The sequence below is a fragment of the Miscanthus floridulus genome, chromosome 12 (genome assembly GCF_019320115.1).
Source record: "Miscanthus floridulus cultivar M001 chromosome 12, ASM1932011v1, whole genome shotgun sequence".
Lineage (NCBI taxonomy): Eukaryota > Viridiplantae > Streptophyta > Magnoliopsida > Poales > Poaceae > Miscanthus > Miscanthus floridulus.
In genome coordinates this window covers 26,696,715-26,768,803 of record NC_089591.1, presented here as the reverse complement: position 1 = coordinate 26,768,803, position 72,089 = coordinate 26,696,715, and the positions used below count along the sequence as shown (strand labels likewise).

At 45.5% G+C, this 72,089-nt stretch overlaps 1 protein-coding gene across 5 annotated transcripts; it reads right to left on the bottom strand.

Annotated features, from left to right (window-relative positions):
• Positions 1-44,639: 44,639 nt before the first annotated feature.
• Positions 44,640-69,177, bottom strand: LOC136498262 (protein MICRORCHIDIA 4-like). 5 transcript variants are annotated; one of them, XM_066494206.1, is made up of 12 exons: positions 69,103-69,177; positions 68,916-68,950; positions 68,740-68,830; positions 60,123-60,174; positions 59,925-60,036; positions 59,570-59,640; positions 56,813-57,174; positions 56,404-56,517; positions 47,071-47,168; positions 45,593-45,668; positions 45,118-45,240; positions 44,640-45,015 (listed from the first exon to the last, which is right to left on the bottom strand). In XM_066494206.1, the coding sequence occupies exons 3-12, from the start codon at positions 68,785-68,787 to the stop codon at positions 44,935-44,937; spliced, it is 1,137 nt and encodes a 378-aa protein (XP_066350303.1). In that variant the 5' UTR covers positions 68,788-68,830; positions 68,916-68,950; positions 69,103-69,177; the 3' UTR covers positions 44,640-44,934. The 5 variants fall into 5 exon arrangements, with proteins under 5 accessions (XP_066350303.1, XP_066350302.1, XP_066350304.1 ...); XM_066494205.1 differs by having other exon boundaries at positions 69,100-69,174; XM_066494207.1 differs by having other exon boundaries at positions 56,813-57,171; positions 69,100-69,174.
• Positions 69,178-72,089: the final 2,912 nt, after the last annotated feature.

The following is a 72,089-nucleotide window of genomic DNA, read 5'->3' as shown; positions in this document are numbered from 1 at the left end:
ACAACCAGGCAGAGTATGAAGCATTGCTTAGAGGGCTTCAGCTTCTTATAGAAGTAAAGGCCGTTGCTGTTGAAATCTTTGGGGATTCTGAGTTGGTGATTAATCAACTAAATGATCAGTATGAATGCAAGAACAATGTGTTAAGAGAATATTATGAAGAGTGCAGAGAACTTTTGAAGAATTTTCTAATGGTGACCTTGCATCATATCCCTAGAGAGTACAATGAAGAAGCAAATAAGTTAGCTCAAGCTGCTTCTGGATATCGAGAGAGTCGGGAAGTTTTTGCTATGGAGGAAGATGTTTTAAATACTAATCCAGTAGATGGTGATTGGAGATGTGAAGTTACCAATTATCTGAAAAATCCATCTCAAAAGGTTTCCCGAAAACTCAGGTACAAAGCTCTCAAATTTGTGTTTCTTGATGATCAGTTATATTACAAGTCCATCGATGGAGTATTGCTCAAATGTTTAAGTCAAGAAGAGGCCAAGAAAGTGATGTATGAGGTTCACGAAGGATTGTGTGGTGCACATCAGTCAGCTTATCGGATGAAGTGGATAATTAGGAGAACTGGTTATTTTTAGCCAACTATGTTGGAAGATTGTTTTGAATATTACAAAGGGTGTCACAATTGTCAAAAATTCGGCAATATTCAAAAAGTTCCAGCGTCTGCTATGAATCCTATAATCAAGCCTTGGCCGTTCAGAGGATGGGGTATAGATTTAATTGGTCAGATCAATCCTCCTTCTAGTAAGGGACACAAATTTGTACTCTTGGCCATGGATTATTTCACCAAGTGGGTAGAAGCTATCCCTTTGAAGAAGGTAACGTCAGAGAATATGATCAGTTTTGTTAAGGAGCATATAGTTCACAGATTCGGGATTCCTCAGACTATAACAACTGATCAAGGAACTCAGTTTACTTCTTCAGAATTCTATGACTTTGCCGAAAGTATGGGGATTAAGTTGTATAATTCTTCTCCTTATTATGCACAAGCTAATGGTCAGGCAGAAGCATCAAATAAGATTATGATTAAAATCATTCAGAAAAAGATTGATGAAAAACCAAGGAGATGGCACTTGGTTCTTAGTGAAGCACTGTGGGCTTACCGAATGGCTTGTCATGGATCCACTCAAACATCTCCCTATGAACTGGTTTATGGGCATCATGCCGTACTACCATGGGAATTACGGTCAGATTCAAGGCGAGTTGTGTTACAGAAAGAATTGGTAGATGAAGATTATAAGAATCTGATGATGGATGAATTGGAAGATTTACATTTGATTCGTCTCAAGGCATTGGAAAATATTGAGAAAAATAAAATACGCGTTGCCAGGTATTATAACAAAAGGGTTAGGCTGAAGCAATTCGCAGAAGGAGATTTGGTTTGGAAAACTATATTGCCAGTTGGAACAAAGGATAGAGCGTTCGGCAAATGGTCTCCAAATTGGGAAGGTCCTTTCCGAATAGTAGAATGTGTACCTGGCAATGCATACATATTGAAGACTTTATTTGGGGAGGGGTTTACCAGAGCTATCAATGGAAGATTTCTTAAGAAATACTATCCCAGTGTTGAGGTTGGTTCATGAATGTAAATCAGAAAAACCGACAAAGAGAAAATCGCCTTTAGCCTAAAGATCGGATACAAGACTGAGAATAGCCGATATTGTTCATATCGCCTTTAGCCTAAAAATCAGATACAAGACTGAGAATAGCCGATATCGTTCATATCGCCTTTAGCACAAAATAGCCAATGCAGTTTGCATCGCCTCTAGCACAAGAATGTTTATCCAAAACTGGGTTGTTTTCAGCATTTTTCTGACAGTCACAAGTGGAATTTTACCGAAAAGAGTCAAAGAAGTAAATATGATTCCAAAGGACGAGATTATTTATAAAAGTTCATCCTAATACAAACTACTCCTCAAATAACTTGTTGAGGACGGATTGGGGGTTTGTGATTTCGGCAAGGGCAGCAGCATGATCGTCGTAGGCCTCCAGACGCTCATCGATGTCGTCGACTTCGTCTAGGCGTCCTCCAACGAAGCCAACTGGCTGGGAGGAGTAGTCCTCATTGGTTTGGGAGGTCATTGCCGCCAGCCCGAGAGAAGCACCGAGGTGCACACCTTGGATGACGGCCTGATCAATGCGGCCATCCACAGCATCAAGGCGTGCCTCGGATGTCTCCCCCTGAGCATTCACCTTATCGGCAATCTTGTTCGCCGCCGTCTTCAAGCGGTCATTCTCCGCGGAAAGAGCTGGGCAGAAAAGAAGAAATGGGTCGGCAAGCAAAGGAAGTCAGGATGATAAAACTAAATGAAGATATCAAACCGGTGATGGCGTCGCAGAATTGCTTCCGCTGGTCCTCCCATTCGGCTTGATCGATGCCGAACTTCTTGGAGACGTCGCCTAGCTCCTCCCGGGCTTCGTCCCTCTCCTGGCGAAACTTGAGCGCCTCCTCGTGAGAGTATGGATGGTGTGCATCTGCTGGTTCTGCCGAACCCCAAGGATTGGAATGGTAAGAGCTTGAAGAGCTGGAAGACCCGGAGGAGCCGGATGATGGAGTTCCCGGTTGAGCTACCGTCATCGGAGGAAGGAGATGGTATTGGCTGGAGCTGATGACCCTTATCCTGATGAATGAGGAAGGAAAAATCGAAATTAAGAGATGAACAAGGAAATTGCAAAGGGGGCAAAGAGCCGAATCATACCCACTGACGCCGGCAGCGCGATGCTCTGCTTCCTTCAGCCTCTCCGTCGGCAGGACGCTTGCCACGGTTGCCACTGTTCGTCATTTGCTTTGATGGAGGTTAGGGTTTTCTTCTGGAATGAATCGAACGAAGGAAGTGGAGGAGACGGATGTGAGAACGCTGAGGCGAAGATAGCGATGAAGGCTAACGGAAGGGTCTATTTATAAGCCGAAGCGAAGGATCGTGGCGAATTCCACGGGGTTGTGGGGCGAGAATCCCGAACGGCGGAGTAGGTTTTTTCCCTTTCGGCTGGGCCGTTACTGGGCTGGGCCAGGCATGGGTTAAGTCGAACGTCGCTTGAATATCTCCCTGGTTTGTTGGAGCCAACATTGTTCGGTTATACCCTCACAATATTTGAATTGGATTCGTTCGGCTATCGGAAGAATGGAGACAATCGGCTACATTCTAATCGAGTAATTTAAGGGAAAGGGGCCGATTGCTTTCGAATGAATAAAAATAAATAAACATAAAGCTGGTTAATCAAGGGAAAGAAGATATCACACTTAAGTTTATTACAAACCCAATGTCTACTGGTTCAGAAGATGATTGATTGCCTCTATGGCCTCAGTCCTGATTCGGCTAACATTATCTAGCACTTTTTGATCTTCATCTTCAGAACTCTGGATGCTGGATAACTTAGTTTTGATCTGCTGATCTTCTTTGATGGTCGAAGCTATCTTTAGTGAAGCTGCTTCTATGTTCTTCGGCAAGTTAGTTATATGGGCCCTGTGAGACTGAATTTTGGCATTCAGTTCGGCTAGTTGAGCTTCTAGTCTGCTTTTTTCATCCTCCATGGCTTTCAGTTCAGGCTCCAAGGTTGCCAAGGAATTTCTCGTAGTCTGGATATGAGAGTGAAGATCTTTAATCTCCAGCTTTTTCAGAGATCTATCCTTCTGCAGAGCGGTCCTCGAAGATATATTTTTGGTTGCCCTTCTCACCATAGCAAAATGGTCGTCAAGATGGGCTGCAGATTCTAGGGGGGCCTTGAGAGCAGAGGGGATATCTTGATCAATGAGTTCAAGGAGGTCTTTTATCTGGTCTGCATCCTGAACCAGACTGATGGTATCCTTGTTTAGCAGAATGATCACCTCTTTTAGCCGGGCCTGATTTTCCAGCGATAAGGTTTGATGGGAAGTAATCTCTTCACCTTTCTCAATGATGTAATCCTCAATAGAGAAGGAGTAACTGGTGGTCGGTTTAGTGATGTTCTTCTAAAGAAAAGAAAAGAAAGAAGGTGTTAGCCGATTGGGTAATTTTGCTAAAATATAGTGTAAAACAAGGAATTACCTGCTGAGCTGGTTGATCATCGGGATGGGTTATACCCTGGCTTGCTGGGGAACTTGGCTGAAGAATCAGAGGGGACAGGTTTGGAGCTTGATCAGGAGAGGTTTCCCTTGCCAGTTCATCTAAGATTTCATCTATTTTCAGTAAAGTAAATGATAATGAGCATAAGAGAATAGATGTTATTAAAAAGAAAGAAAAGGAGAATTGGTTGAACAATGTTACCTATAGTCTCATCAGGTTTATGAGCCTTTGAACCTTCAGCTTCATGAGTCTCTGAAATTTCGCTATCATGAATTTCTTCATCTTCAGTAGAAACTTCAGGGGTTGGTTCTACAGGCGCTGAGGTATTGCCCAGTGTGGGAATTTCGACTTGTGGCTGCAATGGAAGTAATGAATATAGAGGTAGTCAGGCTTACTGCTAAGTGAGATGGTTGACCTGATAAGAAAATAAAAGATTCATGCCTTAAGGGATAATCTGGCTTTCTTGGTCCTTGGTTTTTTGGGTAAGAGAAAACTTTCAGGTGTTTTCCTTTTGCTTTTTCCTCTCGAAGATGCAGCAGCTGAAGTAGCAGGAGTTCTCATGAGTGCCTTTAGAGGTGCTGAATCCAAAGTTGCAGAAGTTTTCATGAATTCCTTTAAGTTTGGAGCATCAAACCCCAGAGCAGGCTTGGGACCAGCCGAATAGTACTGGATTGCTTTGGCTGGGGGAGTAAACTCAAGATCCTGTGCATGACCAGATGTTAAAATAAGAAGTGGATTCAAGAACAAGAAATGATGGGCATAATGAAATTACCTCACTATCAGAAGCAGAATCGGGTTGCAAGTTTTTGCATAAAGAATGGACTGATATATTGAAGATATGAGCATGCCATTCTTGCCACCAAGAAACAAAGAAGGGATGAGCAACATCTATTAGCCCAAATGGAGATGGTTCGTATATTGGCAATTCCCATCCTAATTCAAAGACCTTCTTGGCTTCCATTCCTTCTGTTATTACTTCCCTTGACTTTATGATTGTTGAGAAGAGGAATTTTGGAGGCAGTTGGCCGCATCCTAATTGTCTGGCCACCATGTTTGGATAATAGAATTCATAGGTGGATTGTACTAATCTCCCATGATGAAATTCGGCTGGCAGAGTGCAAGGTTTGATAAAGGAGTTGAAAATCTCCGTGGATTCTTGGCCTGAACAACCGATTTCATAGCTAAACTTGCAGGGCAAAGTCAGATTTTCATTTTCTCTGTAAGGAAACCAGAGCACATTGCCGAATCCCTTGAAAAATAGCTTGAAGAAATGACCAATGTCTATATCAATGCTTATAGATGATGCTGCTTCCCCATAAGTCTGACAAGCCTTAACCTTTGCTGTGCTGCCTTCAGCATAGTTAACTGAGGGAAAACTTAGGTTGAAGAGGCTCACAGGGGTTATCTGATGCATATATAGCTGGAGCCACATTTGAATTAGCCACCAGGGACCATTCACACAAGAAATTTCTCCACCTTGGCGCATCTGAAGGGTGATCTGATGCATCATATGATAAGCAGACCCTAAGAGATATTTGCCTAGTGGGATTTGAGTACCTGCAGCTAAGTCTTCAGCCATTACCATGTGATTCAGGGTTGGTTCATTGGATTTTCCACTAGAAGATGAATCTGCATAGCCACATATTCATGAAGGCTTTCAACTCTTTGTCAGAAACGGCGCCAGATGCATTCATGTAGTTCTGAATATGTTTGACCCATCCACATCCAGAGCTGACGGCTCTTTGATTACTTTTGCTCTTGTACTTGTAGGGATATACTGGCAATGACACATTCAAGCCAGTCATCATGAATACGTCGGCTAGAGTGATGGTCATAATACCATGACCAAAGATAAAGGCATTGATAGCGTCAGACCAAAAATGAGAAGCTGCTATCAAAAGGGAATCATTCCTGGGTGTCTCTGCTAAAGATAACTCCAGACAATGACTGATGTCCTGACTTTCCCAGTGGCTGCTGCTTTTCTCCAGCATTCTCCTGTACCAGTTACGCCATTCCGGTGATTGGGGGAAATGGCCAATTCTTGAACTGTGTTTGGCCATCGGTTTGACGAGGTAATCCCAGACTTGAAAGGAATTCTTTGGGTTTCCTTCTCAATAATTTCAGAAGGGTCAGGATTTCCCATTGGGCCGAGGAAATAGGAGTCGGGGTTGGCAGCATAGGGGATCAAAATCTGGCTCTTGTATTCCTTTAGAAGATGATTGAAATCAGAGGGGAGTAAATCAAAGAGGAGCGGGAGAATAAAATGAAGGTTGCCGAATATAAGTAAAGTTTACCTCTGGGATTTCATCCTGGGTCGCCATTGAAGATTTGAAGGAGGTCCGAGGTTGCGCTGAAAGCTTGAATTTTTGGGCAGCGGCTGCGGTTTTGAACTGGTGATGACCTAGGAGGATGAAAGAGCTTGTGGTCAATTTCAGAATAAAACAACTTTTATCCCGAAATTGAGGGGGCATGTGTTAACACTGGATTTTGGTCGATTCTAGGAAGATGACAGGTAGACCCACATGCGGGAAGAAGGGTATTCGGCAAACAAAGCAAGCGGTCGGCTAAATGCATTGCGGTCGGTTACTCCAGAAGGCGGTGACTCCATTCGGGAAAAACAGAAGATGGCAGGCAAGGCCGATCGAAAAGGTGAAAGTTGTAATAGTAAAGGACTCTAAAAGTTTAGGGTAAGGAATCGTGAGTTTCCAAGTTTATTTAAAGGTTCCTTTGTAAATCGTAGTCCTCTAGGACTCGTGTTTTGTCTAGGGTATAAATATTGACCCTCGACCATTGTAATAAGGGTTCACAACCAAATCAATACAACTGGCCCCGTGCCAACTTTCGAGTCCTCTTGTCGTGTCGTCGAGTTCTTCGAGAGGAATCATCGATCCGTCGACCTCCGTAAGTTCCGGCAACCTTGTTATCATGTTTAGTATCATGCGGTGGATTTAGACGTGATGCAAGTAGTCTTGTTTGTTTTCAATGGTCGTGCGGCGGATCTTTGCTTGACAATCAAGAAGTCTTTGCTTATGCTTTGTGTATGAGTAGATACCGTGCGGCAGGCGTTTACTCAATATGCTTAGTGAAAGCAAGATAGTTATCGGCTCTTTTAGATATGGCAAATCTAAATAGATTCATTAAGTTATCCAGTGTTGCATATTATGGAACATTTTATATATATATATTTGTGACACACTTTTGCCCAATCTAGATTGATATTGTTCGGCCTTCTCTCTCTTGTGGTTTTATTCGTGTTTCAACGATCATTGCTTTTTCATAATATCTTTGCAACTAGATAGTGTGCTCATAATGGCCGAATTATTTTAATCTAGGTTGTCACATGTCGCGGGTTCATGCATGTTAATCATGTTTAAGCCTTAACAAAACCAGGTGTCGTGCGGCAGATGCAGGTTTTGGATTAGTTTAATCGTTTTTATTTGCACGTTCCTTCTTCATGGACCCCAATTCGGCTAGGACTGCCTGAGTTTGGTTATGCGTTAACTCATAATTAATTTCACTTGTTTAAATATGTCTTCTCATGCATGTGTATTCGGCGCTCAGGTTTCCACGTGCACTTCATCTTACGATTAGCCGAAACGGTTTATGAACTCATTGGCAGACAGCTCTCTATAGCTGTATGTCGTTGTAAGTGGCTTCAGGGCCGTATATGTGGAACTATCTGGTATTACCCGACATGTTCCGGTTTGACATTTAATTGTTTTATCCCTTGTTAGTTTTCAGGTCAAACTGACTGGCACGCTTCCGGATAACGAAACACCCGGGAACCCAATTGAAGCTACGCTTTTCGGCTTGCTGTGTGTGAGGCACAGTGCGTCACATTTTGTGTCAACATCTACCTATGATAAGGAGTTGTTTGCTCTAGTTCAAATTTTAGAAACATGGCAATGTTATTTGTGGCCCAAAGAATTTGTTATCCATTCTAATTATTAGTCTCTGAAACACATTTGAAGTCAAGCAAAACTGAACCATAGGCATGCTAAGTGGGTTGAGTTCATTGAATATTTTCCTTATTTCATCAAACACAAAAAAAGGGAAAGAGAACGGGATTGCTGATGCGCTATCTAGACATTACACAATGTTGTCCCAACTTGACTTCAAAATTTTTGGTTTGGACACAATTAAAAATCAGTATGTACATGATGATGATTTCAAAGATGCATTGCAGAATTGCAAAGAGGGGAAAACTTGGAACAAATTCATCCTCACTGACAGTTTTATGTTTAGAGCTAATAAGCTATGCATTCTAGCTAGCTCCGTGCGTATGTTGTTGTTGTAGGAAGCGCATGGAGGTGGGTTGATGGGATACTTTGTAGTGAAGAAGATAGTGGACATCCTCACTGGCCATTTCTTTTGGCCCAAGATGAGGAGAGACATGGAGAGATTCATGGCATGCTACACAACATGCCGAAATGCTAAGTTACAACATAATCCCCGTGGGTTATACATGCCTTTGCATGTTCCTAGTGCACCTTAGGAAGATATCTCTATGGACTTTGTTTTAGGACTGCCTAGAACAAAGAACAAGAGAGATAGTGTCTTTGTTGTTGTGGATAGATTTTCTAAGATGGCACATTTCATACCATGCCATAAGACAGATGATGCTACTCATGTTTCTAATTTGTTTTTTCATGAGATTGTTTGTTTGCATGGTGTACTACAATTGTTTTAGATCGTGATGCAAAATTTCTATCACTTTGGAGTGTTATGGGCTAAGTTGGGCACTAAGCTATTATTTTCCACTACTTGTCACCCACAAACTGATGGACAAACTGAGGTCATGAATAGAACTTTGCTTAGGGCTATTTTGAAAACAAACATAAAAAGGTTTGAAGAATGTTGACCTCATGTTGAGTTTGCTTACAATCATTCACAACATTCTACTACTAAAATGTGCCCTTTTGGGATTGTCTATGGTTTTGTGCCCCATGAGCCTATTGATTTGCTGCCTCTTCCAACATCAAAAACTAAACTTTGATGCTAAAAAATGCTCTGAACTAGTGTTAAAACTGCATGAGACCACAAAAGAGAACATAGAGAGCATGAATGCCAAATATAAACTTGCTGGTAGCAAACGAAAGAAACAAGTCGCTTTCGAACCCGGTGATCTTGTTTGGCTCCATTTAAGAAAGGATAGGTTCCCTGACTTGCGAAAGCCTCAATTACTTCCTAGAGCTGATGGTCCTTTCAAGGTGTTAGAAAAGATTAATGATAATGCCTATAAACTTGAGCTACGTGCAGATGTTGGGGTTAGCCCCATGTTTACATTGCAGATTTGAAACCATACATGGTGAAGTGGATGAATTTGAGGCGAGGATGACTCAAAAGCAAGAAGAGGATGATGAGGGCAACCCTTCCATTGATACAACAATGCCTATTAGACAGCAAGGACCAATGACACAAGCTCAAGCACGATAACTCAATTATCAGGTTAATTCGTTCCTCGTTGTCCATACAAACTCTTCTATGAATGGGGTGCTACTAAATCATTGTGATTATTTCCTTGATCTTAGAAATGTTGGTCAAGACCCTATTGGTTCATGTTTAGACCCAATGATGAGGATGGAGCAACCAAACAAGTGGAAATCATCATTAATAGGGCACTCAGCTCTTCTCAAGACAACAAGAATCACTCCATCAAAACTACCATAACTCATTGATACAAGATCCAATGAAGCTGATTTTTGACTTGTTGGAAAGAGCCCATCGTCCTTTTTCGTGTGGGTCCAACCCCACTATCAGACTATATAAAAGCTATGCCTAGCAAGCAAAAGGACATTGTTGACACAAAAATGTGGTGATGTGATCAACACACAGTAAGCCGAAGATTTGAGTGGAACAAGACCAGAGATCTGCTTGGCTTCAACACAAAACCAGCTAATTTTGAAAACCTAATGATGTGCCAGTCAATTTGACCTGTAATTGACAAGGAGAGAAAATCTTATCAGTAATTTAAAGTGGAATATGTCGTTGTTGTACCCGGCAGTTCCAAATGTATGACTAGATAGCCGATTCAATAAGGCTATCGACTAAATAGTCAATATACGATGTATCCATCAAAATGAAGATCTTTAAATCAAGGATTATCGACTAATATTAAATGATAATGATATGAATCAAAATAATCAATACTCATGGAACATCAAAAAGCATCATCGCCCAAATGGAACATAATCGATATAAAGCGTTGAGCAGATAAGTTTGATGAAAAGAGTATAACACGTGAAATCGACTGTCTAATATAAATGAATCTACAAATAGTTTGAATCCAATCTATTATCATCAATAGTGAGGTTCGATCAGATCGATGTAGCTATGATAATGATAACAAACTAAAGCCAAAGAATCTATAAAACCATCTATATGTTGACAGATTCACGAACACATGCTATATGCATGAGAGTATAGGCAAATTGGCTAAAATAGCCAATGTAGTCATAGCAAACAAACAGAGTACATATCTTGATTATGAACAAGACCACTAATCAATAATTCTAATCTAAAGTCTTACCAGTGAGGTTCGATCGAATCGATGCAGCTATGGTAGTATCATTAGATTAGATCTCATTAACTAGTGAGTTTATTCAAGATTGAAACATGTCTGTGGATGCATACTATATTTGATTGGAATAGAGATAAAACAGCTGATCTAGCGGAATTAAGCCATCAATTAGAAGTTTTAAAGCATGGCTAGATCAAAGGACGACCAATTAAGATGATATGATGCTGATCTATCTCTATCTCAATTAGGTGATTTGTTATAATTAATAAAACATTAATTATAACAAGATCAATAACTGGTGAATCAACCAAAAACAGTAAGGAAAATCTTACTAATCTTAGCAGATTCGATAACTAGTGATATTGTATTAAACAACAAGTTATTTAACACAAGATCGATAACTTTGATCTATATTATGATTCGTAAGAGATCAATTAGCTGATGCAGCCTTACAAACTATGATACAAATTGATAACTAACTTATATTATCTCATAAAAGATCAATCAGCTGATGCAGCTTTACAAGCACAATACAAGTCATGACGGTACTCACAAGCAAGTTGGAGGTCGATCAGTCGATGCAGCCCTGTTTGCTGAAGAACTCACCGAGATCTACAATATTCGTACTCCTAACATGATGGCGAAAGCTAGAAAGATTCTATTGATTGAGTGTTCATTTTTTTTACAAAAAACTAGGATCTAATATTTATAATCAGAACCTAAATATGAATCCTACTCAAATAGGACTCATTACAATTCTTGGAATAAAAGAAAACTTCCTAACTTAATGATAACTTGGACCCTAATTTTCCTTATTTGTAGAGTCCGACACATCTTCCTGGCGCCAATCAAGCATAGCCCATTGACATCGTCTGTTGACGTCATCTATAAAATAGTTGATTCTTACATCGCATCTAAATTAGCTAATACCGATTCACATATAATCGATTCCTTGATGACACAATCCTAGAAGCTTTGAGTTCTTGCGTTCTTCCCAAAATTTTGGTGTAAACACATGCCCCTAATTTTGGGATAAAAATGATTTTATTCTAAAATTTCTATTTATCTGCTCATCGTGTTGCGACTGCTCATTCCGAAATATACGCGTGACTCCTGATTTCTTGGTCCAAATTCTATATAATGCCCCAACAATATCATTTCCAACTTGCTCGGCCTGCTTACTTTCCCCTTTTCTCTTCGGCAACCTTCAAAAGTCAAAACTGCCACCACCAAAGCCTTAACCCTAGCTGATCTTCCACTCTACCAAACTACTATTCAAGCCTCCTTTCTACAACCTTCCTTAGATTTAGATCCATTTTGGCTACAATGGCGACCAGCAATCACGTTCCTGAGGTATGCCTTCAGATTTCTGTATTTTAAGTATTAGCCGCTACTCTGTATTTTCTTTTCTTCTTAAATTCATCCCAACTAGTTTCTAGAAAATGAGGAACAAAATTTTGATTCCATCAGTTGTTGTTCCTAATGCCTATTATCTTAGACCTATGGGCGATCCTGATCCATCTGATTTTATTAACCAAGAAACTAATAAAATCCCCTTCAAACAATTTATAGTAGATTTGTCTTCCTAGAACACCAAAACTCCCTTTAGAAACTGGCCCAAAATGCCTAAGGAATGGAGGGATTGGTTCCGTAGGGTATCTGAGAAAAATGCTAGAAATTGGGAAATTTATGACTTGAATCAATGTTTGACACTCTCACTACCTAGAATGAAGAGGAATGACTCACTTCTGATTTCTGCATCTTACTTTTGGTCCAACACTTTGAATGCTTTTGTTTTTTTGTCACGGTCCAATGACCATCACTTTGGCCGATATTTACATGTTGATCAGCCTTAGAATAATAGGATCAATGCAGCCCTATGATTTTTTAAGTGTTGTGTCCAAGAAATTAGCCAAAATATCAGACTGCACAGTATGGGCAAGCTATATTCTGAACTATATTAGGGATAGATCTATTGTTGATGAAAGAGAGCATGTTGCTTTCCTGAATATGTGGCTAGAAAAATTCATCTTTTGTGGATCATCTTGTGGACCAACTTATAATCATAAATACATGGTATAGCGTCTAGCAGCCGGCAATGAGATCACCCTCGAAAAATATTTGTTGGGGTCTACTTATCATCTGATGCACCAAGTATTTATCCAATTACTAAAAAAATGAACCAGTGCATACCATCAATGGCCCTTGGTGGTTAATACAATTGTGGCTGAATCTGTACATGCATAAGATTGTAAGACCCGATCTTAGGAATCTGAGCTTCCCTTCTTCCAACTTTGCTGAAGATTATAAAGGAAAAGAAGGAAGAACTAGATAACCTATGAATTATGGTGAAGCTGCATCAGCCATAACAATTGTTGTTGATGTAGGCCACCTTTTCAAGAAATTTTACAAAGGGTTTGATGCAAACATCTTGACTTGGCTGCCTTATGATGAAGATGAAGACAATGAACTAGTTCTGCCAGTCAAATTTGAGTTTGAATCAGGTTGCTTAGATGAAACAACTGCTGTAATTTTTAGTTGTATTATCAAACCCTATGTACTATCAGCCGAATTTCACCATGGCCATGGCAAAATGGCTACAGGTTCTTTTCTCCTAGATAATCTCACAACTTATGAATTCTATAATCCTTCTTTTGTGTCCCATCAATTCGGCCTTGGTCAACTACCTCCTCGGCTATTCTTTAGGAACACTTTGAAGCCAAGAAAAGGTATTAGTGAGATGATGGAAGCTTCTAGAGTTTTTCAACTGGGATCAAATCTTCCTTCTCTTTGCCTGCATGAATGGACAAGAGCTACCTTCTCCTCAAATATGTTTGATTCCTTCTGGCAAGAATGGCACTCTCACATCTTCTACAATCCAATTCATCCCAACTGTTTGGCCCTAGATGGAGAATTTGCTTTTGATAGTAAGGTAACGTACTACTTTTCTTTCAGAAGGATTTCTAACAAGTTCTCCTGTCAATTCATCTAACAAATTCTTTTGCAGGATACCAAATTTGATCCACCAAGTGTGGATAGGAAAGGGCATCCCATAGAATATTATCCACCATGTCCAGCCACAAGAATGGGATCAACTGCACCCACTCTAAAAACTTGATGAAAACCCTAGCTATGCCAATAATACTCACATATCAGTCTTCAAAACTCAAGGCAACCCAAGGTGTAACTTAGAAAACCACCACTGGGAAGAGACTTTGCATAACAAAATCATCAATTGCTCAGGTAAATTAACTTATCTTCCTTCTTAAGATGATATTCAACTTCTAACTCAATTCATTGCTTGCAGTCATCGACTATTGTATCACAATCTGCTTTGGGTGCTGAATTGTTGTCCTAGGCACTTGAATCGGCATCTACCAACCTCTCATTTGCTAATCCCCCTAAGGAGCCAATTACAATTGAAATAACAGATGCTTCTGTTAGACCCAAAATAGCAGAAGATGAGAACCTCTCTACTTCACCTCCTGATGCTACCAAGGTATCTCCTCAAGCCTTTTAATCTTATGTAATCCTCACTCTTCTCTGATCATTTTCCTTTATCAGACACTACCTGAGAAAACATCTGCACAAGAGCAAAGGTCTAACAATTCACCAGTTGAAGATGATCTTGTTGATGCTGATACCCAAACTATTGATTCTCCAACTCAACAAACAGTTGATGGTAAGAAATTCATATGCTCATTCTTATCCTTCTATAACAAATATAAACCAAAAAAACTTCTTGATGCCTGCAGACACTAGCTACGAAAGTCTAGAGCCGATTCAACCAAATGTTGAAAAAGATGTTGGCACATCATTGGTTGTTCCTTTTCCTCAGCCAGAGTCTCTTCTAGAAAAGGTATTGTGTTCCCCTCACCATTCATCTCATTGTCAACCCATTTGCCATTTCTAATAAGATTCCTTTTATTCACATGTAGGCACTTAATTCACCAACTTTGAGCTACTCCTTCAACTTTGAAAAATACATAGATGAAAGTGAGATGAGCTCATCAGTCATTTCTTCCCAAGAGATTTTATTAGATGAGACCAAAAATTGGCTAAAAGATATGATGCCAATGCTCGAGAGGAGCATAGCCACTTTGGTCCAAGATGTAGATCCAATGAGAAGAATCTTCTTAGCCATTAAGGATGATCTGCCCCCAAATCTTGCTGAAGCCTTGATACCTCTATCCAACATCAAAGATCAAGCTCCTAAGGTGAAAAAGGCTCAAAGAAACCTGACTGACCATGAAGCTTTTATGGCTAAGAAGAACTCTAACAAGCAGGAAGCCAAAGAATTAGCACAATTGATTGAGAATCTGAAGAACTCTTTGTAACACCCTAGTGTTAAGCATGCATTTGGCATTGGCATTTCATGAGCACAAACATCATTGAGCATTCATGAGCATGAGCATGTCAAATTCTATCTTCAATATCTTGTTTATATCACTTGTGATGTCTCTTAAATTTATACCTAGGCTAGGGTTTACATGTGACTAATGTGTGAAATGCTTGTGAGACCTTTGGAGTATATTTAAACATGTTTAGAATGTCACAAGGAACAACTTTGGTATTCATGACTTTGACCAATTTGGCCTCTAAGTCATGGTTGTAGTGTAAGCTACCATTTTCAAGTTATATGTTTAACCTAAGTTGAACTTTACACTAGATTGCTTGCATGGTAGTGCATGCTGCAAGCAAAGTTGTAGTACTTGACTAGGGTAACAACTTTTATTTTTCGGTCAAGATCTAATTTGGTGCATAGCATGCTCAAAAATAGCTCAAAAGTAGCAATGAAATGTTGTTTTCAAACTTAGAAATTTCTCTAAGTCATGAACCTATTTTCAGTTTCAATGTACCCTACTTTGGAGCTTTGTATTTTGCAAACTATGGCGAATTATATGTTGCTCCCTTAAGCAAAGTTGGAGTTTACATGTAGCTCTACAACTGTTGTTAATGAAGTTTTTGCAAAGAACGAACGTATTAGGAGATAGAGGTGGATGAACTCACGCTGTCAGTCACTGATTGCAGGCCTGATGGCCATGGACACCACGCCGTCAATGGCCAACCGGCCATAGGCCACAAATGTTGCATGGCAGCCGTACGCCAACATTGGCCTAGCCAGTCAGGCCATAGCAGAGTGAAGACTAAGGCGACCTCGCTGCTCCATTCATTTCTCACTCTCTCGCTCTCGCTCGCCTTCCCACTCACCTGCCTAACAGCAGCGCCACCGTTGCCATTGCCATCATGGGCTTCACCAGCGCTTGCCCACTACCACCACCGCACCACTATCCAATTGCTCATGCTAATAGCTCCGCCTTGCTCTGCTCTACCACCTCAAACTACCATCGTAGCCACTCAAGCATAGGTGAGGCCACATTTTGAGTCACCACCTCTGCCATGGTCGTGGTGCGCCGCCGAGCGTGAGCTCGCCATGGCTAGCCACAACATGTGCACCTTCGCTCTCTCTCTCCCTCATCTGGTCTTCGCCATAGGTCCTAGCATCAAAATCCATCATCCATTTAGATGCTACCGCTTGGTTGCATCAGAGCACGTCGCCGCTCTGCCCACAGCCGCCATGGCCGCCGTGGCACTCAAGCTCGTCATTGCCGAGCTGGTCCATCATCTCCCTCCTCTGTCTTGCGTCTTAGGTTGAGTAACCCTAGACCTTGCGTATGGCATGACGGAGACCTACCTTTCACCGCCATTTAGCCAGAACAGTGGGAGCACCATCGTGCTCCGTGCACCGCCATGCAGCCATGCACGCGGTCGGAGCTCATCATCGCCTCACCGGAACCCCAACCACCCTAGATAGCTTTGTTTGGTTTCCATGAAGCCATAGCACATCTAACCAGAGCACATGATGGAAGGAGAATGCTAGCGTACCACCGTGCTGCCTCCGTCGTCCTGCCATTGCCACCGATGAGCCATCTCCGGTGAACCGTAGGTCGCGTCTTCACCACCAACCGACGTGGCTTGATGAGGGGAACAAGTGGGTGTCACCATCATCGCTGGTGATCTCACCTCCAGTGAGATAGGGCTGGCCAGAGCACCTCCCCTGTCTCGATATCGCAGACGAGTGGGTCCTACTAACCAGCTGGCCCCATCTGTCAGTCTGTGTATTACTTGATTTCCTTATTTGTTTTCATAGATTTGAATGCATGTTTCAAAAATTCATATCTAGAGCTAGGAGTGTCCAAATGGGTTGAACCAAATTTTGTTGGATTCACCATGAAGTGTAGTATTTGATAAAAATATAAAACCTACTATTTTGGATGTTTTCTGGGAGAATTAAATGGAGCTAGATAAGTCTTTTAAATTGTTTTCAATCTTGTAAAATGCATAATTTGAGCTAGGAAAGTGATAAAATTGTGATTCCAATTTTGTTGATCTTGTGTTGACTTGCTCTAGTTAGAAAAAATGTTGAACTTTCAGTAAACTTGATTGGAGTAGGTTCTTTCTATTTATCTTTTAATAAATGGTGTTTTCTAAGGATAAAAATAAGTAACATATTGCCATGCAAATTTTTGTACAGTGTTAATTGGTTTTAGGAAATCTAAGAAAAATATGAAATCTGTTGTTTGACACTTTTCACTAGGCTAAACTATTTTTGCTAAAATAAGCTTATGTAACTTGTCATTTTTGTAGAGATGGCTATACTTTTCTAAATGGCATGAAATTTGTACAGTAGACTTTTGGGGTCACATGTAGGCTACTGTAATTTTCTCAGAATTTATTGTCCAATTTTGATATATTTTCCTTATTTCACCTTAGTGTCCAAATAAATTAATAAAGACATTTAAATAATTTATTTGGTCTAGACCATCATGTTTTCTAGAGTGTGTATGATGCCTATGAACTATTGGTACCATTGGTTGTGCCCTAAATTTGATTGCTTGTATGTAGTGAAATATTAATTGCTCTATAATTCAATTTTTATGATTGTTTGGACAATTTCGATTGTTAAGTAAATTGCATGGGTAAGGTGATGTTTGTTGTGAATCTTGTCAATAACAAAGTTGTAGATAACTTACTTATATTGCTTGTGTCAAAATTTCATGGCAATAGGACAAATAGTTTAGGAGTTATAGCTGTTAGATGTTTGTACTCCTGAAATGCTTACTCTCTAGAATTTCTGGACAGATCTAGGAAATTGTCTTGTTTGACTTGACTAGGATAGCTATTGAATCACCTTTTGGTGATTAAATGAAAGTTGTAGGCAATTTTATAATGTTTCTAGAAAGTCTAAGATCATAGGATGTGGATGAGTATAACTCTAGTTATGATTAAAATTTGTAGCTACTATGTTGTGGTCCAGAAATTGACTTGTGTGGATTCTTGAAATTTCTAGAGAAGAGATATGTACCTACTTTATAAATAAGAATTTAACTTTGTTATCATCCTAATGACCTAATATGATAGTCATCATATAACCATGCACATTATCATGTCATGTCATCCTTGACCCTTCTTATATGCATTCATGAATCTCACTTTTTGCATGTGCATGCGATAGGTGCGACAGAAGAAATCACTGTGTTGGAGTACGAGGCCGATCCCTAGGAAGAGAATCAGGAAGTGTAGAAATAGGAGGTCCTAGGAGAAGGAGAGCCTGAATGGTGAATAGTTGCCCGAGTGCCCAGATCATCAGCCCTCAACCTTTTTGAAAGGCAAGCCCCGGAGCATTCTAAGCCTCCTATGTTTTCAAATTATCAACTTGAGTCCTTTTATGTTGATGCATTAAGTACTAGGAGTTGATTGGAATCACTTGTTGCATATATCTTCCTTGTATATATATATATATATATATATATATATTGAATCCTATATAGGTCCATGATCGAATATATGCTTGGCCATGCTTAGTCGGTAGAAGTCGGGTGATTACCTATCACCTGCATAATATAGGTTGATAACTAATCATGGTTGGCTATATTGCTAGCATGGAATATAACTGTGTGTCAATGAATAAAGGAGATTAGGCAGGGATCATGATAGAGAAGCAACAAAGCATGCAGGTCTTAGGTGCCTATCTATCCCCATTTGTGTCGATTAAGGACTGATTCGCTATACGCCCACATGTCATGCTGAATGCATGCCTAGCACTTAGCTGGCTAGATCCGATGATATGACCATGAAGCCTGAGTAGGCCGAGTAGCTCAATTCAGGTTGGGTCCCCGATAAGTGAAAGTGTGCACACTAGGAGGCAGTAAGGATGTGTGGAGAGCCAATAGCATGAGTCCAAGGGCGGGTTTGAGTCCTGATCTTCCTAGTAGATTGGTAGAATCTCTGAGGGTGCGGCACTGATTAGACCCATGAGTTAGTCCTGAATTGTACCAAAGGTGACCTTAGGCTACCTTCGTAGGGTGTGCCTTGGTTTGTGTTAGGAATAAATTCCCTAGCTGGGTAGGAATCAATTTGAATCGATGTCTCTCCTGGATTGTGAGAATTTGACTAAGCAGCGGCAACGTAGAGTAACTTATTGGAAAATTGATGGTTATGATGATGTTCAAATTATTCTTATACCAAATATGGTTACTAATGCTTGTTAGCTTAATCAAGTGATTGCTCTAGTACAGGTGCTAATCTAGATATGCTTAATTAAATAGGTATTTAAATTGATGCTAGAGGTACTAAATCTCCAAGTTATGTTACTTAAGCTTTTATGCAAAATGTTGTTAAGCTAACTCCACCTTTAAAGCCTTACATACTCCATGGTGTCTTATTATTTTGGTTTATGACGAGTAAGTCTAGCTGAGTACATTCTTGTACTCAGGGTTTATTCTCATTTGTTGCAGATGACGTGATGTACCATGGTTACTGCAAGCATTGCATAACTCCTATAGTTGAAGGAGAGTAAGAATAAGGGCATGGTCATTCTATATCATCTCATCTATGTGCTTTTGTTGGAGATGATCTTAAACTGACTATGTATTTGAACTATCTTGATGTTATTTCAAAACTATGTTGCTTTCGCTACTTCTAAATTTGGGTTGTAATAACTTCGTTGAAACTCCGATGTATGAGAACTATTTGTGAACCTGTTGTAACATGTGATTGGTTGTGTTGAATCATGTATGATCTTGGTTTGTACGTTGGTTTGTTTAAGATCCTTCGTGATTTCATCGGACTACCGGGTTTATATGGATTCAAGTGTGATGGTTTGATCGCTTCGATGATTGCTAATGTACTTGTGCTCTTATAAATTGGACGGTTCTGTTATAGCTAGCATCGGAGCAAGGTTCAACATTAAACTTGAAATATGTGTATTTAAAACAATGGTTTAATTTATAAAAATATAAAGTATGCCAGTGGTCATCTCATTTATGCCTAGTTAAGGACTACTAGGTGGCTATTTAAGTACAAACATGGGATGGGTTTTTACTTTCATTGTCCATACGACGTGCTATTCTATGGATGCCATTCACTTGAGTGGTAATGTATGGATCAAATGCCTCTACACCCAGGTAAGAAGGTAAGTTGATGAGTGGCATGACCGCAAGACGTGAGCATGCGGTCAGGCATGTGTGCATGGCGCGTATTTAATTGTGGGTAATAAATTGTCATCGGGTAGCTTGATACAGAAGTATATATATTGGGATATATATATATATATGGAAGTATTTAGTTTACCACTCTCATATATCTTGTTGTTCTTCAATATTCAACCTAGAGCCTAGATTACATTCTTGTACATTTAACTGTTGGGATGGGCTGAAATGAATCTTCTGCAGGTACCCTAACAACGAAATGTGTAGCTTGTGTAGTTACGATTATATTGAGAGAACATATGTATGCCACTAACTTTTTTTATTTTTTATCCCTTTTTTGAAAAAAAAAATCACATATATGCCTCTCGAGGTAAGATTTCAAAATCTGGACCCTTAGCTCGGTGCCATCGTTGCTGGCACCGAGCTTACACTACTTGATGCCATCGTTGCTGGCACCGAGCTCTTGGGCTTGACGCTGACATGGCGGTGATTTGGTAGGTAGCTCGGCGCCATGGTTACTGGCGCTAAGCCTGTCTTACGTATGGCCCCAATCCCTTCTCTCTTCCTCTGCCTCTGTCTCTCGCATCGCCAGCACACAGCCGCTGTCGCCTATGCCCTCTCCCGCCCTCAGCTGCCTACGCCCTCATCCTCACCCTCGCCCATGCTCATGCCCTTCCCCTGTGCCCATGTCGTGCCCTCGCCTCACCCGACGTGCCACCCGCAGCTACACCATGCCGCGCCAGGCGCCATGCCCGCCATGCCATGATCGTGTTGTGGCCGCGCCGCACCTGCACTGTGCCACCCGCGCCCACCGTGGCATGCCGCCCATGCCTACCCTCGCCTGCTGTGCCAGGCGCCCGCCATGCCACCCGTGTCCTCCGCACGCCACCACCGGCCCCAGCTACTACAGCGCCCGGCCGTGCCATCGTCGGCTCGGCTCGTCGGCCTCACCCACGCCCGGCGTCCGCTGCGACTCCGTCATCAGATAGGTAAAAATTGTGAATTTGCAATGTACGTACTTAGTTAGCTTTGATTGTAGTGTAGTAGTTTTGACATTTGTTATTTACTAGTTAATATGATGACTTAGGTAGTTGATTTAGTTAGTGATCTAGTGAGATAGATATGTAGATAGATAGAAACATAGATACATAGGTACATAGATATAGTTAGATAGCTACTTAGATAGGTAGTTATATATTTAGTCAACTAAATAGGATCTAGCTATTTAGTGAGTACACTGTATCTATGTATGAAGTTATTACCATATTTACTTAGTTTGTAGTGAGAAAGTACTTGTTAGGTACTATCTATCATCTAATTTGGACTAAAGGACAAGTGTTTCGTTACATGTTTGAAATAGATGGACAACCTAGTGACCATATATCATGGAGGCACCGTTGAAAGCGATCGCTATGGATATGTTGAGATTGTTGACATACAAAGCATGCCTATGCTATTCAATGAGATGCCATCGTTTAGTGAGATGGTTGCAAGGGCTCAGGAGGAGCTGCATTGCCTTAGCGATGATGATGATGGCATTGCAATTGAGGGTGTACTACACCTAGGTTCTCCTCCCAACATCCTTAGGCAAATGATCCCAATTGGATGTGTAGATCAATGGGAGAACTATGTGAGATCGGATATGAAGAGCCAACTGCAATGTTTGGACGTGGTTGTGCGTCAGGTGTTAGTTGATCCCATCCCTCATGGGTTTTCCCCACCAATGGGTCAATAGGCACACTTCGACCCTCCCATCCCAGAACCTGATATGGATGTGGAGGTTGCATTTATGGTTCCCAATGATCAATCTGCCCCTAATGAGCTAGTTGGAGATGCTTGTCAGACTCATGATGTTGTGGCAGATCCTCCTCATGAGATCCCTTTGACACACAATCATCCAAGTAAATGCCTTATCCGCATGGTTATTGGGAGCTTACCCCCTTCCTTAAATCTATTTCTTTTATTCTTTCCTCATTTTTCTACTTATGTTGCGATAGACATTCCTGACAATGTGGATGTGCCCCCTGTTGTTGTGCAAGTGCTCTGTGGAGATGGATTCTGTGCTCCAATAGTGTTGAAATTATGAATGATTCGGAGCCATATGAGTGATGAGGACATCACTCCTTCGGATGTTCCCGCTGATCCTCCAACCATCATGCAAGGTCCAATGACCCAGGCTCGAATGCGTCAACTCAATTTAGAGGTGAGCTCGTTCTTAAGCGATCATTTTTATACTTTTGAGAATAGACTACTACCTAATGATGTTATCTTGCTTAGGAACATTGGAGAGGGTCATAAGGGACTTAGAGGACATGGTGGAGGCGATGATGACTAGCAAGGACGTCCAACAGAAACCGGAGGCTCGATCCAACATGATTTCGAGTCTGCATCGGCCTCCAGGAGCAGTCTACCTTAAACTAGTCACCCAGGATGCATCTGGACTCCATTTTCAACGATCCATATATGGTTGGAAATCTAATTTGATAAGGAAGCCAATCCAATTGGTTTCACATCAAAATCCCTTTAGAATCAATAGGAATCATCGAAACAAGTCAGCATCCAGAATCTACCAGGGTGCTGCGACACCGTCTTTTGGTCTGTTGGACCGTGTATCATGTTTGGGCCCATTAGGGGCCCATTTAGGGTAGGCGATGACCCTAAGACCTTTATAATCATATGCTGGCACCAACATTAGGTTTTGGGTTTTGCTTAGATTAATCTGTTAAGAACGGTTTCGCCTTTCATTGGTTTGTAAGACCCCAACTTCATGAGATTAATCATTCATCTGCAATTTGGTTGCTTTCTTTGTTGTTCTTGCTTGTTTCTTCGTTGCGTAGGTAGGGATTAGCCTTCTTGGCGAGGTCAAACAGATCCGTGTCTCGGTTGATAACCTAGATGAGTTGTGGTGCTCAGATTGCTAGGGTTCGATCTTTCGATCTAAAGCCAGGATTGGTATGTCATTCTCCGCCACAACTGATAGTTACCTCTACCTGACTAGAAGATCAGGATCCCCATTTCCATTAATGAGATGGCAAGGGCTCTTGATTCTGATGATGATTCGCCCTATCGGAGAGCTAGCAGAGAGTGATTTTGAGATGCTGAGGCATATATTTCCCTGACCACCGTGATATAAGAGTTCACTGAGTGCAGCGATCTTGCTCATTCCAATTAGACAGTGTGTAGAAGGACATGATGATGAGCTCCTAGAAACTCCTAATGCTAGCCCTAACATGGTATGCCCATGAATGCAATCGTTCAATTCACCTTCTACAAGATTGTTGCATGGTTCAACGATAGACACGCCTATGCATTGAAGTTGCGGAGTGATGGGTGAGCTCCAAAACCAAAGGCACACCTAGAGAAGGCAAATGAAAGGGCTAGCACACATGAGGTTACATGCTTTGACCATGCCACAGGGACTTATTAGGTTGAGCATAGGGGTGATACAATGTCCGACGGCAAGGTTCAAGAGTCGAGGATGCATGTGGTTATCCACCAAAATTTCACATGCACTTGTGGTAAACCAAGGTAGTACAACTTTCTATGTTCCCATTTGGTGGCAGCAGCTAGGCATCGCAACTATAATATCGAGAGTAGGATACCTCATGAGTTTAGTGTTGACATGCTTGTGCACACATGGAGCCCCTATTTTGTGCCTTTCTGGGACCCTGGAGAGTGGCCTCCATATGATGGGCCAAAGTACATTGCGGATCCAGCTTACCATTGGAACAAGCGTGGATCAAGGAAGAGGAGAAGGCATAGGATGGTTATGGATCAGATACCCAGGAAGAACAAGGCATGGGAGAGGAACCCCATTTCATACTGACCTCAAGCAGTACAAGTGCGGCAAGTGTGGTAGACTAGGCCACTAATTCACGCACTTACCATTGGCAGATTAGTGAGGTGCGAATATTGGTTGTTTTCATTATTTCATATTTGTCGTATTCATTTAATTAATTATGCATGTCTCAATTTATGCATGTAATTGTGTCAATTACTTATACATTTATAAGTTAATGTTTCATTGTATATTGAATTTCTAATTCATTGACTTTTTTGTAGGATGGCGCAATTCCACCTGCTCGACCTGACGTACGATGCGACCCACCGAGGACGTCTCATAGCGGAGGGGTAGGTAATAATCTATATGTTTTGTTCATATTTTTGTGAGCGTACATGTGTTCAGTGAAGTAACAAGATACTATATTTTATTCCATGCAGGACCTTCCGCTCTTTCATCCTAGGACCCACAATGGGTTCTTGGACATGCAGTACGATGACAGGTACACTCCTTTCTTGCAAAGAGCTGGCCTAGATGTCATCTCTTTTCAGGTTCATCATGGGTTGCCCAAGTTCAACTCAGTGGCCATAACTATGTTGGTTGACAGGTATTATCTTCAATCATTGCCTCCATTCATGGCCATTTATTCATGCGCTTGCCTTTTTGACATGTAATCTTGCTTTGTCTAAAATGTAGGTGGTGGACGAAGACTCACAACTTCCACCTACCTTTCGGAGAGATGACAGTCATGCTCTAGGACTATAAGAGGATGCAAGGCCTGAGGATTCATGGCAACGTAGTCACTAGGTAGTGCAGGTCAGAAGGCTAGAGAGCACGAGTAGAGGCCTTCCTTGGGCATGATGTTGGCAAGCAAGGGGCACGCACTTCTAGAGTTCTAATCTCCTAGCTCCTGGCAAGAGTTCTAACAGTGCCCCGAGGAGGTACATGAGGAGACTAGTTGGGTACTACTGTAGGGTGTGGATCCACACCTGTTTGCCTACGTTCTCTTCCCCAACACCATGGGTGACACTGACATCATGGATGTGGGTCCACTGCCTCACTATGTTGTCCATCTATTTCAAACACGTAACGAAACACATGTCCTTTAGTCCAAATTAGATGAGCCTTTAGTCCAAATTAGATGAACAACATAGTGATATCTCATCTAATTTGGACTAAAGGACATGTGCTTTGTTACGTGTCTGAAATAGATGGACAACATAGTGAGGCAGTGGACCCACATCCATGACTGCAGTGTCACCCGTGGTGTTGGGGAGGAGAACATAGACAAACAGGTGTAGGATCCATGCCCTTTAGTAGTACCCAACTGTCTCCTCATCTACCTCCTCGGGGCACTATGCGAACTCTTACCAGAGCCAGGAGATTAGAACTCCTAGAAGTGCGAGCCCCTTGCTTGCCAACCTCAGTGCCCAAGGAAGGCCTCTACTCGTGCTCTCTAGCCTTCTAACCTGCACTGCCCAGTGACTACTGTTGCCATGAATCCTTAGCCCTAGTGACTAATGTTGCCATGAATCCTTAGGCCTTGCATCTTCTTATAGTCCTAGAGCGTGACTATCATCTCTCCGAAAGGTAGGTGGAAGCTCTGAGTCTCTAGCCGCCACCTACATTTGAGACAAAGCAAGATTACATGTCAAAAAGGCAAGCGCATGAATAAATGGCCATGAATGGAGGCAATGATTGAAGATAATACCTATCAACCAACACAGTTATGGCCACTGAGTTGAACTTGGGCAACCCATGACGAACCTAAAAAGAGATGACATCTAGGCCAGCTCTTTGCAAGAAAGGAGTGTACCTATCGTTGTACTGCATGTCCAAGAACCCATTGTGGGTTCTAGGACGAAAGAGTGGAAGGTCCTACATGGAATAAAACATAGTCTCTCGTTACTTCACAAACACATGTACTGCTCACAAAAATATGAACAAAACATATTGATTATTACCTGCCCCTCCGCTATGAGACGTCCTTGATGGGTCGCATCGTACGTCAGGTCGAGCAGGTGGAATTACGCCATCCTACAAAAAAAGTCAATGAATTAGAAATTCAATATACAATGAAACATGAACTTATAAATGTATAAGTAATTGACACAATTACATGCATAAATTGAGACATGCATAATTAATTAAATGAATACGACAAATATGAAATAATGAAAACAACCAATAGTCGCACCTCACTAATCTGCCAATGGTAAGTGCGTGAATTGTGGCCTAGTCTACCACACTTGCTGCACTCGTACTGCTTGGGGTCAGCACGAAATAGGGTTCCTCTCCCATGCCTTCTTCTTCCAGGGTATCTGATCCATAACCATCCTATGCCTTGTCCCCTTCCTTGATCCACGCTTGTTCCAACAGTAAGATGGATCCGCAATGTACTTTGGCCCATCATATGGAGGCCACTCTCCTAGGGTCCCAGAAAGGCACAAAACAGGGGCTCCATGTGTGCATAAGCATGTCAACACTGAACTCGTGAGGTATCCTGCTCTTGATATTATAGTTGCGATGCCTAGCTGCTGCCACCAAATGGGAACATAGAAAGTTGTACTACCTTGGTTTACCACAAGTGCATGTGAAATTTTGGTGGATAACCACATGCATCCTCGACTCTCGAATCTCGCCGTCGGACATTGTATCACCCCTATGCTCGACCTGATAAGTCCCTGTGGCATGGTCAAAGCATGTAACCTCATGTGTGCTAGCCCTTTTATTTGCCTTCTCTAGGTGTGCCTTTGGTTTTGGAGCCCATATCTCTCCATCACTCTACAACTTCAATGCATGGGCGTGTCTATCGTTGAACCATGCAACAAGCTTGTATAAGGTGAATTGAATGATTATATTCATGGGCATACCATGGATCCCCAATAGCAACTTATTGAATGACTCGGCCATGTTGTTGCACTAAAACTCATACCTCCTAGCCACTGGCATCGTGAGCTCTTGTCCATTTCTCCAAATCCCTCACCAAACCTGTGAGCCATTGTCTACCATCTGCATTTGATGCGGTTTTGACCTACTCCACCAAACCTAGTGAGCCATTGTCTACCATCTGCATTTGATGTGGTTTTGAGCTACTCCAACTTTTCTAAAAGTACTTGTCCTCAAGCTGTCGAGCAGCCTCCTAGAATAGATCAAAGTTATCCTTCACACCATTGTTCTAGAGTAGATTCTCGACAAGGTGCCAAGTACACCAATGATGGTGCAAAGGTGCATACCCCTCTATCTGCTCTCGCATGGCATTAAGTATTCCCTAGTGCCTATCAGATATGACGCCAACCTCCCTGCTAGGCCCAACCACATGTATCTAGACTAGCCTCAAGAACCATCCCCAACTGTCATTATTCTCCTTCTCAACTAAAGCAAATGCCAAAGGAACCAACTTGTTGTTCGCGTCACAGGATATGGCTATAAGAAGTGTGCCCTGGTATTTGCCAATCAAGAACATACCATCAATGGAGAAGACGGAACTGATAGTGCCTAAAGGCCTTGACACACTGAGGGAAGCACAAGAAAGCAAGGAAGAATATCTACCTCCCATCCTTCCATGCATTTGGTTTTGGGATGTACTCATAATGCATGCCTAGATTCACCTCTTTGATTGCATTGAAAGTACTAGCAACTGCTCATACCCATCCTCCCAGTCCCCATATATCATTTTCCACACTCGCTGCTTAGTCCTCCAAGCTTTAACATAAGTTATCACATAACCTCCATACAACGCCTCAACAGTCCTTGATAATTGTCATAACCTTCATGTTGGGTTCTCCCTGCAATATTCCCATCAACCGCTTGGCAATGAGGGTAGATGTTAACTGTCAATGCCTTAGTGTCAGCACAAGGTCAGCACAATTGTGTGGCCCGACAACTTTTGTGATCTTCTACTTTTCGGTGACCTTTTACTTCCTTGCACAAACCCTCCATGGGCAGCGTTCCTTGTCACACACAACTGTGTAACGGCATTCTGCACATGAATGCAACACCTTATAAGGTCTCTTTCGTATCACTACAAACGCCTGCAACCACCTCTTCAATGCAGGGAGGTCCTTGAATACCCTCCCATTCTCAATTACCATGTTAGGGCTGGCCTCAGGAGCTTCTAGGAGCTCATCATCATGTCCTTCTACACACTCCTAATTGGAATGAGCAAGATTGCTGCACTCGTGAACTCTTAGATCACGGCGGTCGGGAAAGATATGCCTCAGCATCTCAAAATCACTCTCTATCAGCTCTCCAATAGGGCGATCATCATTAGAATCAAGAGCCCTTGCCATCTCATTGATGGAAACAGAGATCCCGATCTTCCGTTAGGTAGAGGTAACTATCGTTGTGGCGGAGAATGACACACCGATCCGGCTTTAGATCGAAAGATCGAACCCTACAATCTTAGCACCACAACTCCTCTGGTTATCAATCGAGACACGGATCTGGTTGACCTTCGCCAAGAAGGCTAATCCCTGCCTGCGCAACAAAGAACACAAGCAAGAACAACAAAGAAAGCAACCAAATTGCAGATGAATGATTAATCTCACGAAGTTGGGGTCTCACAAACCGATGGAAGGCGAAATAGTTCTTGACAGATTAATCTAAGAAAAACCCAAAACCTAATGTCGGTGGCGGCGTATGATTATAAAGGTCTTAGGGTCGTCGCCTACCCTAAATGCGCCCCCTAATGGGCCCAAACACTGATACACGGTCCAACGGACCAAAAGACAGTATCGCAGCACCCTGGCAGATTCTGGACACTGATTAGTTTCGATGATTCCCATTGATTCTGAAGAGATTTTGATGTGAAACCACTTGGATTGGCTTCCTTATCAAATTAGCTTTCCAACCATAGGTGGATCGTCGAAAATGGAGTCCGGATGCATCCTAGGGTGACCAGTTTAAAGTAGACTAGTCCTGGAGGCCGATGTAGACTCGAAATCATGTTGGATCGGGCCTCCGGTTTCTATTGGACGTCCTTGCTGGTCATCATCACCTCCACCACATCCTCGAAGTCCCTCATGACCCTCTCCAATGTTCCTAAGCAAGATAACATCATTAGGTAGTAGTCTATTCTCAAAAGTATAAAAATGATTCGCTTAAGAACGAGCCCACCTCTAAATTGAGTTGACGCATTCGAGCCCGGGTCATTGGACCTTGCATAACGGTTGGAGGATCAGCGGGAACATCCGAAGGAGTGATGTCCTAATCACTCATATGGCTCCAAATCATTCATAATTTCAACACTATTGGAGCACAGAATCCATCTCCATAGAGCACTTGCACAGCAACAGGGGACACATCCACATTGTCAGGATTGTCTACCGAAACATAAGTAGAAAAATGAGGAAAGAATGAAAGAAATGGATGTAAGGAAGGGGGTAAGCTCCCAATAACCATGCGGATAAGACATTTACTTGGATGATTGTGTGTTAAAGGGATCTCATGAGGAGGATCTGCCACAACATCATGAGTCTGACAAGCATCTCCAACTAGCTCATTAGGGGCAGATTGATCATTGGAACCGTAGATGCAACCTCCACATCCATATTAGGTTTCGGGATGGGAGGGTCGAAGTGTGCCTATTGACCCATTGGTGGGGAAAACCCATGAGGGATGGGATCAACTAACACCTGATGCACAACCACATCCAAACATTGCAGCTGACTCTTCATAGCCGATCTCACAAAGTTCTCCCACTGATCCACACATCCAATTGGGATCATTTGCCTAAGGATGTTGGGAGGAGAACCAAGGTGTAGTACACCCTCAACTGCAATGCCATCATCATCATCGCCAAGGCAATGCAGCTCCTCCTGAGCCCTTGCAACCATCTCACTAAATGATGGCATCTCATTGAATAGCATAGGCATGCTTTGCATGTCAATAAACTCAACATATCCATAGCGATCACTTTCAATGGTGCCTCCATGATATATGGTCACTAGGTTGTCCATCTATTTCAAACATGTAACGAAAACGCATGTCCTTTAGTCCAAATTAGATGATAGATAGTACCTAACAAGTACTTTCTCACTACAAACTAAGTAAATAAGATAATAACTTCAGTACATAGATACAGTGTACTCACTAAATAGCTAGATCCTATTTAGTTAACTAAATATATAACTACCTATCTAAGTAGCTATCTAACTATATCTATGTACCTATGTATCTATGTTTCTATCTATCTACATATCTATCTCACTAGATCACTAACTAAATCAACTACCTGAGTCATCACATTAACTAGTAAATAACAAATGCCAAAACTACTACACTACAATCAAAGCTAACTAAGTACGTACATTGCAATTCACAATTTTTACCTATCCAATGACAGAGTCGTGGACGTCGACGAAGTCACTAGTAGATGCCGGGCAGTGGGTGAGGCCGACTGAGCTAGGCCGGTGGTGGCACGGCCTGGGCGCTGCAGTTGCCGATGCCGGCGGTGGCGCACGGCAGGGCGCGGGATGCTCGACACTCCAGCGCGGCGAGGCCGGCACAGCGGGTGCTGGGCGGCACGGACACGACGGGCGTGGGTGGCACGGCGCGGGGGCAGCACGGCCACGACATGGCGAACACGGCTCCAGCGTGGCACGGCGTGGCCAAGGCGGCTGTGGGCGTGGGTGGGACGTCGGGCGAGGCGAGGGTGCGGGGACTAGCACGGTGTGGGCACGGCGCTGGTGCGGTGGCCGCCGCAGCCACGATCGGGGGGCAAGGAAGGGCACGGGCATGGACGAGGACGAGGGCATGCGGGCATGGGCTGCCGGGGCAGGAGACGGTGCAGGAGGTGATGGCGGTGCACTGCTCGGGCGGGCGCTGGCGGTGCGAGAGAGAGGGAGAAGAAGAGAGAAAGGATTGGGGCCCATATGTAAGACAGGCTTGGCGCCAGTAACCACATCGCTGAGCTCGGTGCCAAGATCTATGGCACCAAGATCTATGGCGCTGAGCTACTTACCAAATCACTAGCCACGTCAGCGTCGAGCCCAAGACCTCGGCGCCAGCAACGATGGCGCCGAGTAGTGTAAGCTCGGCGCCAACAACGATGGCACCGAGTAGTGTAAGCTCGGTGCCAGCAACGATGGCACCGAGCTAAGGTTCCAAATTTTGAAATCTTACCTCTAGGGGCATATTTGTGAAAAAATTCAAAAAAGGGCTAAAAATAAAAAAAATCGGTGTATGCCACCGCGTATATCGTTAAGGATTTAATTTTTTTCCAAGTTTGTGAGAACATATGGAACGTGCATGCATCATGATAAATCATTCATTCCTATCATAACATTCTTCCTCCCCCTTATAAGTTTTAGATTATGTTATGTAACCCTTTTCTATGATCGCGTTGTCTCACAGGAGTTATACCATTTTGATACAGATGGCAGCCCTAGGAGCCCTTGTTGCAAGCGACACCTTTTTGGCACTATTTGGAACTCTGGCCCTACTATGGAGGGTACTGCACTCTGTCGGGTATGCTAAACCGCCTCGCTACTTTGGGAGCGAAGTGGTAACTACGGGACAATAGTGGTACGATGTATGGGTGACTGTCCCAGCCCGTGCTGATCACCCACAGTGGTAAGGTTGGAGTGTGGAGTTAGATGGACAAACACCTTGGGAGGTGCCCAAGTTGCAGCTTTTGAGGTCCTCAGTGAGATATGTCAGGAGTTTGGGGATGAGCTTGTCAAAGGTCCTATTGGATCCTTTCCTCAAGTGGACCCATCGCAAACCGCTTGGACCCAACTAGGCGGTAATGCTTTGGTAAGAGACCAGGATGAAAGAGCAGGAAGTAGAAATGCTACCACGAGTGCCATGTATGCTGTTATGAAGATGTTTTACTCTCATCGGGATAGCTACATCAGTTGTATGCAAGAGCTCCAAAGAACACATGCTACATAGCGTAGGATGCGAGGACGTGTGCACAAGCACCAATGGACAGTTAGAGCAGCTCCGAATGAGATAGGTAATAATATGACAACTTTGGAAGCTCGTTGGGGGCAGTTTGTCCATGCTGATGCAGAAAGGGATGCAACCATCGCAGAGGTTTAAGGGATCCGTGCAGAGAGAGACGAGGCTATCCATCTTGCTAAGACTAGAGAGGCAGTTAGAATCTAACTGTGTTTTAGGCTGCTAGGCAGGCAATGGAGTTTGATCAGCAGAGAGCAGGAACTCATATGCCAGGTTGAGGAGCTTCAGCTAGATGTCCATCATCTCAACAACATGGTGAATCCAATTCTTCCTCCAGCTCCAGCGGTGGAAGAAGATCCCATTGTGTTGATTGCTGAGGACGCTGGCATGGAGGTGGATGCCGAGGACGAGCATGAAGATGAGGAGATTGAGCCTTTTGAGGACTGACCATGGTGATGGTGTGTCCGACATCGACAGCGACCACCCCGAGGAGTAGCTTAGCTTTCGTATCTAGCTAGATGCGTTAGCTCTCTATCTTCGATCATTTATGTAATGAACTCATAATTTAGTTCGATCTCATGATGTACCCTTTGATGTACTCTTGAAACCTTGCATGTAATCCATGTTGTGGTTGCACTTTTAATGAATGCCCGTTGTGTTGGCAAGCAATTTGGCATATACAGAATGCATTGCGAATGGCATTAAGTAATATAATTAGTGATGTTATGGTTGTGGAAATGAATTATTGAGCCTCTATTTTATTGTATGAATTTAAATTCTAGTCCAGTAAATTTAGTTTGGCATAATCATACAATTCTTATACAATTTTCCGACATCATCAATAATTCCTTATTGTTGCAATTCTGCAGATGCCTCGCACCCGTTCTAGAGCCGGTGGGAACAATGGGAACTGATGGTGCCGGGGGTAGTGGCTTGAATGGTCATGATAATGAAGATTTGCCACCACTGCCCCTACCCACTCTGGCAGAGTTGATGGCTATGCTCGCTGAAGGGCAACATGCTATGGGCAAGGCTATGCGCATCATGGTGCAGCAAATCGCCCAGGGCAGACATCAGCGCTAGGGTGTAGAGCCTAAACCAATATAGTGATTTCAAGGATTTCCTAGGATACCTAAGTCACCTATTTTCAAGGAGCCTGAAGAGCCACTCCAAGCAGAGGAATGGTTGAACACACTTGAACAAAAGTTTCATTTGCTAAGACTGACTGAGCCAATGAAAACTGAGTATGCATCCCACCAGTTGTAGGGGCCTACAGGCATTTGGTGGAGTCATCACCGAGCCACTCTGCCTGAGAATGCTCAAATTACTTGGAACTAGTTTAAGGCTGCTTTTTTGTCACACTATATTCCTCTAGGTCTTATGAGTATCAAGCATACCGAGTTTATGAAGCTGACACAAGGTACCAAGAGCTTGACTGAATATCTACATGCTTTCAACAACCTGTCAAGATATACCATGGAATTTGTTGATACTGATGCAAAGAAAATTGCTAGTTTCAAGCGGGGGCTTGGCCCCAAGCTGATGAAGACTCTTGCTAATAACAAGTTTGTCACTTTCAATGAATTTGTCAGTGATGCCTTAACTCAAGACAATCAAAACAACATCTATGCTGCATCCAAGAATTGGAAGAGAGCCTTTGAAGCAGGCGCTTCTCAGTCAAAAGCTCCAGTTGCTGTGAGACCTTAGTTTTGCCCACCTGCTCCCAAGTTTAGGCCACCTCAGAAAAAGGTGCAAATTGTTCAAAACCAAAAGGTGTATCGCAAGGCTTTTTCTATTGCTCTACCAAAGGGTGGCATAAGATAGGGAAGTTCTAGTGTTCCACCCAGCAGCATGCCGGGTTGGAACTACAACAAGCTCGGCCATTGGACAAGAAATTGCGCCTATCCTAAGAAGAACAACCAGAAGCAGGGTAATTCCAATGTGCAGTCAGGGACATGTGCACTATACCACTGTTGAAGAAATTCCTGTCGATGAAGTTGTTACTGCAGGTATGTTTCTTGTGAACCAACATCCTGTAGTTGTTTTGTTTGATTCTAGGGCATCACATTCATTTATGAGTCAAATATTTGTATCCAAGCATAATCAGAGGGTAGTTACTACATAAGTGCAACCGGAAATCAAATCTCCACCAACCAAAAGTTAGAGATGTGTGCATCTCAATAAGCAACCAGGGAGTATACCACAGATCTTGTAGTATTGCCCAGGTTGGGGATAGATGTAATCCTAGGAATGAAATGGATGAGTGGTCATGGAGTTTTTATTGATACTTACACTCGTGTGATTATGTTAAGGGAACCAGACAATAAGAATGTCATCTTAGTACCACTTCCTAGAGATTTTGACCTCTAAAATATAGCTAATGCTATCCAACCCGTGACTATTGCTGACATTCTGGTGGTGTGTGAATTTCTAGACGTATTTCTAGATGAGTTGCCTAGGTTACCACCTGACAGAGATGTAGAGTTCAAGATTGAATTATTACCAGGCATGGCACCTATCTCGCGAAGGCCATATAGGATGCCACCCAATGAATTAGCTGAGCTTCAAAGTGCAATTGTAGGAGCTTCTTAAAAAAGTCTCATTCGACCCAGCTCTTCACCGTGGGGTTGTCCTGCCATATTTGTGAAAAAGAAGGATAAATCTTTGCGGATATGTGTGGACTACTGACCCCTTAATGCGGTAATGATCAAGAACAAGTATCCATTGCCTCGAATTGATATCTTGTTTGATCAGCTATCAATGGCTAAAGTGTTCTCCAAGATCAATTTCAGATCGGGGTACCACTAGATTAAGATCAGGCCGGAAGACATACCTAAGACTGCCTTCTCCACTAGGTATGGTCTATATGAGTATCTTGTCATGTCTTTTGGTCTGACCAATGCTCCTGCCTATTTCATGTATCTGATGAATTTGGTGTTCATGCCTAAACTTGATAAATTCATGGTGGTGTTTATTGATGACATCTTAGTCTATTCTGAGAATGCGGAAGATCATGAAGAACACCTAAGAGTTGTCTTAACAAGGTTGTGAGAACATAAGTTGTATGCTAAGTTTTGCAAATGTGAATTTTGGTTAAACAAAGTACCTTTCCTAGGTCATGTGTTATCTGAGGATGGAATTTCGGTAGATCCTAGCAAAGTGCAAGAAGTTATGGATTGGAAGGCCTCGACTTCAGTTCATGATGTTCGGAGTTTCCTTGGATTAGCATGTTATTACCATCGTTTTATTCTAGACTTCTCTAAGATAGTCAAGGCCATGACCAGATTGCTTTAGGAAGATGAGAAATTTGTGTGGACTCTGGAGTGTGAAGCTGCTTTTCACACTTTACGGACTTTGTTGACTACCGCTCTAGTTTTAGCACAGCCCAACATAGAAAAACCATTTGATGTGTTTTGCGACACACCTGGTACTAGGTTGGGGTGTGTGCTCATGCAAGAGGGCCGAGTCATTGCCTATGCCTCGCGTCAACTGAGGAAATATGAGGTTATTTACCCAACTCATGATTTAGAGCTAGTCGTGGTTGTTCATGCTTTGAAGATTTGGAGGCACTATTTGCTTGGCAATGTGTGTCACATTTACACTGATCACAAGAGCCTCAAGTACATCTTCATGCAACCTGAGTTGAACATGAGACAAAGAAGGTGGTTGGAGCTAATTAAGGATTACAACCTAGAGGTGCATTATCATCCGGGCAAGGCAAATGTTGTTGCAGATATTTTGAGCCAGAAGTATCATAGCAAACCATTGCTGGAAAGATGGCTTTAACATACTACATCGTGTAGTTTTACATAATCTCACCATCAGTTGCTCTCTTGAAGCACAGGTCATGGAACTCCAAAAGACCGACATGGGTATCTTTCATATCAAGAGAAAGATGGAAGAAGAAGAGGACTAAACATTTTAGATTAGATGAGAGAGGTGTACTTTGGTTTAAGGATAGACTTGTTGTACCTAAAGATAGAGAACTTAGAAACCAAATCTTAGATGAAGCACACTCTTCTAAATTGTCCATCCATCCTAGTAGTAGCAAGATGTATCAGGATTTGAAGACACGGTTTTGGTGGACAAAGATGAAGAAAGAGATTGCAGCATATGTGGCTAGATGTGATACTTGCTGCCGAGTCAAAGCCATTCATTTGAAACTAGCAGGGCTACTCCAACCACTACCAGTTCTAGGTTGGAAATGGGAAGAAATCAACATGGATTTCATTGTTGGTCTTCCAACCACCTAGAAGGGTAATGATTCCATTTGGGTAATTGTGGACTGTTTGACGAAGTCTACACATTTCATTCTAGTTTAGAAAGTTTACTGCCCACATCAATATGCAGAGTTGTATATCACCCACATAGTGCGATTGCATGGGATACCTAGAACCATTGTGTCTGATAGAGGTCCATAGTTTGTAAATCATTTTTGGGAACATTTGCATAATTAGTTGGGTACCAAATTGATCTAAAGTTTTGCTTATCACCCTCAAACTGCTGGGCAAACCAAGCGAGTAAATCAGATTCTTGAAGACATGCTAAGGGCCTAGTGTTATATCTTTAAAGGGTTCATGGGAGAAATGGCTACCTTTGGCTGAGTTCTCCTATAGCAATAGCTATCAGGAAAGCATCAAGATGGCCCCTTTTGAGGCTTTATATGGCCACAAGTGTAGAACTCCTCTGAATTGGGTTGAGCCAAGCGAAAGAAGGTATTATGGTATTGACTTTGTCAAAGAAGCCGAAGAGCAAGTTCAGATTATTCAGCAACATATAGAAGCTGCTCAATCAAGACAGAAGAGTTATGCGAACAAGAGAATGAGTCCTCTTGTATTTGAAGTTGGTGATTACTGTGTACCTAAAAGTATCACTAATGAAAAAGGTACAATGATTTGGTATAAAGCGAAAGCCGGACACCTCGGTATGTGGGCCCATACAAAATTATTGAGCAATGTGGACTAGTAGCTTATAGACTCCAATTACCACCAGAGATGAGCGCTATCTTCAATGTTTTCCACATCTCTCAATTGAAGAAATGTCTTCGTCTACCCAAAGAAGCCACTGAACCCACTAGTGTCAAGATCCAGTTCGATTTGATGTATGAAGAAAAACCTATCCGAGTGATAGAAGAAATGGAGAGAGTGACTAGAAGTAAGGTGGTTAAGTTCTATAAAGTGGTGTGGAACAACCATAGTGAGTGTAAGGAAAATGGACCCTTGGCCCATTTACTTTGGATTTTGGTGTTTGATGACCAACACAACCAAATTGGACTAATGAATTTGCAAGTGTTTATCTTGTAGTTCAATAGGGTGCAAGACGTGACTTGGACGAAGGCGACGTGATAATCCGATGATCAACACCTTAAGCAAGACCTTAGGAGCACAAGAAAAGACCCAAGATATCAAGCAAAGTCCAAGCACGAAGATAGGAACCAAGCCGTATGCAAGATCGCGAAGAAACGAGCTCGTAGAGGCGACCGGACGCTGGACCGGACGCTGAAAGCAGCGACCGGACGCTGGACCAGGTGGCTCGGCAGACAGGCGAACCGGACGCGAGGACCGGACGCTAGCGGCAACCGACCGGACGCAGAAAACACAGCGTCCGATCGAGTACAGAGAGGTTCCAGGCCCGCAAACTGCGACCGGACGCGTCCGGTGGCAGGCGACCGGACACTGGCAGCGTCCGATCGGTAGTTCGTGGCTGCAACGGTCGGGACGACCGGACGCGTCCGGTCAGGACGATCTCAGCGTCCGGTCAGTAGCAGAATTGTGGGAGTTCGACCCCAACGGCTACTTTCTCAGTGGGGCTTATAAATACAACCCCCAACCGGCCATTTGAAGGGAGTGGAGCTGAGGAAACATACCAAGGGTGTTGATACACCATTTTAGTGATCTCCACATGCATAGTGCTTAGTGTGTTATTAGGTGATTAGCATAAGTGCTTTGCGAAGTGCTTAGGTTGATTAGACCACCGCTCATGCGCTTGCTCTAGGTGTTTGCCTAGTGTTTAGTGAGGTTTGCATACCTCTTGCCACCCCGTGCTTGCGAGCACAAGTGTTGTACATCGGAGGGGCTTGAAGTCTTGCGAGATCACACCAACCGCGTTTGTGGTGTGGCCGCCACCGTGTACCGAAGGGAACAAGGCCCGCGGCGTTTCGGCCGAAAGCTTGATAGTGAAGACGGCGGGGAGCATCCGGGAGAGGCTTGCCGAGAGGCACATCGGAGACCCACTTGCGTGTGGGGAAGGCCCGAGGCTATCCACGGAGTTACCCGGCCGGGAGCTTGGCCCTTGCGAGGGATTCCTTGCGAGGGGCTCCAACGAGGACTAGGGGGAAGCTTGCGCGCTTCTCGATACCTCGGTAAAAATACCGGAGTCATCGACGGGAGTTTGCATATCTCTACCTTGCTCTTTAAGCTTCCGCATTTACATTGATCATATTATTATCATTTGCAGTAGAGATAGCAACACACTAGCAAAACCGTAGTTGCACATCTAGATAGATTATCTTTTGCGTAGGTTTTGCTAGAGATTGAAAAAAGAGGCCATAGTTTAGAGTTAGATTTTTTAAGTTGCCTAATTCACCCCCCCCCCTCTTAGGCATCACGGTCCCTTCAATTGGTATCAGAGCCGGTTGGCTCATATTTGGACCTTTGGCTTAACCGCCGTTGAGCCGACGCTATTGTAGAGTGGTTGGGATGGATACCGCTAGGCCTCCACAATTTGACGGCACTAACTTCCCATACTATAAAGCTAGAATGGCTTGCCACCTTGAGGCGGTTGATTTGGGTGTATGGAGAGTCACTCGCGACGGGATGAAACCCATTAAGAATCCCGAAAAAACCCACAAAGAGTGAGGAAAAAGAAATACATTTTAATGCTAGAGCTAAGAATTGCTTGTTTGAATCATTTAGCATGGATGTGTTTAACCAAGTGTTCACCTTAAATACGGCACATGAAATTTGGTTAAAACTCCAAGAGCTCCATGACGGCACAAGTAATGTCCGTGAGCAAAAACATTGTCTAGCCAAGCAAAATTATGACTCCTTTGCTATGAATGATGATGAGCTTGTTCGTGATATGTACTCTCGATTGAATCTAATCATCAATGAGCTCCATTCAATAGGATTATTAAAGCTAGATGATGCGGACATCGTGAGGAAGATCATCTCCGTGCTACCACAAAAGAAATATGCAAGTATCATCACCATCCTTCACAACATGGAGGACTTGAGCAATATGACCCCGGGTATAGCCATTGGCAAGTTAGTGGCATTTGAAATGTTACGTAAGATGGGGCAAGAAGAAGCTTCTTCATCAAGCAAAGGCAAAGCTCTCGCTTGTAGCGAGAAGAAAAAGATGAAGGGCAAGAAAGTTGAGTCAAGCTCAAGCTCAAGCTCCTCAAGTGAAGAAGAAGATGAGGATGATGATGATGATGAAGATTCAAGTGATGATGATCAATCTTCCTCCTCCACCTCCGACCTTGATGAAGAATCAATCAAACTTATCAAAAAGGTGGAGAAGATGATCGTAAGGCTCAATGTCAAGGGTGTGCCCATCCAAATTCAAGACCTCGTTTTCACTAATCAAAGAAATGAGCAAAGAAAGAGGGGATGCTATGGATGCGGCGAGTTGGGGCACTTTGTGGAAGTTTGTCCAAACAAGCCCACACCCAAGACAAAGAAAAAGGCATGCAAGAACAAAGCCCTCACAACAATAAGGTCATGGGATGATTCTTCTAGTGAAGAAGAAAACCATCACAAGAGGCGAGGTCACAAGCACTCATCATCAAGCTCTTCTCGTGTGTGCCTTATGGCACGAGGTAACGAAAGCTCATCCTCTAGTGAGAGTGATAGTGATGATGATTTGCCTTCTTACAATACAATTGTGCAACAAAATCTTAAATATGCTAAAGTTTGCACTAGTCAACAAAAGAAGCTCAAAACTTTAAAAGAAGAGCTAGGTAGTTCACAAGAAGCATACAAGAATTTGCTTGAACAATATGAAAACTTTGCAAATCTCAATGTTGAACTATCTACTAAAATTGAGCAACTTGAGGCTAGTGCAACAACAAGTGCATGCACAATTAATAATAAGCAACTTGAAAAGAAAAATGAAAAATTAAAAGAAAAATTAGCTAGCTCACAAAATGATTATCAAAGTTTGCTTGCTAAAATGGAAATCATGTGCAAACATTGTGATGAGCTAACAAATAAAGTTGCTAATCTTGAGGCCGTCAAAAATACCCCCACCAAGGCATCTAAAAAGAAAAGCTCTATCATTAAAAAGGATGCCTCTACTTCTTGCAATGATTTATGTTTAGACTCACCTTTGTGCAACCAAGTTTGTGTTGAGAAAGTTATTGTAGATACATGCACACAAGAGGTTGCAAAGGAGAATGAGCAACTCAAGCAAGAAGTAGCTCGCCTCACCAAGGACTTGACTCAAGTGAAAGGCAAGGCGAAGCAAACCCAACTTCATCAAGATAACACCGTCAAGGGAGTGAAGAAGCTTGATGAAGGACAAACCGTGGTTTGTTACGTGTGCCACAAGGAAGGTCACAAGTCCTATGAGTGCAAGGTGAAGAATGGGGGAGGAGCAAAGAAGAAGGAGAAAAAGCAAACAAGCAAGCTCTCCAACACCTACACCAACAAGGTGGACAAGAAGGCCTCCACACCTTATCTCTTGAAGAAGAAGAAAAATGACAAGGTGGTGGCCATCAAGGTGAACAAGCAAGCTAACAATGGGGTCAAACGCTTTTGGGTGCCAAAGGAGATCATTTCAAACATGAAGAGCACCAAGAAGGTTTGGATCCCGAAAGGGAAGTGAGAAGTCCGTCGGTCTTCGGGGAATTTGGAGACTTGGCAAAGTTTGGGTGCATTTCATGGGGTGCATCATGATGGACAAAGTTATTGCCAAGTAGGTTAGTGAATACTATGGACCCAAATTCCCCTTCCCATGTTAGGTAACTAGATGCCATTACTTCCAATGTGTATTCATTTAAATTGGTTTGTTTTTCAATTGATCTTCTATTAAAGCATCTAGTTATCTTTTATGCCTATGTTTGCATTTACATGCTTTCATCTTTTGTTATGCATTCAATAGGTATATCATATGGTAGGTTTGCTCGGTTTTATTATCAACCCTTGGAGCAAACCTACATGTTTTAAAATTGCTTAGAAGCACGGCACATAGCTTGTTTTACAATTATTTATCTAATATGTGCCAAAGTCCAAATTGTAGATAATCTCTCCCAAATATCATCTTTCAAAGTGGTATTTTGATACTTAAATCAATGTGCACAAATGCCACAAGTATTCAACACTTGTGTGCACAAATTTAGGGGGAGCTTAATCTACAAGTTGGATGCCTTGAGACTAACACTTGTTCAAATGATATCAATTTTTCTTGAAAACTATCACATTTGTAGTAGTCTCATTGTAAGGAAATTGGAGTCCCCGGAGTTAAGCATCATTCTTCAATTGGCTTCATCATGTTGATTTCATTTCATATTTACATGCTTTCTCCATGCATTATATAGATTAAACTCTCTTGAACAATAAATTGCTAACTATGCATATGCTTTGTTTTCTATCATATGTATGCATATATTTAGGGAGAGCTTATTCTATATAATATGAGAGTCAAATTTTGTGATCCATTTCACTCTATATAAAAAGGATCATGAAATTTGACCCTCCCTTGTGCTACTAATGTCTTCCTTTTTGGTGTTTGATGCCAAAGGGGGAGAATTTGAAGGACCAAAGGCAAGCATCAAGTTGATGTCTACAGGTGGTAATGGTCCGAGAAAGGGAGGAGAGTGAATTATGGATTAGTCTAAGTAGTGGGAGAATTTTCTTTAGAAAGCTAGGCTTTAAATCCATAATATCATATGGGGACATTTACAAGGGCAAGACAAGCTTTTAAGTAAAGTTTCAATTGGTATCTATCAATTAGTATCATATAAACTTGCCCTTTGCATTGTATCCTAGCAAGTAGGTAGTTTTTAACTCCCAAACTCTTATTATTTGCTTGCTTTGGTCGTGTTGGCATCAATCACCAAAAAGGGGGAGATTGTAAGGAAAATGGACCCTTGGCCCATTTACTTTGGATTTTGGTGTTTGATGACCAACACAACCAAATTGGACTAATGAATTTGCAAGTGTTTATCTTGTAGTTCAATAGGGTGCAAGACGTGACTTGGACGAAGGCGACGTGATAATCCGATGATCAACACCTTAAGCAAGACCTTAGGAGCACAAGAAAAGACCCAAGATATCAAGCAAAGTCCAAGCACGAAGATAGGAACCAAGCCGTACGCAAGATCGCGAAGAAAACGAGCTCGCAGAGGCGACCGGACGCTGGATCGGACGCTGAAAGCGCGACCGGACGCTGGACCGGTGGCTCGGCAGACAGGCGACCGGACGCGAGGACCGGACGCTAGCGGCAACCGACCGGACGCAGAAACACAGCGTCCGATCGAGTACAGAGAGGTTCCAGGCCCGCGAAACTATGACCGGACGCGTCCGGTGGCAGGCGACCGGACACTGGCAGCGTCCGATCGGTAGTTCGTGGCTGCAACGGTCGGGACGACCGGACGCGTCCGGTCAGGACGATCTCAGCAGTCCGGTCAGTAGCAGAATTGTGGGAGTTCGACCCCAACGGCTACTTTCTCAGTGGGGCTTATAAATACAACCCCCAACCGGCCATTTGAAGGGAGTGGAGCTGAGGAAACATACCAAGGGTGTTGATACACCATTTTAGTGATCTCCACATGCATAGTGCTTAGTGTGTTATTAGGTGATTAGCATAAGTGCTTTGCGAAGTGCTTAGGTTGATTAGACCACCGCTCATGCGCTTGCTCTAGGTGTTTGCCTAGTGTTTAGTGAGGTTTGCATACCTCTTGCCACCCCGTGCTTGCGAGCACAAGTGTTGTACATCGGAGGGGCTTGAAGTCTTGCGAGATCACACCAACCGCGTTTGTGGTGTGGCCGCCACCGTGTACCGAAGGGAACAAGGCCCGCGGCGTTTCGGCCGAAAGCTTGATAGTGAAGACGGCGGGGAGCATCCGGGAGAGGCTTGCCGAGAGGCACATCGGAGACCCACTTGCGCGTGGGGAAGGCCCGAGGCTATCCACGGAGTTACCCGGCCAGGAGCTTGGCCCTTGCGAGGGATTCCTTGCGAGGGGCTCCAACGAGGACTAGGGGAGAAGCTTGCGCGCTTCTCGATACCTCGGTAAAAATACCGGAGTCATCGACGGGAGTTTGCATATCTCTACCTTGCTCTTTAAGCTTCCGCATTTACATTGATCATATTATTATCATTTGCGGTAGAGATAGCAACACACTAGCAAAACCGTAGTTGCACATCTAGATAGATTATCTTTTGCGTAGGTTTTGCTAGAGATTGAAAAAAGAGGCCATAGTTTAGAGTTAGATTTTTTAAGTTGCCTAATTCAACCCCCCCCCCCTCTTAGGCGTCACGGTCCCTTCAGTGAGCAAGATGCAACGTGGGAACGGGATGATTTTCTGCGTGACGCCTACCCCACTTTCTATAAGGATTGGTAGGTCTTTCCAATCTCGGGATGAGATTTCCTTAAGGGGGGAGGGGTTGTAACACCCTGGTGTTAAGCACGCATTTGGCATTGGCATTTCATGAGCACAAGCATCATTGAGCATTCATGAGCATGAGCATGTCAAATTATATCTTCAATATCTTGTTTATATCACTTGTGATGTCTCTTAAATTTATACCAGGCTAGGGTTTACATGTGATTAATGTGTGAAATGCTTGTGGGACCTTTGGGGTACCTTAAACAAGTTTAAAATGTCACAAGGAACAACTTTGGTATTCATGACTTGGACCAATTTGGCCTCTAAGTCATGGTTAGTGTAAGGTACCATTTTCAAGTTGTATGTTTGACCTAAGTTGAACATTACTCTAGAGTGCTTGCAAGGCAATGCATCCTTAAGCAAAGTTGTAGAACTTGACTAGGGTAACAACTTTTATTTTTAAGTCAAGATCTAATTCGGTGCATAAATGCTCAAAAGTAGCAATGAAATTTTGTTTTCAAACTTAGAAATTTCTCTAAGTCATGAACCTATTTTAGGTTTCAATGTACCATAATTTGGAGCTTTGTATTTTGAAAACTATGGCGAATTAGATGTTGCTCCCTTAAGCAAAGTTGAAGTTTATATGTAGCTCTACAACTTTTGTTAATGAAGTTTTTGCAAGAACGAAAGGATTAGGATTGTAGAGTCCGACACATCTTCCTGACGCCATTCAAGCATAGCCTATTGACGCCGTCTGCTGACGTCATCTATAAAATAGCCGATTCTGACATCACATCTAAATCAGCTAATACCGATTCACATCTAATCGATTTCTTGATGACACAATCCTAGAAGTTTCGAGTTTCCGCATTCTTCTTCCTAAATTTTGGTGTAAACAGGCGCACAAACCTACAGCTTGGACATGGCCTTGTATTCACTAGAGCCCACTAAAGGACGCCCTGATTAGGGTTTTCCCATACCCCTTGTGCTCTCCTACCTATAAATGGAACCAACAGCCACCAGAATGAGGTTGGATTTTATTTAGATACAAGATAGCTTAGACCACCCAATTTGCTTGTGATTCAAATTCAGCCTTTGGCTTAAATGCTTGTTCATCTTGTTCTTGTTTGTTCTCAATTGCTAGTAGGTTCATAGTATTCATGGCACGACAAGAACATCACAATCGAAGCTGGTGTACCAGTTGCTAAGGCACAACAACCTTGTCGTCATTGTAGTCGGATAGCCAACGTCGAATCCACCCCAAATCGAGCTTATCCACACTCATCAAAAGATCAGGGACAGCCCTTATATCATCATAAACCGACAAGTAATCGACACATGATGTAACAGAATGAAAACATAATTACGCAAGTTGTTTCCTGTAGGGTAACTGCTGCCTGCAGATAAAGCATAACGTGTCCTTTAGTGGTCACTACTGCTTGGTACATGGGATGCTCCAAACGATCTGGGGCACTATGTATATGCAGCTAACCCTCAACTCTAAACCAAGACGATGCGGCAAGGAGCTAGAGATGTAGCAATACCCTATCCCCCCACAGCATGCTACGACGGCTTCAACTTTTCTAGTTGCAATATATGCAAACTAAAACTGTCCCTAGTAGACAGGGTAGCAATTTTGCTAGTTTATTTCCTCAAACTTGCGGCCTTTCCTGGCAGCATTCAGTTGCTCCAGCAAGTCCTGTATGGTGGAAGATGCGTCCTGCCAAAGAGGGAATAAGTTGCACGAAAATGTTCAGAAGTGCAAGAAACAAAAGTTCATGCTGTGCTGCGACTTTCGATCAGTCACAGTTTGTTCACTCACCTTCAGCTTCTTCCTCAGGATCTCCTCTTCTTGGTCTCGCCGGTTCCTCTCTTCTGAGAAGATGTCGATCAACGCTTCTTGTTCCTTGGTTGCAGACTCAAGTTGTCTCTGCAGATCCTCCACCTGAAAAATAGGAGGGTGACGAGCAACATATATTATCCCATGAGCACAATGTAAACTTATAGAGCAAAGACAAGCATATGATAAATATGATAGCTCATAGCATGAATTAGGATAATAAATATAAAATATCAATGGCCTTACTGACCAAACACAATAAAAAATGAATCCATATGGTGGATAGGGAAACTAAGGTTACCAAGCACATTGTGTCAGGCACATAAACATAGAATTTAATGGTAAAACATTTCAACCCAATAACAAGTGACAATACAGTGGGCAGCCTCATCTTTTTAGGCCAAGCAACAATATTTGTTAGAGCAAAACCGTAAGCAGAAAAGACAGATGTGCATACCCTCTCTGTCAAAGACTTATTCTTGTCACGCTCCACCACTAGCTCTTGCAACATCGATTCTTCCACCTTTGATAATCTGAGAAAAGAACATCATGAAGAAGGCACCTTACTGCAATCTTGACACAAATTGGAGTACCATTATACATTGCAGGCATGCTCAATGTCAAGTTCCTCATCCGAGGAAACTTTGATAATTTGAGAAAAAGATCATTATGAATGCGGAACGATGCCCGTTCCTCATCCTGGGAATGTCAGTCCCATTCCAGATGCGTGAGAACAATCCCGTTGCCACCTTGTCGAAACATTTCTAAAAGTAGCCCCATCAACCCAGGAACTTTGACTGCAAGCATGCCGGTTTGGTAGTTCCAGCAACCACATTTTCATATTCAAATGGACTGGAGTAGCTAGACCTTGATGGTCAAAGTAAAATGAATTTAGTATTTATATAGCATATATAAAGTACAGATGATCCCTACATTGTTTTGCTGCAATTTCATACTCATATCAAGTAAAACATAAGGAATTTTTAAAAGTGACATAATTTTCAAATAGCCCTTCTAGGGAAAACTATATAACCTCAAGAGGTGAAAATCCACTAAAACCCACCCATATGCAGGACAGACCACACAGAAGCATAGCAAATCACACAGGCTTTCCTCTCTTTGCATGACAGCATTAACATGGATTTGCAATATCCATTTCCTTTCAATATGAAAGATTCCAAATTCTTAATTATCCAAACAATACTTGGATGGAAACCTAACGTTTTCCTTCAAAAGCCATTTAAATGTCTCGTTGAAATCACATTCACCTCTTAACTATAAGATCAAAAGACGAGAAATCTAATACAAGTCCATTGTCAGTTTTAAGATGTGGCCTGTGGGTCATCATAATCCCTTATTCATGACTCTTGGTACCATAAGACCATTTGAAATATGGAAGCATTGTAATGATACGATGCTTGTGTGATCAAAGGAGCTCCTCCAAATGTCCAATTGGTTCTACAAGCTGTGGCTAATGAGAGTGCTTTGTGGTGCATGGCTGAGCCTCTGCTCTTAGAGAGATGTTTCTTCAGCTGCTAAGCACACAGACTTGATGTGTGCTGTTTTACTGTGATGGGATGTTCTTTCCTTTTAGTTTTTATTGTTTTTTAAGTGTTGGGTGCAGGAGTTAGTTTTTTTCCTCCCCTCTCCGTTTTTCTTCTTAATGAAATGACAGGCAGCTCTCCTGTGTTGTTCGAGGAAAAAAATGACTCTTGGTACCACAGCCCATTTGAATAAGGAATCCCTTAACACAAACTTGTTGCTACATTTTAAGTCATTCTCTCAACAGTTGCAAAACGTGAAGTATGGAAAGAAAGTGACAATGTGACCAATCCAATGCTTTGTTAAATCTCATCAAATATCATCGACATATAGTAAATGTTGGTTGCCCAACGGTAACAAGAAAAGTGGAAGCTGAATCCTGCTGATATTTACCTTTCCTTTAGTGATAAATTTTCATCCCTTAACTGCTTGATAACAGACTCGTACTCATCGATAGTATGCAGATCTCCGTTACTTGTTGCTTTTGGGTCCTAGGCAGTAAATATCAGACAGATAAAATTATGAAACCTTGATATGAGATTTAGTAATTATAAGTAGGCAAGTAGCGATGAGACATGCACAAGTTGATGCTTTGAGATAAATTTTAGAGTTAAATGCACCAGAGGCTCCATTAACTTATGTGGGGGGTTTCAGTTAGGTCCGTCAACTCTAAGGTCCTCTAAGGAACACAGGAATTTCACAGGAAAAACACAAGAGCACGAATTATTTTCCGTGTTCCAAACAAACCCTAAAAGAAGTTGATTTTCGGGTCCATAAACTTTTTAATTGGTTTACCGCAAGTGCATACACATTCTTTTTTGGCCCTTAGATTAAACTTTTGGGTCCATAAACATTTTAGGCCTTGTTTGGATGTGCATGCATTCATCTCAATCCACATGTGTTGAGTGGATTGGAGTGGAATTAAACTAAGTTTCATTCTAATCCACTCCAACATATGTGGCCTTATGTGGTTCACCAAAGGTCCATACCCCTCCGTTTGGCCCTTAGATCTGACGAGGCATGTGGAGTCACTAGCTAGCATGGCATGAAATTTGCCAAGTTGATGCATATCCCATGACCGCGGTGCCCTAATTTCCACTCCCTCAAGCCAGTGCTCGCCACCACCATTATCGGCTCCTACTATCACATTGTTTCTCACCTTGTGCTTCACCTCTGTCCTAGAAATGAGCTATTGAGTCTGTCTCTGCCTCCTCTACCCTTTGCGACCGAGCTCCTACTATCACCGTTGTTCCTCACCTTGTGCTTCACCTCTATCCGTGAAATGAGCACTATTGAGTTTGTCTCTGCCTCCTCTACCCTTTGCCCTCGTTGGACACAAAAAAAAACATGTCGGAGCTCCTAGCCCATCATATTGCAACTGCCATGGTCAAGCTTTGAGCTCGCGTGTGCTGTCGTTCCCATCGGTGTAGGCCATCACTACTTCAACAAGTGTGTGCTTGAGTCCGCCGCAGTTACCTCATCCCCATGCGCACAGTTAGGGCAAGTTTATGTCGGACCCCACCATTTTGAGAATTTGTTCATTGCCATTGAAATCTATACTCTTTTGTTATGTGCCATTGAAAATTATAGTTTTCCGTCACTGCCATTGGATAATAATTTTGTTTCCCTATGTGCAATTGTCGTTACTTGTATACCTGCCGTGTGCACACGCTGTTAAAATCTGTGGCTGCCTCGTCTCCCACGCGCTAGGTGTTTGTATGTGCCCTACGCGAACCATGCACGACGACGACGCACCGTAGGATTACGTCCGTCGGTGGGTCGACGACAACCCACCGTGTACAATGAGAACTTGGTCTGTGGCTCCGACGAGATGGTGGCCGTCATCGAGAAGTCCAACTCGGAGTTATGCCCCAGCACGGCCAGGTGGTCGCAGCGTGGCACGTATAGACACCGACGCGTGGGAGACGAGGCAGACACAAATTTTAACGGCGTGTGCACGAGACAAGTATACAAGTAACGGGAATGGCACATAGGAGAACAAAATTATAAACCAATGGCAATGAAGAAAAACTATAATTTTCAATGGCACATAACAAAAGAGTATAGATTTCAATGGCAATGAACAAATTTTCTCCACCATTTTTACCACCGTCTTCTACCTTCTGCCTATCGTCGACCGCTGGACGAGCACGCTCGTGGCCAACCCACTGCTGGCCTCCAACGGATAGATTAAAACCACCTTCGAATTCGCGGTGAGTGGTGAAGCTCATGGTCCCATCCATTGTAGCTGACAGGTGCTCCCTTGGCCAAATCAGCCCCTCCCGCCATACGTGTGTCTATGTTGATTTGAGGAAGAAAGAGGAAGGAGATGACTCATGGGACATGCGCGCCGCCACGTCTCCAAAGTGCGCCCCTGCAGCCGTATGCCTCATGCCACCGTCCCTTACGCTCGTGCCACTTGTCGGCGCTTGCTCTCACCACCTTGCGTGCTCAAGGAACAGAGCAAGGAACGATAAAGGAGAGAGGAGGGGCTAATTGAAAATTTCATGTCATAAAGTTTATGGACCCAGAAGTTCAATCTAAGGGCCAAACGAAGGGGTATGAACCTACGGTGGACCACTTAAAAAGTTTATGGACCCAGAAATCAACTTTTAAAGTTGATGGACCTAACTTAAACCCCTGCATAAGTTAATGCACCTCTGTTGCGTTTAACTCTAAATTTTATATCAAGAATGTTATGTAGGAGTACAGGAGCATATAAATGGGGAAAACAATTAAATCTGCAACCAATTAATTCAAATGGCATATAACCATAGTCACCAGGTTCAGGGTTGAAGTCACATTCCTTGACCACAGGACACTGTCCCGAATCAAGTGTAGGGGATGACAGGGGTCAACGTCCCTGTTTTAACAGGTGCATTGCATGGGCATTCGACGGGACAAGAGAAAAGTTCAGCTAGCGTGACCATGCTTCATCAGCGGAGGTAGACAGTTAATCATGCAGGTAGAGCACAGACAGCATGTTAGTCGCTGAATTCTCACTCTTGGAAGTAGCAGAATTCTTATTTTCATCGAGAGAGTATGACACTAGGAGTTGGGACAATTTTCTGGTTTACTTCTCAAATGACATACCAACTCGAGGGGTTGGGGATACATTTTTATAGGCTGCTAGCTAGCCAAGCATATGCCAAGATGCTAGTCTAAGATGCTGTCCTAGATACTAAGATGCTGTCCTCTAGATGCTAGTCTAAGATGTTGTCCTAGATGCTGTCCTCTAGATGCTAGTCTAAGATGATGTCCTATGCTGTCCTAAAAACACAAAGACCACAACAGCCCCACAAAGACCACAACAGGCAGACTTATCCATCATTCTCCCCCTAAGTCTTGTGCGTCGTCTTGTGGGAAAGTTGAACCATCCCGGTCCTGGAGCAGAGCTTAAGGAACTTGATCCTCCCAAGGGGCTTGGTGAGCAGGTCCGCAAGCTGGTCCTTGGTGTTGATGTAGCTCGCCTTAATGCTCCCTTCCTCAAGACAGCCTCGGATGAAGTGGTACCTCACTCGGATGTGTTTGATGCGTTCATGGAAGACGGGGTTCTTTGCCCGAGCCAGAGTGGACTTGCTGTCCACCCTGAGCTCCACCGCTCTAATGTCTCTGCCGAGGAGATCACCAAGCAGCCGAGCGAGCCAGAGCGCCTGAGTCGAAGCGGTGGAGGCCGCTATGTACTCGGCCTCGCAGCTGGACAGGGCCACCACCTGCTGCTTGACCGACTGCCAACTAACGAGGCACTTGCCGAGGAAGAAGAGGATCCCGCTCGTGCTCTTGCTGGTGTCGATGTCGCCGGCGTGGTCGCTGTTGCTGTACCCGACGAAGTGTGCCGCCCCAGTGCACCTAGGGTAGTAGAGGCCGTGGTCGAGAGTCCCCGCAACGTAGCGGATGATCCTCTTCACAGCCTGCTGGTGCTCAGTTGTCGGTCGCTGCATGAACCGACTAACGTAGCCGACGGAGAATGCCAGGTCCGACCGTGTGTGGGCGAGGTAGCGAAGGCTCCCCACAAGACGCCGGTACTGCGTAGCGTCCACCTCCTCCGTCGTGCTGTCGCGGCTCAGTTTCAGCCTCTCCTTCATCAGAGTGAGAGCTGGGTTGCAGTTGGTGAGCCCAGCTAGCTCAACGACGTGCTTGGTGTAGGCGGTCTGTCGAAACGTGATCCCTGAGTCATCCGGGTGCACCTCGATTCCTAGGTAGGAGAGAGGCCCCAGGTCACTCATCTGGAAGGTGGCCTTCATCTCTTCCTTGAATGCCGCCACCTCCGCATCATTGGTGCCCGTGATCACCAAGTCGTCGACGTAGACACCCACCAGCAGAGCATTACCTCCACTGCCCCGTCGGTAGATGGCCGCCTCGTGCGGGCTTTGCTCGAAGCCCATCCCCTTTAGCGTGGAATCCAACTTGGCATTCCACGCCCTCGGTGCCTGCCGCAAGCCATAGAGGGCCTTGCGCAGGCGGAGCACCTTGCCCTCCTTGCCGGGGATCGCAAATCCCGGCGGCTGGTGCACGTAGACCTCCTCCTTCAAGTCGCCGTTAAGGAACGCCGACGTGACGTCCATGTGATGAACACGCCAGCCCTCCTGGGCAGCTAGCGCAAGGAGTCGCACGGACTCCATCCGTGCCACGGGAGCGGCAAAGCCGTCGTCGAAGTCGACCCCCTCCTACTGCACGAAACCTCGTGCCACCAAGCGAGCCTTGTGCTTGACGATGGCACCGGCTTCATCCCTCTTCAGCTTGTACACCCACTTAAGTGTGATCGCGCGGTGCCACGAGGAAGGTCAGCAAGCTCCCAGGTGCGGTTCTTCTCAACCGCATCCATCTCCAACTGCATCGCGGCGCGCCATGCTGCGTGTCTCTCGGCCTCTGCAAACGACCGAGGCTCGCCGTCGTCACACGCAAGGTGCAACTGCGCCTCCAGGTCGTGAGGCACCAGTCCCGACACCGGCTGGTCGCCGAGAAGGTTCTCCATCGTACGGTACCGCAACGGCTCGCCGTCGTGGTACGCATCGACGCGCTCCTCGTCGTGAGAGAGCGGAGTAGCGAGCTCAACCAGGCCATGCTCGACACGAGCTGGTGGTGGAGTAGACGTGCCCGGAGTGGTGCCTGTCGGTGCTGGAGTGCGTGGCGTTGCCGGCTGTGGTGGAGCTAGCGAAGAACTCATCGCAGCTGAGGTCCTGGCGGGAGAGCATGGTGCTGTCGGAGTAGCAAGCGCCGGGGTCGGTGGAGGCTCGGGGACTGGGGTAGATGTGCTCGCCGAAGAAGAGCCGCCTACTCCCCCAGCTCCCTCGAAGTGGACGTACTCGACAGTGAAGTCGTCGTACGTCGGAGCCGAGCCGTCGACCACCGCCTTGTCCCACGCCCATCCTCGCCCTTCGTCGAACACAACGTCGCGCGCCGTGCGCACACACTGTGTCTTCGGGTCGAGGATGCGGTAGGCCTTCGAGCCCTCCGCGTAGCCGATGAACACTCCCGGAGTGCTCCTGTCGTCGAGCTTGCTGATGTGGCCAAGCTCCTTGGCGAACGCGAGGCAGCCGAAGACCCGCAAGTGGGAGACCGCCGGCTTGCGCCCATGCCAAGCCTCGTACGGCGTCCTGCCGTCGAGCGCCTTGGTAGGCGAGCGGTTGAGGATGTAGACGGCCGTCACCACCGCCTCTCCCCAGAAGACAGCCGGCATCCCCCTCTGCTTGAGGAGGGCCCGAGCCATCCCCACAACCGTCTGGTTGCGCCGCTCGACGACGCCGTTCTGCTGCGGGCTGTACGACGTGGATTAGTGGCGCTGAATGCCCTCGTCAACGCAGTATGACGCGAATTCAGCCGCCGTTGTCGGTGCGCAGCACGCGCATCTTGCGTCCGCACTCCGCCTCCGCAGCAGCCTGCGCGCGCCTGATGGCGTCCGCAGCCTCTCCCTTGCTGCCGAGGACCATCACCCACATGTAGCGGGAGAGATCGTCGACGAGCAGCAGGAAGTAGCGTCGTCCTCCCGGTGTGGCCAGTGTCACCGGGCCACACAAGTCCCCGTGCACAAGCTCGAGCCTCTCCTTGGCTCGAAAGCTAGCCCGCTGTGGAAAGGGGAGTCGCCTCTGCTTCGTCAACACGCAGACGTCGCAGAGCTACTCCACATGGTCGAGGCACGGCAGGCCTCGCACCATCTCCGTGGCACTGAGCCGCTTCAGGGCCTCAAAGTGAAAGTGCCCGAAACGCTCGTGCCACTGCCACGCCTCGTCATCCCGACGAGCAGCGAGACAGAGGGGTTGTGCCACCTGCATGTTAAGGACGTAGAGTCGATTTGCGCTTCTGGATACCTTGGCAAGAAGGCGACGACGACGATCCCAAATCCTCATGACTCCGTCCTCAACCACCACGCGCGAACCGTTCTCATCCAGCTGTCCCAAGCTGATGATGGAGTTCCTCAACGCGGGGATGTAGTAGACTCCGGTGAGCAGCCTGTGCTCACCAGACACGGTGGTGAAGATGACGGAGCCGACGCCCTTGATCTCCACGCCGGAGGCATCCCCAAACTTGACGGAGCCTCGGACGCTAGAGTCAAGCTCGGTGAAGAACTCCCGTTAACCGGTCATGTGATGGGTGGCGCCGGTGTCGAGGCACCACCCGTCAGTCTTGTCGTTGCCGGAGCTGTCGCCGAGGAGGGCGTGTGCTTTTGGCTCGTCGAGGTGGAGGAGAGCCACTGTGGCCGATGCCACTGGAGGTAGCTCAATGCTTGCATGTGCCCTGAACAGAGCCGGCTCCTCCTCCGCCTGTGCGACGTGGGCCTAGCCGCGTCGTGGCTGTCGGCAGTCCTTGCCCAATGGCCGAGCTGGCCGCAGTTGCAGCAGGCGTCGTCTCGTGCTGGCTTGTGCTTGCCGGCGGCGCCGCCCTGGGCGCCTCCGCGGGCATCACCCTCGGCACGTCCTCGCGCCCTGGCCTGGGCGTCTCTGCGCCTTGCGTTGCTTGCCACGCTTGCGGCCGCCTATCGCGGAAGAAGGCTCCCCCTTCTTCCGGTCACCTTGGCTGGCAAGCCACTGCTCCCGAGTGAGGAGCTTCCCGCCAATGGTGATGGGCCCCGAGAGAGACTGTGGCTCATCGCTGTCGACGACCTTGAGGCGACCTATCGCCTCCTCGATCGACATCGGGGAGAGATCCAGCAGGGACTCGATCAAGCGAGCCATCTGCTTGTACTTCTCGGGGACGCAGCGAAAGAGCTTTTCGACAGCTCTCTCCTCGCCGTAGGTGTCATCGCCGAACTGCACCATCTTCTGCAACAGAGTGTTGAGACGGAGAGCAAAGTCATCAACGTCCTCACCTGGCTTGAAGGCCGGGTTCTCCCACTCCTTGCGAAGTGCCTGCAGTGTGGACTTGTGGGCACGGTCGCTGCCGATGCGTGCCGCAGCGATGGCGTCCCAAGTCTCCTTGGCAGTCTGCTTGTTGGTAAGCGAGAACTGCATCTCAGGCGGGACTGCAGCGATGAGGACATCCAGCACCCGTCGATCTAGGTCATAGTCGACGTCGCCATATCAGACTGCCTCCCACATATGCCACACCTGGAGCTTTACCCTCATCACCGCAGCCCACCGCCGGGACCGACGTCCCTGACAACAGTCTGGAGCCCGTGGTAACCACGGTACCGATCCGGGGAGAGAGCCACGCTGCCTGTGAACGCCGCGCTCTCCATCGACCCATCCGCCACCGTTGCCGTGCGCGCCTCCTCCAGGAGCGCCGCCGCCGTGCACGCCTCTTCCAGGAGCGCCGCCGGCGCGTCCGCGCCTGTCTGGGTGCCGCCACGCTCGTGGGCGTGCGCGGCTGCCCACTGCGCCACCCGCGCTCGCGCTGCCTCCCTCTCTAGCAGCTCGAGGTCCGCGTCGGCGGTGTCGTCAGCGGAAATGGAGTTGCCAATGCTGCCGCGTAGAGCCTCGACCTCCGCTGCCGCCGCCGCTGCTTCCGCCTCCGCTCTGGCTGCTGCCAGCTCCGCCGCTGCCAGCCTCGACGCCCTTGCCGTTGCCGCAGCGGTCTCTGCCGCCGCTCGCTCGCGTTCCTCTGCCGCGGCAAGTTCGGCCTCCTACCGACGCCGCGTGCTCGAGGCGACCGAGCGCTGAGACTGCCCTGCGGACATGACATGCTACCGGGGGGCTGCTGCGTGGGGAGAGGGCTGCTTCAGACGAGCTGCGCGGGGGAGGAGTGAGCAGGAGCGGCCGGAGCTGCTGCTCGCAGCTGGGGCTGTTGTGTGGCTGGGAGAGGAGATGAGCAGGAGATGCTTAGGCTACAGGATAGTACGGCTCTGATACCACTTGTTAGTCGCTGAATTCTCACTCTTGAAAGTAGCAGAATTCTCACTCTCATCGAGAGAGGATGACACTAGGAGTTGGGATAATTTTCTGGTTTACTTCTCAAATGTCATACCAACCCGAAGGGTTAGGGATACATATTTATAGGCTGCTAGCCAGCCAAGCATATGCCAAGATGTTAGTCCAAGATGTTAGTCTAAGATGTTGTCCTAGATGCTAAGATGTTGTCCTCTAGATGCTAGTCTAAGATGCTGTCCTCTAATCTAAGATGCTGTCCTATACTGTCCTAAAAACACAAAGACCACAACAGCCCCACAAAGACCACAACAGCCAGACTTATCCATCACAGCAAACCTCATAGGGGGACGCTGGACGATGGACTTCACCGGTAGAGTTAGGATGCCCATGAAGGCCCCCATTGACACATGGAGGGAAGATAATGGGAAATCAATTTTGTTTCCCACGGGTGCAGATACTGCTGGTGGCCACTGTTTTGTTGCTGGTGGCACTAATTTGTAAGGAAGAAGAGAGACCTAGGGAGAAAGATGATGCTTCTATTATATATATAGTCATCTCCACTACTGGAGTGCCTAGCTTCTGAGATCTCCAAGGTGGCTTGCTGTGGTTGTGCAACATCGACTCGTGAGTCGAGACCGGTTTTTTTTTTTTTTTTTGAAAACACGTAAGAGCTGCATGTTATTTCATTAAGGGAATCATATAAATGGGAGGGCTAGAACAAACCTTCCCACCCCCCCCCCCCCCCCCCCCCCCCCCCTCACACTAAACAAATAGCTAAAAAGAAATTTGTGCCACAGCAAAATTAACAGCCCGACTAGTGAGTCGAGACTGGTACTCTTGTAAAGCTAGTTAGGGTTATCTTAGTGAGTCAAGGACTGTCTAGGCCAACTTTTGGCAGCAAAGAGCAAAGTTCACCTTTTACTTTCTTTTTCATTTTGCTATTATTACTTGTATATATGCATGCATGTGAGCTAATCATGTGACATATCAGCACTCATTGTCATTGCTCAGAGACCAACGTCATCGATCTGGATCAATCGCAATCACTTGTAGCAAACTACTTAAGACCAACATTTTGACATCCACAACCTACGTGGGGCTATCCTGCCCTGCAATCCAATTAGCCCTTATTTCTGGTGACTATGCAATTATGCATGCAACTATATAAGGGATCAATCCAGTATTGACTCCAGTTGGAATTTGATATGTCAGCTCTTCCATCAGAGAAATGCTACTTTTTGCTCCAAAAATCTTCTATGAAATTGTATGGCATAAATAGTAGTAAATAATGTTGTCAGGCGGTCCAGCCATCTATGTGTGATTCAGCAAGAAATAATATGGGCCACCGCAGATCATAAATTTTACAACTTCATCATGCAGTTTATATTGAAGGGCGGGCCTAGTGCAAGCGGTAGAGTCTTACCGCCTGTGACCGGAAGGTCCCGGGTTCGAGTCGCGGTCTCCTCGCATTGCACAGGCGAGGGTAAGGCTTGCCACTGACACCCTTCCCCAGACACCCGCACAAAGCGGGACCTCTCTGTGGTGGGTACGCCCATCATGCAGTTTATATTACCAAACTATAAGAAAACTAGCAGTGTACCCAAACCCAGTTAAAGTAATGCTAAAAGGCAAAGAAAATACAGTGCATGAACACAAAGCAAAGACATAGAATACAGGATATTATATGGCAAAACGTGGTTAAAAGAATAAAAGACACTCTTTAAGGATGCATAAATCATAATGCTCTAGCACAACATGGTTCAGTTATCATTTGTGAATAAGAAACTAAGCACATAGGGCAGTATAATCCTATATTAGCAGAAGGAAATTACCAATGGCTCGGATTTAGTTCTGACCCTCTCTCTTTCTATTAGTCCACTGGATTGAGATGTTGTCAAACCAGTACTGCCATTTTGAAACAATTTTTGGTGTCTGTTCACGGTGTGAGATCTTGACCTCGACAGAGTGCCCATAAACTCAGAATCACTATTATCACTATCAGACAGCCCGTGTAGTATTGACTTGGTAGATTGTTTAGTCCTTGCGGACTTCTCAGCTCTCTGCTGAATACCAAATGATGTGCTTGCCTTACCACCCTTTTTAATATTATTATTCATGTCTTTTGCCTGTGTGTACCCTTTCCCAGAATGATAAGGTGATGGTTGTGCACTTGCTGTGTTTTCAGGAGAGTCTTCTGTCCAAAATAGGAAAGATAATTGTCATACAATTGCTGGTTATTCAAGATACAATAATCACTTAAAGATGTAAAACAAATTCAAAAGAAAAAGGTAAAGATGTCATACAAAATTGTATTTCTATGAAGGTTGTTATTGAATTTTTTTTCTCAACACTTTGTCATTGGACTAAGTGTGCAGATAGAGCATGAATAGGAAAAACATTTAATGCAAACTCAAAATGGCAAAGATAATCCATTCAAAGAAGAAAACAAAAAAAAATTCTCAAACACTTCGTTATCAGATTTAGTGCACTGATATAGCATGAACAGAAGGAATATTTAACCCAAACTCTAAAAAAGGCAAAGATTCCATTCAAAGAAAAAAATATTTCTCATTACATCAGTCCTCAATAGCATACCATAACTTACTTGGGAGTTAAGACCAAGGGTTTGGTTGTTATTTTTTGTTACTTTTTGTTTGTCAAGAATGATTAATGTTGTATGTTGGTCCTCAAAATTCCATTTTACCTTTCAAATATTCAGCCATGTGGCAGAAACACTTTTAGTGGTATTTCAAAGATACCAAAGATTTAGGTATATAGCATCTCTTTCATTCCATTTTTATGTTGCATGACCCGTTCGTTATCTATACCTAATATTAAAGAGGTACAATTTCTCTCCAATTTTTCGTTCCACCCATCTCAGTCTACTACACATTTCAACCAAATGCGGTTATTTTCTACGCTTCCAAATAAGAGTCCATTTCTATTTTTCCTATCCCCCCCCCCCCCCCCCCCCCCCCCCCTCGAGTCTAATCCTACTTAGACTTTTATTACATCCACTGCTTCCTTTTTTATTCCATTCCCTCCTTTATGTCCGCTGCTTCAATTTTTTTCCTGTTGCTTCGATTTGTTTTCCTTTTTTTGTCGCCAATTAATTATGTCTGCTGCTTATATTTTTTTCTAGTTTCATCCGATCGTCCTTTTCTTTTCTTCTTTTTCACAAGTATGTCGTTTTTTTCCTTATAAACATCATATCTAAAATAAATTATAGATGTAATACATGTTTTTTGTCTTTTTAACCTTTTATTCTTTCCAAATAAATAAATATTCGCACCCCTAAGTTGTTTGTATAATTTTAATTATGAATAAAACGTGTTCTTGTTAGAACCTATATCAGCCAATGGTCCAACTAATCAAACCATGACCTGAAATCTTGAGTTTATTATCCAATCTAATCCAAGTTGTATGCATATACATATAATCAGTGTAACCCTAGACGAGGGCTGCCATGCGAAAAATTGAGAAGTCTCCATCATAATCATCAACAGACAGACCAATACTTGACACGACGACAACTAACTCATTGCTGACTTTAATCAAAGACTAAAAGTGGCGTACCCAGTGCAGAGAGCTCCCGCTCTGTGCGGCGTCTAGGGAAGGGTGTCCGTGACAAGCCTTACCCTCGCCTGTGCAATGCGAGGAGACCGCGACTCGAACCCGGGACCTTCCGGTCACTGGCGGTAAGACTCTACCGCTTACACCAGGCCCGCCCTTCAATCAAAGACTAGAATTGCATATTTTAATGGGTCCTCAAAGAAAATCATGACTCGATATTTAACTCTATCAGCACATATGTAGTATAAAAAAAATAAAGTTATGATATATTTACGAGTAAACATTTCTATCTTTATGGGTCCTCAAAGTAGTCAATGAACTCGATATTTAACTCTACCAGCACATGGATAGTATAAAAATTAAAGTCATGACATATTTATGAGTGAATATTTTTGTGCCTTATCACAGAAGAAAACAATCTATCAAGATTGTATTTTAATTCAATACAGATTTCATAGAACATTGTCATATTATTGCCAATGTTAATTTATATTATGGAAACCATGGTTATCATGAAACAAATTATATCTTTTAAATTGTCTCATTAACGTTTGATAGATTTTTTTGTCTCCCGCTGCAACGCACGGGCATATTTGCTAGTTATATTTTAAAAGGCACGACTTTGAAATTTTAAGTTTGGATCGCTGCTTATTTTCGAACCACACCGTTTCAATGATCTGGCACAGCAACCTTTGTCATAAACAGGTAGGTCTGAGGCACTTGTAGATGAATACAACTGCTTGATCAAAAGGACAAAAAAACAAGACATGAAAGTTGAGGAAGCAAAAGAGGACAAGTGTATTTGCACCAGAAAAAGGAAGAAGGAAGCCAAAAGTTTAGGAGCTAAGACACTTATCTATTTTTAATCACTCCAAAGAAGTAACGCCAGTCAACAAGTTATAAAGTTCCTAACTAGCAATTAAGTGTGTACATAGTAAGCTAAAATGATTTCAACAAATCACAGCACAAACAACTGCAACTTCACCCTATATCTCATAATTACAACCATTATTTACCTCCATCTCCTGCCTCAGAGTTCCTGCCAGATCGTGGTGCAACATATCCTATTCGATGAGCATTCCCAGACCTATCAGAAAGAAACAGAGGAAAAGGAACGTTGAGAATCAGACTGATACTTCATACAACTGTCTGCCGAAAGATGCCCAAACAAGCAAGTATTAAGGACTTCTGGAATTCGCCTGGCACAGAAATTGGTGCCTAATTTTGCCCTCTAGATTGCCATGATCTGGCCAGTAAACAGGCAGTGTCGGGCAACCGAACAGTTGGAATGGATCCAAGGTAGGAATCGTAGGCCCATCCAAATGTGCTATCATTATGCAAAAAAAAAAGAAAAATGATCACAAAACGGACCAGTAATCCTTCTGCATTTGAACTAATCGTGCTTCAAGTCTTGCTAGAAGTGTTGTCCGCTCGAAGTCTTGCTTATCATGAGCTGGTTCAATGAAATTTGCCTCAAGTACACCTGCAGTGTAATTGATCATTACTAAACTTTGAGCTCAATAGATAATAAGAAAGACTAAAGAAAAGAAAGCATGGAAAAGGGACTACCTATGACACCACGACCACCACTTCCAGCGGCAGTCCACACTCTCCAGAAAGGCTAAAACACACTTATGTTAACTAATCAGTAAACATCATGCGAAGTACTACTGAGTATACCAGAAATAGAATACAGGTAAACATTGAGTGAGCAAGGCCAATTTGTTCGAGAAAAAATAAAGCAAGGCCAATCAGTCACTAGTACTATTAAAAGTAAATATTGATTTCCTCTTTACTAAATATATGTCAAATACTCAAATGGCACCCTACACCACAGCAAAAGGACGACAAAGATGGAACAATCAGTTTATGAAGAAATGGCATATATGCTACCATGAATTCAGTTGGAGGTGGGAGATTTATTTGGCTCTTTTAAGGAACTTTTCCTTATAAAATACTGCCACATGCCATTGACAAGTTTGATGGCATAGATGAAAATTGCCTAATACTGATAACAAACCAAGGATATGTTCCACCAGCAATCCAGAATAAGTATCCATTGATATGTCAGAGACATACAAGAAGAGGGTTAAAGCAATAGTTACAGTGGCAGCTGGACTACAAAAATTGAAGCTAAATATGATCACACACAAGAAAATAAATATTATATTGTAAACTTAAAACTACACTAAGGTAGTAAAACAGATATGGCAAAACTATATTAAGATTTCATTTCACAAAGTAATACTTGTATAGTCATATTGTGTCAACTACACAATTATAGTTATTCCGCACGAAATACAACACTTTTAAAAAACCTCAGGCCATCAGGCAATTGAGATTTACTATTAGATATATGTATAACACATGTATATCATGTCACTTGTACTCCGAGTTGTATATCAGGCGCTTCTGTACTTTTATATTAGGGGGGCGTGGTGTGTGTTGTAATTGGGGTCTCCCCACCTTTTTTCATCTTAATATAATGAAGCGCAGTTCTCCTGCGTTTTCGAGAAAAAAAAAAGTTGTACTATGACTATATACATGAAAGTCAACCCCCCTCTCCCCGGATTGGGTGTGAGGTGTTCCATAATTCTCTACATGGTATCACGAGTCTGGGTCCCCTTCCGGTTCCCTCTGCCCTAGCTTCACTCCCGCGCCGCAGACTCCACGGCTGCGTGACCACCCACCTCGGGACGCCCCTGCACACAATCTCCTCTCCACCACGCGCGATCTCCTCCGCACGGTGCGTCTCTCTGCTCCATGCGCGTCCTCTGATGGTATATTACTCACCCACCTCCCTCCGTCTCACTGTGGGCAATGGTCACTCCATTCCTGTTGTAGTCATGGCACTTCCATCCTTCCCACCGCTGACACCTTCTACCTCCACAATGTTCTTGTTGTCCCTACTCTTGTGCGCAGTCTTCTGTCTGTTCATCAATTTACACATGATAGTAATTGCTCCATGGAATTTGACGCTTTTGGTTTTTCATTCAAGGATCCATGGACAGGACGCGTGATCCTTCGCTGCCATAGCCACGGAGACCTCTACACCATCTCACCAGCTTCACCATCCATCGCCGCTAGTTGCAGCCTCGTTGTCTCATCCACCTTGTGGCATAAACGCTTGGGTCATCCGGGCACCTCCGCCATTGCTAATCTTCAAAACCTGTCGGTTATCAAGTGTAATAAAGCAGCATGATCCTTGTGTCATGCCTACAAGCTTGATGGATAAGTCTGGCTGCTGTGGTCTTTGTGGGGCTGTTGTGGTCTTTGTGCTTTTAGGATAGCATAGGACAGCATCTTAGACTAGAGGACAGCATCTAGGACAGCATCTTAGACTAGCATCTAGAGGACAGCATCTTAACATTTAGGATAGCATCTTAGACTAGCATCTTGGCATATGCTTGGCTGGCTAGCAGCCTATAAATATGTATCCCCAACCCCTCAGGTTGGTATGGCATTTGAGAAGTAAACCAGCAAATTGTCCCAACTCCTAGTGTCATCCTCTCTCGATGAAAGTAAGAATTCTGCTACTTCCAAGAGTGAGAATTCACCGACTAACAAGTGGTATCAGAGCCATACTATCCTGTAGCCTAAGCATCTCCTGCTCATCTCCTCTCCCAGCCACACAACAGCCCCAGCTGCGAGCAGCAGCTCCGGCCGCTCCTGCTCACTCCTCCCCTGAAGCAGCCCTTTCCCCACACAGCAGCCCCCCGGTAGCGCGTCATGTCCGCAGTGCAGTCTCAACGCTCGGCCGCCTCGAGCATGCGGCATCGGCAGGAGGCCGAACTTGCCGCGGCAGAGGAACGCGAGCGAGAGGCGGCAGAGACCGCTGCGGCGGCGGCAAGGGCGTCGAGGCTGGCAGCGGCGGAGCTGGCAGCAGCCAAAGCGGAGGCGGAAGCAGCGGCGGCGGCGAATGCAGCGCGTGCGGCGACAGTGGAGGTCGAGGCTCTGCGCGGCAGCATCGGCAGCTCCATTTCCGCTGACGACATCGCCGACGCGGACCTCGAGCTGCTAGAGAGGGAGGCAGCGCGAGCGCAGGCGGCGCAGTGGGCAGCCGCGCACGCCCATGAGCGTGGCGGCAGCCTAGACAGGTGCGGACGCGCTGGCGGCGCTCCTAGAGGAGGCGCGCATGGCAGTGGCGCTCCTGGGGCAGCCGTGCACGCCCACGAGCGCGGCGGCAGCCTAGACAGGCGTGGACACGCCGGTGGCGCGCCTGGAGGAGGCGCGCACGGTGGCGGCGCTCCTGGAGGAGGCGCGCACGGCAACGGTGGCGGACGGGTCGATGGAGAGCGCGGCCTTCACAGGCAGCGTGGCTCTCTCTCCCCGGATCGGTACCGTGGTTACCACGAGCTCCAGGCTGTTGTCAGGGACGTCGGTCCCGGCGGTGGGTGGCCTACCCTCACCAAGACCAACTACGTCGAGTGGGCTACGGTGATGAGGGTAAAGCTCCAGGTGCGGCACATGTGGGAGGCAGTTCGATACGGCGACATCGACTACGACCTAGATCGACGGGCGAGATGCAGTTCTCGCTTACCAACAAACGGACTGCCAAGGAGGCTTGGGACGCCATCGCTGCGACACGCATCGGCAGCGACTACGCCCGCAAGTCCACACTGCAGGCACTTCGCAAGGAGTGGGAGAACCTGGCCTTCAAGCCAGGTGAGGACGTTGATGACTTTGCTCTCCGTCTCAACACTCTGTTGCAGAAGATGGTGCAGTTCGGCGATGACACCTACGGCGAGGAGAGAGTTGTCGAAAAGCTCTTTCGCTGCGTTCCCGAGAAGTACAAGCAAATGGCTCGCTCGATCGAGTCCCTGCTGGATCTCTCCACGATGTCGATCGAGGAGGCGATAGGTCGCCTCAAGGTCGTCGACAGCGATGAGCCACAGTCTCTCTCGGGGCCCATCACCACTGGCGGGAAGCTCCTTCTCACTCGGGAGCAGTGGCTTGCCAGCCAAGGTGACCGGAAGAAGGGGGAGCCTTCTTCCGCGATAGGCGGCCGCAAGCGTGGCAAGCCACACAAGGCGCGCAGAGACGCCCAGGACGGGGCGCGAGGACGTGCCGAGGGTGATACCCGCAGAGGCGCCCAGGGCGGCGCCGCCGACAGGCACAAACCGGCACGAGACGACGCCTGCCGCAACTGTGGCCAGCTCGGCCATGGGGCCAAGGACTGCCGACAGCCACGACGCGGCCAGGCCCACGTCGCACAGGCGGAGGAGCCGGCTCTGTTCATGGCACATGCAAGCATTGAACTACCTCCAGCGGCACCGGCCGCAGCGGCTCTCCTCCACCTCGACGAGCCAAAAGCACACGCCCTCCTCGGCGACAGCTCCGGCAACGACAAGACTGACGGGTGGTGCCTCGACACCGGCACCACCCATCACATGACCGGTCGACGGGAGTTCTTCACCGAGCTTGACTCTAGCGTCCGAGGCTCCGTCAAGTTTGGGGATGTCTCCGGCGTGGAGATCAAGGGCGTCGGCTCCGTCATCTTCACCACCGTGTCTGGTGAGCACAGGCTGCTCACCGGAGTCTACTACATCCCCGCGTTGAGGAACTCCATCATCAGCTTGGGACAGCTGGATGAGAACGGTTCGCGCGTGGTGGTTGAGGATGGAGTCATGAGGATTTGGGATCATCGTCGTCGCCTTCTTGCCAAAGTATCCAGAAGCGCAAATCGACTCTACGTCCTTAACATGCAGGTGGCACAACCACTCTGTCTCGCTGCTCGTCGGGACGACGAGGCGTGGCAGTGGCACGAGCGTTTCGGGCACCTTCACTTTGAGGCCCTGAAGCGGCTCAGTGCCACGAAGATGGTGCGAGGCCTGCCGTGCCTCGACCATGTGGAGCAGCTCTGCGACGTCTGCGTGTTGACGAAGTAGAGACGACTCCCCTTTCCACAGCGGGCTAGCTTTCGAGCCAAGGAGAGGCTCGAGCTTGTGCACGGGGACTTGTATGGCCCGGTAACACCGGCCACACCGGGAGGACGACGCTACTTCCTGCTACTCGTCGACGACCTCTCCCACTACATGTGGGTGATGGTCCTCGGCAGCAAGGGAGAAGCTGCGGACGCCATCAGGCGCGCGCAGGCTGCTGCGGAGGCGGAGTGCGGCCGCAAGCTACGCGTGCTGCGCACCGACAACGGCGGCGAATTCACGGCGGCTGAATTCGCGTCGTACTGCGCTGACGAGGGCATTCAGCGCCACTACTCCGCCCTGTACAGCCCGCAGCAAAACGGCATCGTCGAGCGGCGCAACCAGACGGTTGTGGGGATGGCTCGGGCCCTCCTCAAGCAGAGGGGGATGCCGGCTGTCTTCTGGGGAGAGGCGGTGGTGACGGCCGTCTACATCCTTAACCGCTCGCCTACCAAGGCGCTCGACGGCAGGACGCCGTACGAGGCTTGGCATGGGCGCAAGCCAACGGTCTCCCACTTGCGGGTCTTCGGCTGCCACGCGTTTGCCAAGGAGCTTGGCCACATCAGCAAGCTCGACGACAGGAGCACTCCGAGAGTGTTCATCGGCTACGCGGAGGGCTCGAAGGCCTACCGCATCCTCGACCCGAAGACACAGCGTGTGCGCACGGCGCGCGACGTTGTGTTCGACGAAGGGCGAGGATGGGCGTGGGACAAGGCGGTGGTCGACGGCTCGGCTCCGACGTACGACGACTTCACTGTCGAGTACGTCCACTTCGAGGGAGCTGGGGGAGTAGGTGGCTCTTCTTCGGCGAGCTCGTCTACCCCAGTCCCTGAGCCTCCACCGACCCCGGCGCCTGCTACTCCGACAGCACCACGCTCTCCAGCCAGGACCTCGGCTGCGATGAGTTCTTCGCCGGCTCCACCACAGCCGGCAACCGCCACACACTCCAGCACCGACAGGCACTACTCCGGGCACGTCTACTCCACCACCAGCTCGTGTCGAGCACGGCCCGGTTGAGCTCGCTACTTCCGCTCTCTCACGACGACGAGCGCGTCGACGCGTACCACGACGGCGAGCCGTTGCGGTACCGTACAATGGAGAACCTTCTCGGCGACCAGCCGGTGCCGGGACCGGTGTCTCACGACCTGGAGGCGCAGTTGCACCTTGCGTGTGACGACGGCGAGCCTCGGTCGTTTGCAGAGGCCGAGAGACACGCGGCATGGCGCGCCGCGATGTAATTGGATGGATGCGGTTGAGAAGAACCACACCTGGGAGCTTGCTGACCTTCCTTGTGGTCACCGCGCGATCACCCTTAAGTGGGTGTACAAGCTGAAGAGGGATAAAGCCGACGCCATCGTCAAGCACAAGGCTCGCTTGGTGGCACGAGGTTTCGTGCAGCAGGAGGGGGTCGACTTCGACGACACCTTTGCTCCCGTGGCACGGATGGAGTCCGTGCGACTCCTCCTTGCACTAGTTGCCCAGGAGGGCTGGCGTGTTCATCACATGGACGTCAAGTCGGCGTTCCCTAATGGTGACTTGAAGGAGGAGGTCTACATGCACTAGCCGCCGGGATTTGCGATCCTCGGCAAGGAGGGCAAGGTGCTCCGCCTGCGCAAGGCCCTCTATGGCTTGCGGCAGGCACCGAGGGCGTGGAATGCCAAGTTGGATTCCACGCTAAAAGGGATGGGCTTCGAGCAAAGCCCGCACGAGGTGGCCATCTACCGACGGGGCAGTGGAGGAAATGCTCTATTGGTGGGTGTCTACGTCGACGACTTGGTGATCACCGGCACCAAGGATGCGGAGGTGGCGGCATTCAAGGAAGAGATGAAGGCCACCTTCCAGATGAGTGACCTGAGGCCTCTCTCCTTCTACCTGGGAATCGAGGTGCACCAGGATAACTCCGGGATCACGCTTCGACAGACCGCGTACGCCAAGCGCGTCGTTGAGCTAGCTGGGCTCACCGACTGCAACCCAGCTCTCACTCCGATGGAGGAGGCTGAAGCTGAGCCGCGACAGCACGACGGAGGAGGTGGACGCTACGCAGTACCGGCGTCTTGTGGGGAGCCTTCGCTACCTCGCCCACACACGGCCGGACTTAGCATTCTCCGTCGGCTACGTTAGTCGGTTCATGCAGCGACCGACGACGGAGCACCAGCAGGCTGTGAAGAAGATCATCCGCTACGTTGCGAGGACTCTCAACCACGGCCTCTACTACCCTAGGTGCCCTGGGGCGGCACACTTCGTCGGGTACAGCGACAGCGACCACGCCGGCGACATCGACACCAGCAAGAGCACGAGCGGGATCCTCTTCCTCCTCGGCAAATGCCTCGTTAGCTGGCAGTCGATCAAGTAGCAGGTGGTGGCCCTGTCCAGCTGCAAGGCCGAGTGCATAGCGGCCTCCACCGCTTCGACTCAGGTGCTCTGGCTCGCTCGACTGCTTGGTGATCTCCTCGGCAGAGACACTAGAGCGGTGGAGCTCAGGATGGACAGCAAGTCCGCTCTGACCCTGGCAAAGAACCCCGTTTTCCATGAACGGAGTAAGCACATCCGGGTGAGGTACCGCTTCATCCGAGGCTGTTTGGAGGAAGGGAGCATCAAGGCGAGCTACATCAACACCAAGGACCAGCTTGCGGACCTGCTTACCAAGCCTCTTGGGAGGATCAAGTTCCTTGAGCTCTGCTCTAGGACCGGGATGGTTCAACTTTCACACAAGACGACGCACAAGACTTAGGGGGAGAATGATGGATAAGTCTCTGTGTGGGGCTGCAGCTAGGACTAGTATCTAGGACTAGCATCTAAGACTGCATCTAGAATAGCATCTAAGATAGCATCTTAGCATCTAGGACTAGCATCTAAGACTGCATCTAGAATAGCATCTAAGATAGCATCTTAGCATCTAGGACTAGCATCTTGGCATATGCTTGGCTGGCTAGTAGCCTATAAATATGTATCCCCAACCCCTCAGGTTGGTATAGCATTTTGTGTGAGAAATAACAAGGCAGAAAATTGCCCCAACTCCTAGTGTCATCCTCTCTCGATGAGAGTAAGAATTCTACTACTGCCAAGAGTAAAAATTCAGCAACTAACATCATCTTCACTTGCTCCTAGCTATACAGGATGTTCCCAGTCATCTTGAGCTTGATTTGATAGTTGACCAATGCCATCAAATATTGGGGAAGCTAATCTTGGTTGGAAAAATATCATTGTTGTTTTCCTCCTCCCCACAAATGGAAATCGATGCACAAGTTCATGCTCTTCATATGAGTCGATCTAGGTGCAAATGGAGGCCACCGAAGAAGCAGCGTCACATTGCACTCACTCCCAGCTGTGTCATTCATAGCCGGATCCCCAAATCCATGCAACTTTTGTTCTGAACACAGTTCAGGTAAATCTCTCTTAGATGTTTGTTCTGACCAGAACCAAGGGCCTGCTCCTCTCCCTCTCTCACTATGTCTATGTGTGCAGGTTACGCAAGGAAGCAAATCATTTTCTTTTGGCCTGATTGTCACCGATTCACAACAAAACATACTTTCACATAGCTACAGAACCAAACCAAGCTAGAGGAGAGGATATGATAGCTCTTTGCATTTTTAAAGCAAAAACACTTATGGATTCCTTCCTACGCAATTTCAATTTTAGCAACCCATGGTACATGTTCTTTAATCACATATGCCGATTCTTTTAACTTTTGTCTATCTAAAACCAGCAAATATTCTTTAGAAATTTCCGCAGCAACGCGCAGGGAACCACTTAGTTTTATTTGTAATTAGAGATTACCATGACAAAATTAGTGTTAGTGCATATGTATTATTGTATAATTAGTTGTTACTTTTAAATAATGTAAGTACAGTTATTCAAGTATTCTCATCTCATCCACTCTCATCCATCTAAACAAACAGAAAAAGGCTCGTCCCATCCATCCAACCAAAGATATCCATATCTCGAAACCCATGGATGACCACATCCCATCCACCTTTGTCCTCAAACCAAACAGACCCTAACAGTTAGGATGGAGATGGCAACTTAAGATCAGACGTCCAAAACCATGAAGATGACGTGGCACAACATGGAAGAGAAATAACATTAGTGGGGGGGTTTGCTTCATAAGAGACATTATAGATTCAGTTTTAGCCTCAATAGGAATTAGAAGAGGTATACTCATTGCTAAAGGAAAACTTTGTTACTTCTAGTCAGATCAAGCAAACAAAAATAATCATGTCAGCTGACATAATGTAAACCATGCAAAGTATGAGGAAGTTATGCACCTTCAACAAGAAGCATTCTGGACTTCTCTTTATCGATGTCTTTGTCATTCTCTAACACATCTATGTTCACATAGGTAGCTGCATTTATAACCTTCAAAAGAATACATACTACTAAATAAACATGCAAGGATTCTTTTTAGAAAGAAGGAATGATTAATATTTCCATTTAAGCTTACTTCATCAAGAGAATTGTCCAGCAGCTCAGCCAAAGCTGTAATATCATAGCATAGGTTAGCCAAATAATATGACTAGTTTACCACAGAATTCAGTAACACATTGCTGAGTGGTGCGTCAGAACTCTGATTCAGCATGTTACATAAAAAGATAGGAATTAAGGCAAAATGAAGAGGAAGACCATACCACCTAGGGCCCACTTGTGACTTGTTGCGTTTGAGTGCAGAAATCTAGGGTGCACACGAACATGATCCATTCCAGAGACTAAAATGAGAAACAGGAGAGAACAAAGAAAATTACTCAAAGTAAAAAACTAGAAACATCACAGACACAAACACAGGCGACAACATACACCACGATAACACTAGTAGTAATTTAAATCCCTCCATTCCAAATATAGTTCACTTTACCTTTGTCTAAGTTAAACTTCTCTAATTTTGATGACCAAGTTTTAGGAAAATATATTAACATCTACAAGTTCAGATAAATGCCCTATCAAGTATCAAAATATATTTCATGGAGAATTTAGTGAAACTAGTTTGATATTGTAAATGTTTATGCATTTTTCTAAAAAGGTAGTCGAGGTTAGAGACAAAGCCAGATGAACTTTAATTTGGATCAGAGAGAGTATTGCATTTCTGTTATGGTGGGAAAACAGTACCACCGTCGGGATCGCACCAGTGGCTAGAGCTGATCACCAAGGAAGCTGGCCGAGCGGCACAGCACCCAGGGCGCGGTCACCACGGCTCCTGAAGCCGGGTCACTCGGTTCATTTAGTTGATCAAGTCAATTTGCTTTGTTCCCTTTGAATTGTTGGCAAGGAGTGAATTTAGGAAAGTTTGTTACGTTTGTAAGCTGCCTATATGGCACAGACATTCCCGAATGAATGGATCAGCCTAGGTTTGAGATCTAATCTCCCTTGGGCTCCCAGCCCCGAGTCGTGTTGTCTCTCCAGTCCACGCGCCGAGCACGGCGCCCGCTCGCCGCCGGGTCACCAGGCCCCAGCCAGCAATCTCCCCTCCCTACTTCCTCCGTAGCAAGTCACGGTGCCATAACAACCTGGTATCAGAGACCATGTCGTCCTCGGCACCTATCCCTCCCATCCCGCCCTCCGCCGCCCACAAGAACCATCATTCTACACTTTCCATGTCCAGCGTTATGATTTGTAATAAATCCATGGACAAGCTTTTACAAACAAGGACCTGTTTATTTCCCCTTCAATGTTTTTTTCATAAGCCAAATAAGAAAGCAATAATGGGTGCAAAAAAATTGACCACAATAGATTGCATAAGTTTCCGAATTAATGAACTAAACCGCCCTCGAATTCTTCAATAGGAAAACTATTAATGAAACAAAAGGAGAATGCAGAAGGTTTTAGTATCAGAATAGTACCTGACGGCTGAGCCACCCCATCACCGAGCGGCTTTCCGTCGTAGGCCCCGGCCTTCCAGAACTGCTTCGTCGCACAAGCTGCCAATGGCACCGGCAGCGGCGGCGGCGGGATTGGCTCGAGGAAACCCGGGGGCAGGTCAACGACCGCAGAAACCCTAGCCCGCTTCGTCTCGGAGCCGTCTCCTCCAGCGCCCCTCGCCCTCTTACCGCTTCCGACCGCACCCTCGCCGTCGGAATCGGAGTCGCTGCTACTGAGGTCGATCACCGCCGTGGCGGTCCTCCCGCCGCTACCCCCGACCGCTACCGCCGGCGGCGGCGTCCGGTAGAGGGGCCGCCGCTCCTCCGCCACCTCGGTTTTCACCATTGATGGTCTCATCAAAAGGCTCGAGGGGTCCGATCTCTTAATTTTATTCCCCACCTTTTAATTGGTTTCCCTTTTTCTTTTTATCCACCAGTCGGCTGTTCGGTTGGCTGTTTCAAAATACTGCTGGTTGGTTTGTGTGAGAGAAAAATACTAGCTAAATTATGACCGTTTATGATAAGCCACAGCCAAATGAATAAGCTGCATATTCATATCTAGATTAAAAAAGTTTGCCAAATGTGTCCAGCAAAGATTTTTTTTCTTTGTTATTTTTCCAAATAGAAATAGGTAACCAGTTTCTAGATTATGCAATAAAACCGTGTTATAACAATAAGAATTTCGCGGGTCCATTCAGCTCTAATCAGATATAGGGAGTAAGGGCCCGCTAAATTTGTATTTTTTTCATGTTTACAATCTGGATCTTCTAATAAAAGAAAACACCTATTAAACCAATCAGAAGCATACCAGTTACGTACCTATCAGCTAAAGGGGAATTCTTCCTGCTCCACTAGTAGATTTGCTCGTGGATCTGCCCCAGATTTCACCAGATCCAACTTTGGTGGAGTAGGGAGAAATTACCCACGACTGCCACTAGTTACACAAAAATAACAATTCGATTTGTTCCGTTTCGCATCTTCATCGTCACGAGCCCTCTTCCCCTCCGCATCCTCGCACCTGCCGTCACGCCCGCTGTCGCACCTCACCGACGCCCCGCCCGCATCTGCCACTCTCACCGGAGCCCCGTCCACGGCTGTTGTGCTCGCCGGAGACCGCCCGTGGGGGCTCGCGACCTCCGGCGGCCTCGCTGCACCTGCCCGTGCTCTCCAGGCCGTCTCGTAGGAACCGCGAGCTCCCTAGGCCATCGCACGAGAGTTGCGAGCCCTGGCCAACCGCTAGCTCTAGCAAGGTCGCGCCCCTAGTCCCCAGGCGTGTCGTGCCTGCCCCTGATCCTACCTACGAGCTCCCCCAGGGCACAACGCTGCTAAGTAATGGAGACGGGGTTCCTGATCTTACGTTAGGTTTAAGATAACTATCTATTTGGTCGGAGAGCAACAACACCCATTCGACTTTAGATCACAAAGACCTGAACCCTATAATCTTAGCACCACGTCTCCTCTAGTTATCAACCGTGTCATAATACAGTTGACCTCGCCACGAAGGCTAATCCCTGCTGTGAATCGAAGAACACAAGCAAGAACAATATAACACACAACTCAAGTATAGTGACAATTGCATATATATGATTAAGATCTCGAATGTGGGGTTTCACAAACCGATAACACACGACTTTTTTACACAGATTGATCTAAAGCAAAACTCAAACCCTAACGTAGATAGTGGCTACTGATTATATAGCCTAAGGGTGCCCAAGGACCCTTACTCGCGACTCTAAGGAGTCTCGACACTTTACAAGGCCCAAATG

Excerpts from the sequence above, each read along its gene's own strand:
- LOC136498262 (XM_066494206.1), bottom strand. The coding sequence starts at position 68,787 with ATGACAAAGACATCGATAAAGAGAAGTCCAGAATGCTTCTTGTTGAAG. Across the intron at positions 57,175-59,569 it reads CTCTGAGGCAGGAGATGGAG|AAGACTCTCCTGAAAACACA; the intron begins GTAAATAATGGT and ends TATTTTGGACAG. Across the intron at positions 45,241-45,592 it reads ATAAGTCTTTGACAGAGAGG|GTGGAGGATCTGCAGAGACA; the intron begins GTATGCACATCT and ends CCTATTTTTCAG.